The following is a 72,089-nucleotide window of genomic DNA, read 5'->3' as shown; positions in this document are numbered from 1 at the left end:
ACTAAGTTCCTCATAGTGTGGGATTCAAGAATTATTTATTTCAAGTGTGGATAAAGTCTCAAGCACTAAATTTCATACAATTTCAAAGATTAAGGTATGTGGGGCTTTGAACAAGAACACTTCTTTTGTTCTTGTGTCCAAAGATTTAATTTCTATTGAATTTCATGATTTTTTTTGCAAAGTGGGTTTACACCCAAATTAATTTATCAAGGATTTATGAGATTTGAGCTATACAAGGTTGACATATATGACTAATTCATTGTCTTATTTCTTAAATTAAGAATTGATGCCATGAGTTGTATATTGTTATCATGAAATGATGATTTCTAAGTAATTTATGATAAGTGTTATGATTTATGTTTTTCTATGAGAAGTTTGTCTATTGAATATATATATATTGATATTGAGCTTGAGAGTCAACAACGAGTTCTATGATGTTTTCTTGAAGATTTTGATACTTGATATCATTTGATAAGCAAGTGTACTTGATGTTGAGAAAGATTATTTTAAGATTGAGTCGAGTTAGGAATCCACAAGTTGACTATGATTTACAAATGAGATATATATTTATATTTTGGTCCTCATGATAGACCCTTGAGTTGATTAAGGTGGATTTCCTAACGCGTTTTGTGCTTAAGTCTGGGAGTAGTATTTAGCACCGAGCGGGAAGTGTAGGTTCAGTGCATCCTACTTCCCCAGAACTACGTGCCACCGTAGGATTAAGATTAAGGGCTAAAGTCCAAGACAGTGATCACTAAAGTTGAGGTTTTACTCTGATGGTAAGGATAGAACAGCTCTCCCCAACGTGGGCAAGACGTTAGACTCCATATAAGCTCACATAGTTTATGTCGGTTATAAGAAACTCCCAAGTCCATAATAGTCCAAGTTCCATGAGTTAGTAAGTCACTCTAAGTCATGATGCAAAGAGTTTGAGTTGAGTCCAATGGTTTATGAGATTTATGAAGCATGTGTTATTATTAATGATTTATGGAAAATATATTTCAGGTAACTCAAGCGATAAGAGTCATTATTATCAGCATGCATGATTTTCTTATACATTTATGATATTATTTAAATATTGCCTGCACCTCCACATACTCAGTACATTCCCAAGTACTGATTCCCATACCCTTCTGTGTTCTACATTTTCTCGTGATGTAGGTTCAGGTGCCCAATCTCAGCAGCGACAGTGATCTTTGAGTACCTCTATCTACATTCATACATTTGGTGAGTCCTCATGGTTCGAGGACCTATATTCCTAATTTTTTTATCTTGATAGTAGATGGTATTTTATTTCTAATTCAGTACAAGTCAGTTGGGGATCTGTCCCAATGGCTCCTTAGTCTTATGTAGTAGAGGCTTTGTCAAACTAGAGTACCAGTATGTACAGAATTTTGGTATTTTAATTATATAGGATAGTATGTCTTCATATTCTAGTATGTTCATAACATGATTATTCTTCCTTATTACAGCTTGATTGTTGTCATAGTGAGTTATAGAAGTGATGATACGCTCAAAGGGTTAACTTAAGGCCACGTATGGCCTTAAGCACCGTGTGACATCTTGGGATGGGATCTTTGGGCATTACAGGGTGAGTTTCTAGTTCCAAATTGTATGGTAAGACGAGCCATTATTAGTAAGGTAATAGATGATCCTAGTCAAAAGGAGAATTTATTCCATACTAAGTGCCTTATCAAAGGAGGTGTGTGTACCATGGTGATTGATAGTAGGAGTTGTTCAAATATTGTTAATGCCATTATGGTGGATTTCTTGAAACTACCTACTAATCCACATGCTAGTCCTTACAAGTTACAATGGTAGAATGAGTGTGGAGAATTGAAAGTCACAACACAATATATAATTCAGTTTAAGGTAGGAAGCAACCATAATGAAGTGCTTTGTGATATGATTCCGATGCAAGTATGTTACTTATTATTAGGTAGACCTTGGAAATATGATAGAACTACCAAACATGATGGGAGGACCAATCGGTACTCCCTTGAGATAGATGGCCAAAAGTTCACACTTCACCCTCTCTTTCTATCACAAGTGAATGAATTATATCAAAATATGAGAGAGTTAAAGAAAAAAGGCAAGAAACCTGAGAGTGAAAAAATAAGAGCACCTGAGAATGTGAAAATATAGGAAACTGTGGGGTCTCAACTTCAAAGGGAAAGGGTAATGTGGTGATGCTGGCTAGGAGGAAAGAACTCTTCTTATAACATGATAAGAACACACCTATGCTTTTCTTGGATCATTGTTTTAACACTAACCCCTCTAATTCTTCTATTTCTCCTTCTATTTCTCTTATTTTGTAGGATTATGAGGATGTCTTTCCCAAACATCTTTTGTAAGGGTTACCCTCACTTTGGGATGTTGAACATCAAATTGACTTGGTGTCGGGATCAAAATTGCCAAACAAGCCATCTTATAGAAGTAACCCTATAGACACTAAAGAGCTTTAACGTCAAGTTGAAAAACTTCTCAACAAAGGGTACATCAAAGAGAGCATGAGTCCATGTGCGGTTCTGGTCTTGCTAGTGCCAAAGAAATATGGAACATGGAACATGCGTGTGGATTACCGAGCCATCAACAAATTGACGGTATAGTATCTTCATACTATTCCTAGATTGGATTCTATGCTTGATGAGTTGAATGGTTCTTCTATGTTTTCCAAGATTGATCTTAAGAATGGCTATCACCAAATTAGAATGCAACTCGATGATGAATGGAAAACCGCCTTTAAGACCAAATTTGATCTTTATGAATGGATGGTTATGCACTTTCATGCAATTAATGAAAGATGTGATGAAATCGTTCATTGGAAAGTTTGTTTTTGTTTATTTTGCTGATGTCTTGGTCGATGGCAAGTCACTAGATGAGCATGTATTGCATTTACAAAGTGTATTTGATGTCCTTAGAAAGGAGAACTTGTATTCTAATCTTTAAAAATGCTCCTTTGGTATTGATGAAGTTGTTTTCTTGGGTTTTTTTATGAGTTCAAGAGGGGTCGAAGTGGATGAATCCAATATAGACGCTATTAAAAATTGGCCAACACCATAATCCATTAGTGAAGTCTGAAGTTTACATGGATTGGATAGTTTTTATAGGCGGTTTCTCAAAGGGTTTATCACTATTGTCACCTTCTTGACCGAGGTCATTAGAAATGATTAACCCTTAAAGTGGGGTGATGAACAAGCTAAGGCCTTTGAATCCTTGAAAGATATTCTCATCTTTGCACCTTTGTTACAATTACCCAACTTTGTTAAAATGTTTAAAGCTGACTATGATGCTAGTAATATAGGTATAGGGGATGTTTTGATGCAAGACCTTAAAACCATTGCCTACTTTAGTGAAAAGCTCAAGGGTGCGACTCTAAATTATTCCACTTATGATCTAGAGTTATATGACTTGATTAGAGCTATTAGCAATTCTACTTATGGCCCAAAGAATTCATGATCCAAATGGACCATGAATCCTTGAAGTACCTTCAGGACCAAGACAAGCTCAACACATGGCATGCTAAGTGGATTGAATTCCTAGAAACCTTCCCTTATGTTATTCTATACAAAAAGGGTAAAGAAAATATGGTTACTGATTCATTGTCTAGGAAACATGTATTGTTTCAACCTTGTCTTCTAAGTTGATGGGATTTGAGAGCCTAAAATCATTTTATCCCGAGGACCCTCACTTTTCTCCTATCTTTAGGAAATATAAAGATTTGGGTAGGGAGAAGTGGCTCACGAATGAGGGATCAAATTATTATTCTAAGTTTGATAGTTACTTCTTCAAAGGAAGATGGTTGTGTGTGCCTTCTAGTTCTTAGAGAGAGTTATTTGTAAGAGAAGCACACGATGGTGGCCTAATGGGGCACTTTGGGGTTGAGAAGACCCTCGAATATTGGAGGAATAATTCTATTGGCCTAATATGTGCAAGGATGTTGCTAAAATTTATGGCCAATGTATGGATTATAGCACTGCTAAGTCTCATCTCCTCCCTCAAGGGTTTTATACCCCGCTTCTTACTCTTTTACGTCCTTGGCTTGATACATCTATGGATTTTGTCTTGGGATTGCCAAGGACTAGAAAAAGTAGTGATAGTATCTTTGTGACCGGTTCTCCAAGATGGAATATTTTATTCCATGCTCTAAAAGTGAGGTTTGTTTGTTGAAAATATTGTCAAGTTGCATAGTATTTTGAGGACCATTATGAGTGATAGGGACTCTAAGTTCCTTATTTACTTTTGAAAGTCAATGTGGGGTAGGCTTGGCACAAGGTTTCTATTCTCAATATCTTGCCACCCACAAACTGATGGTCAAACAAAAGGAGTGAATAGTACCTTAGGTTCTATTCTACTATCCATGGTTAAAGGTAAAATGACTTCGTGGGAGGATCACCTACCCTTGGTAGAATTTACTTACAATAGTGTTATACACTCAAGTACGGGTATGACTCCCTTTTAGTGTGTATGCGGCCTAAACCCCCTTACCTATTTAGATCTAACCCTTTTGTCAAGTGACCTTATGATAATCCTAGATAGAAGCAAAAGGGCCGAAGCCATGAATAAATTGCATGAGAAAGTGAGGCTATGGATTGAGAAGAAGAATCAAGAGATTGCTAAGAGAGCCAACAAAGGGAGAAGAAAGCTTATTCTTGAACTGGGAGATTGGGTTTGGGTGCACCTTTGAAAAGACCAGTTTTTATCCCAAGGGAAAACTAAATTGATGCCGAGGGGTGATGGTCCTTTTCAAGTGCTTCAAAGGATCAATTATAATGCATACAAAATTGACGTTCCTTTGGAGTATCAAGTGCAACACCTTCAATGTATGTGACCTTTCTCCTATTGACACGATTGAGAATGAACAACCACCGAATTTAAGGTCAAATTTCCATCAAGATATAGCGGATGATATGAGTACAACAAGCTCAAGACCATTCACACGTATCCAAGCTCGAGAGTTACAAAATATCTAAGGCATGTTCATGAATATGTCCGTGTGTGAGTGTTTTATAAATCCATCTAAGGGATTACATATTTTGAAGTGTAAAGAGGGACATTGGAGTGTAATAAACTTACACTCCAAAGCCTCCCCTTGGACCAAGGATAAGTTGGTCATTTTCCTCTCCTTTTGTGATGTAATATATATAGAACATATTAGGGTTATTTTAGTTCTTAGTTCATTATTGATATTGATACAATAATTGTAATATTTTAGACTTCTCTCTCTTCTCTCTTGAGGGGAACCTGAAACTTGTACAAGTGTGGTTACACTTGTGTTGTGATTTCGCTAGAAACTTGGGTACTTGAGGTTGTTTCAGTTTCTCTTGAGTCCAAGTAAGGGTTTGGTAATGATATATATTGGTCTTAGGATCCTGTTATTTGATACATGTTAGGGTTTTTAGATGATTAGATATTGAATGTCAAACTATCTATCGACTTTTGCTGTAATCTTGTTGTTGATCCTTCTTAATCTAGTGGAAGTCGTGTGTGGCATTCATTCTATATTGTTGTTGTTCTGTTATTTTCCTTGTTGTTGGCTGATTCTGTATGACTTTATGCCACATTGCAAAAAAAAAATAGAACAGAACGTTCATCCTTTATTATTTTTAAGTGTTACTTTTGTCTTCTCTAACATACATTATTATTTAGAAGAAAATTATAGCACCACATCAATATTTTATATTGGATAACCTGCTTGTGTTCTATGTACAATAAAAAAATAAGTAAAAATGGTGGAAGACTTAGACGAGAGAGAACATAAAAATTGTTGAAGACTTAAATGAGACAAAAACTCATATGTGAGAGAGTGAGATGAGCCACGGATTAATTTATGACTCCTTGAGAATTTTAAAGAAAGGAATGAAAAAAAGGAATAATAATGGATAAGGAAAAATTGTCTAGAGTTTTCAAGAGATGAATAAATGTCTTTGACATTAGATGGGCTTTAGTCACATTTAAAATAGTTTGTCTCGATTAAGAATACGGCATATGTATCTTTCTGAGATGTTTAATTTGGAACTCGAGGATGCAATTAGGAACCTTGGGGAAGATCATTTTAAGTTTAACTTTCATCGGCTTAATAAACGAGGTATAGAAAGATATTAGACATTAAAATGAGCGAATTAAGTCCTACTAACACAATTTCATTTTAATAGTTTAAGTTAAGTATAAGTCGATAAAAGCAACCGTGCTAGAACCACGGGACTCGAGGGCGGCTTCATACCTTCTCCTCGGTTAATAGAATTCCTTATCTGGTCTTCTATTTTTACAAACAAAAATAAAGATTTATTTTCTTTTGTCTAGAGATTCAAAAAGGTAACTTAGAACACCATAGCTCAATTCTAAGTGGAGACTGTAAATAAAATAATCCCTATTCAAAACTGTCACTTTAATAGGAAAAACCCTTCGATCTTCGAGCGAAAAAAGGGTGTGACAATTAATTTAGTACTAATATAACAAAAGTTGATCATCCTTTCATACTAGACATCAATACGTTTTCATATTCTGAAAATGATCAATGATTGCATCGTTGCTTAAATCTATAAGCATATCCTTCTTAATGTAACAAACTACAGTTACTTAAAAATGCCTCACCAATACTGCTACACAATTCATTTTTGATATCCTTCATGGATGAAAAATATCTCTCTATAGTTATAGTAGCGACTGGTAAAATTAATGTCAACTTTACAAGTAAGTACATAAGAAAATAAGTCTTTAAAAGATTTGCAGTAGCCAGTGCTTCTGTCAAATCATAATTCCTTTCAAATTAGAGAATATAGGATCACCACGTCATGTATGTATAATGAAAGTATCAAGTTGGTAACTAGACTTTTGGAGTTTTAATTCACCAAACTCATATGGATAATGCTTGGCAAATATCATTATTTTTCCTTATCAAAATTAGCAAAAACATTAGCTAGATTCAAGCTTGCCATACAAAGAACAAAGTTACCACTCATAACATCAAAATGATTATTAAGGTCTTAAAGTTTCAAGTCAATTATAGTAGAAAAGAGTTCAACACGTAAATAATGTGAGTAAGTAACACTAGAAGGCCAACACTTTGACCTTTAGGGAAGATAAAACCCATCCATCTTAGATAGCAAGATGTCTTGTTTGTCACAAAATACTCATTCATCGGAGAATTCTATCCATCATCTCTCAACAATTGCAATCTTGTCTTAGTAATGTCAAGAAATATAATGGCATTGACAATATATTGCTCTTTCAATTGTAATAATGCACTCAACTCATTGGACATTACCAATATCTTCAACAACAAGTGGAGCAAAAAAAACAAATTCAAATTCATTAATCATAGAAAAAAAGCTCATGCTTGCAATCTATATCAAGAACAGCGAGTGTCACCTGGCCTTTGAAGTTCTCGTTCTTGATTTAACTCTTTTCCACTTTAAACTTCACTACTTTCTAATAGTTGCTCTAGCATTTGTACCTGATGGGGCAAAAGTTGATCTTTGCGCTTAAATGATGCTCCTACCATATTCAACACATTATTAATAATAGAAAAAAATCATCTATGATAAAATATTTTTTGGCAATGGCTACAAGTGTTAATGGTAATTAGTGAGCAAAATAATGAATGCAATATGCCGATGAATTTCCTACAAAATCAAAGCATTAAGATCATCCATCTCTTCCTATATGTTACTAGCCCCATCATAACCTTGTCCATGTATTTTAAATGTACTTAAAGAGTGACTCATAAGCAAAGAGAATATTGTTTTCTTCAATGTTTTTCCCGAAGTATCACCAACACTAACAATAAAAATACTCACTCATTCACTTTACCTTTTTTATGAACATACCTTAATGCAATGGACATTTGTTCATGGTGTGATATTTTCTTAAAATCATCAACTAACATTTCTAAAAAATCTTCATTCAAGTCATCAATAATAACTTTCATGATTTTCTTGTACACAAAAACTCATAATATTCTTTTGAATTTTTGAAAAAGACGGCATAGCATTTTTGGAGCATGTTTTAAAATAACATTATTCAAATCAGGAAAAAAAATTTCCAGCCATTTTAAAAGACTTAAAAAAATGCCTTTATTTTTGGAAGATTCACTTTCATCATAACCTTGAAAAGACAATCAGAATTTCAAGAGGAACCTTGACATATTAGTTGCAGTCTCTAAACAAGTATGGTGCACACTTTTTATTTTCTCATATTTCTTTCTCAAAGTAACTTGAATTGATTGAGATTGATTCTCGAAATTTAGCATCTTACAGAAATATTTATTACGGATATTGTTACATCACCAACATGTAATTGAAATCATTCCAAACTATGATTACATTTTTGAAAGCCGATTTCCATAAAAAAAAAAATCACATGCATTGCCCTTTACATAGTCATATTTAACTAAATAGCAATAAAAAATACCTTTCTTCACACTATACTCCATCAACCAGAATATAAACCCTCACACCATGTCAAATTAAATCAACACATTTTCTTTTCAATTCTTGTTTGAGGATATTGAGAAAGAATCGATTGACAGGGTCCTTGTTGAATATAGTGCCTTCTCACTTAATCTCATATAGAAGAATCATATTCATGAATTAATTTTATTTTTTAAAATCAAATTTAAGTGAAATCACATCAAGCTCTTCTATAAGATGGAAATCACCAATATCTTCAACATCAAGTGAAATAAAAAAACAAATTCAAATTCATTAATCATAGTAAAAATAGCTCATGCTTGCATTCTATCAATGGGATTAGAGTCTCCACATTTAATCGATCAAGCACATAAGCTATAGATGAAAATAAAATAATAAAGTTATCCAATGTTCTAAAATGTGAACCGCAACGAGTTCCACCTGACCTTTGAAGTCCTCGTTCTTGATTTAACTCTTTTCTACTTTGAAATTCACTACTTTCTAATAGTTGCTCAAACATTTCTACCTGATGGTCCCAAAGTTGATCTTCGCGCTTAAATGATATTCCTACCATATTCAACACATTATTAATAATAGCAAAATACTCATCTACGAGAAAATATTTTTTGGCAATTGCTACAAGTGCTAATGGTAATTGGTGAGTAAATCAATGAATGCATATGCCGATGAGTTTTCTACAAAATCAAAGCTTTAAGATCATTCATCTCTTCATGTATGTTACTAGACCCATCATAACCTTGTTCATGTATTTTAAATGTACTTAAAGAGTGACTCATAAGAAGAGCGAATATTATTACCTTCAATGTTTTTGTCAAAGTATCACCAACACTAACAATAAAAATAACTCACTCATTCAATTTACCTTTTCTGTGAGCATACCTCAACGCAATGGTCATTTGTTCATGATGTGATATTTTCTTAGATTCATCAACTAACATTTCAAAAAAATCTTTATCCGAGTCATCAACAATAACTTTCACGGTTTCTTGTGCACAAAAACTCATAATATTCTTTTGAATTTTTGAAGAAGACGACATAGCATTTTTGGAGCATGTTTTAAAATAACATTACTCAAATCAGGAAGAATTTTTTTCAGCCATTTTGAAAGACTTAGAAAAAAGTCTTTATTTTTGGAAGATTCACTTTCATCATAACCTTAAAAAGGCAATCCGAATTTCAAGAGGAATCTTGCCACATTAGTTTAAGCCTCTAAACGAATATGGTGCACACTTCTTATTTTATCATATTGCTTGTTCAAAGTAACTTGAATTGATAGAGATTAATTCTTGAAATTTAGCATCTTACTGAAATATTTATTGTGAATATTGTTACTTCACCAACATGTAATTGAAATTGTTTCAAACTATGATTTCAGTTTTGAAAGTCAATTTTCATAAAAAAAATTCACATGCATTGCCCTTTACATAGTCATATTTAAATAAATAGCACCAAAAAAAATATCTTTCTTCACACTATACTCCATCGAACCCTCATAACATGTCAAATTAAATCAACACATTTTCTTTTCATTTCTTGTCTGACGATATTGAGAAAGAATCGATTAACAGGGTCCTTATTGAATATAGTGTCTTCTCACTTGATCTCATATCGAAGAGTCATATTCATGAATTGATTTTCTTTCTTCAAAATCAAATTTAAGTGAAATCACATCAAGCTCTTCTATTAGATAGACATCAACAATATCTTCAACATCAAGTGGAGCAAAAAAAAAAAAATTCAAATTCACTAATCATAGTAAAAATTAGCTCATGCTTGAAATCTATCAATGAGATTAGAGCTTCCGCATTTAATCGATCAAGAACATGAGCTATAGATGAAAATCAAATAATAAAGTTATCCAACGTTCTAAAATGTGAACCCCAATGAGTTCCACCTGACCTTTGAAGTCCTTGTTGTTGATTTAACTCTTTTCCTCTATGAAATTCACTACTTTCTAATAGTTGCTCTAACATTTATACCTAATGGTCCCAAAGTTGATATTTGCGCTTAAATAATGCTTCTATCATATTCAACACATTATTAATAATAGCAAAAAAATCATCCACTAGCAAATATTTTTTGGCAATGGCTACAAGTGTTAATGGTAATTGGTGTGCAAAATAATAAATGCAATATGTCGATGGAGTTTCCTACAAAAATAAAGCGTTAAGGTCATTCATCTCTTCATGTATTTTGCTAGCTTCATCATAACCTTGTCCATATATTTTTGATGTACTTAAAGAGTGTCTTATAAGCAAAGAGAAAATTGTTTCCTTCAATGTTTTTGTCGAAGTATCACCAACACTAACAGTAAAAATAACTCACTCATTCACTTTACCTTTTTTGTAAGTATACCTCAACGCAACGGCCATATGTTCATGATGTGATATTTTCTTAGATTCATCAACTAACATTTCAAAAAAATCTTTATCCGAGTCATCAATAATAACTTTCACGGTTTCTTAGGCACAAAAACTCATAATATTCTTTTGAATTTTTAAAGAAGATATCATAGCATTTTTGGAGCATGTTTTAAAATAACATTATTCAAATTAGGAAGAATTTTTCAGAGTCATTTTAAAGGACTTAGAAAAAGGCCTTTATTTTTCGAAGATTCACTTTCATCATAACCTTGAAAAGACAATCAGAATCTCAAGAGGAACCTTGCCACATTAATTGAAGTCACTAAACGAGTATGGTGCACACTTCTTATTTTCTCATATTGCTTGTTCAAAGTAACTAGAATTGATTGACATTAATTCTCAAAATTTAGCATCTTACTGAAACATTTATTGTGGATATTATTACTTCACCAACATGTGATGTGTGAGCTAATGCTAACACATTTGAGGCTTTTAACTAAGAATAATTGTGAAGTCTTAAGCAACTTTTGTCATTTTTGATTGTTTTATGTTTGATTTTGTAGAAGAATCTAATATTTTAGAGAACCAACAAGAATGGAAGCAAATGAGCTGAAATCTGAAGTAAATATTGGCAAAGTATGGCTGACGACATTTGTGACAAGTCGTTAGACCTGTGATAAGCTATCAGCTTCATCGTCAGCCATAGATAGATAATTGGCCTAAGTTGAAAGCTGTGATGACATTTTTTAATAGGTCAACAAGGAGATGATAAGCCATCAAGAATATCATCAGCCTAAGGTAGCACATGAGAACTGAAGCAGACTTGACGACATTTATGATAAGTCGTCAAGGAGCTGATAGGGCATCACTGTTTGTCATCAGTATTAGGCAGCAAGTGTCAAAATCCAAAAGGAAACTGATGACATTTGTGATAAGTCGTCAGCCTCCTGAAAGGCTATCACAAATAGCGTCACCTAATCCAAAGAATTTTTGAATTTTATTATTTTGTTTTCATAATTAGGGTGAACTATTTAAAACCTTATTTAGGGTTTTCTTAGGAGTTCTGAACTTTAAGTTTTGAGACATGATACTTTGATATTTTCTCTCTCTAACTTCTTGTCTTGAAAAAGTAATTAATTTGGGATTTTTTATTGTGATCTAATCTGAGATTCACTAGTTATTATCCATCTTATGGTAAGTTTATCTTTCAAAGCATGAATTTATCTAGTTGCTTCAATTATTATGTCATGAGCAGCTAAATTCCTGTAACCTGAATTATGGGATCTAGGGGTAGGTCTTGATAAGGTGCTGAGTGTTCAAGATTCGAAAGGTGGTAGGACTTCTTGATAATTCTGATGTTTAAATTACTGTCTGTTGGTTACAAATGATAGATAACACCTACATTGATTTTCTTGAGAAAGAAATCAAATATAGTGGGAAGTGATTATCAATAGAGACGTGGAAATACTAAACTTCCGTTTAATAATTCGTGTTGTAACAAGGTTAGTTAACCTGAGGTAAAATCTGGGCAGTGAATATAAATTCTCTAAGTCCGAGAGGATTAGGTAATTAAATGCTTAAGTAGGTCGAGAGATATTTAAGCATAACTTCGATAAAGATAACTTGTTGTCCTACCTACCGTGAGAATCTTGAACCACTAGTAGCGTCTATCAAGTACCAAAATCCCGAGTGAACATAATTCTGGTTTTTCATAAACTTCTAATTACGAACACTGATTAAAGTGATTAACAATTACTTGTTCAACTAAAAAACCCCATTTCAGGAAACATCAACTCTCAGTTGATTAAATCGCAAATGACTTAAGTTCACACCATATTCCCTATGGGATTCGACTCCAACCTAGTTAGGTTTTATATTGACAACGACCGCTTATATTCTCGTTGAGAGGTGTGGTTTGAGCGTTATCCATATGTAATTGAAATCATTCTAAACTATGATTCCAATTTTTAAAGTCGATTTTCATAAAAAAAAAAAATCACATGCATTGCCCTTTACATAGTCATATTTAAATAAATAGCAACAAAAAAAAGCAACATCTTTCTGAAGGGGTTGTTTGGTGGCCTTCCTGGGGATGACCCAAACTTGCATCTGGTGAATTTTGTCACCATCTGCAAATCTTGTGATAACCCAGGAGTGGGCCAAAATGCTATCTGATTGAGATTGTTTCCGTTGTCTCTGTCTTGGGAGGTAACATTGTGGCTAAATGAGCTGACACCCAATTCTATAACTAATTGGAGGCAGTTGAAAGGAGATTTTCTATAAAGGTTCTTTCTGCCTCATAGGAGGGTATAGTTGAGAGACGATATCAGCAAATTTAGGTAGCTCGCAACTGAATCTTTGCATGAAACCTGGGAAAGATTCAAGAAGAAGCTGACACAGTGTCCGAACCACAACATGACAAACATACATTTGATAGAGACTTTGTACAGGGCTCTTAACTCTGTTGCAAAGCCAATTGTAAAGAATGCTTCTGGTGGTTCATTTTTTGATCTTACATTCCTAGAGGCTTCAGATATATTGGACAGAATGATCAAACAGAGTCAGGCATAGCATACCAGAGACTCTGTAGTGGCCAGCCCCACTGCTTTTATAGGTATTACTGCAGAATAATGAAAAAAAGAAGAGGAGCGTGACCAAGACATGGCTCACCTTAAAACACAGATGGACTTACTAACCAAGAACTTCCTATCAAGCAAGATTAAAAAGGTGAAAGCTATGGGATCTCAGGATAGAAGTAAGGCTGATACAGAAGAAGAGGCTAACTATATTAATAATCAGAGGGGTTTATAAGGCAATTGCCAAGGGAATCAAGGTCGAACTTACTATTATAAGCCTGGTTATAAAGATAGGGAGCAAGGAAATTAAAGGAATAACAATGACAGGAGCGGGCTATATGTTCCTCCTGAAAATCATGAGGTTGTTCCAACAAATTCTGAAAAGATATCCATGGAGGACATGATGGCTAAGTTGTTGAAGGAAGTAGAAGTTACCAACTCTGGTGTGACCACCATGAAGACCGATCTGACATCCATCAGTCAATTGGTGCACTCACACTCCACCGCAATTAAACAGTTGGAGCAGTAGATGAGCCAACTCTCTATAGCATTTAACCAGAGGAAGAGCAGAACTTTACCAAGTGATACGATCCAAAATCCACAAAATAATGTCTCATGCATGGCTATTACCACTAGAAGTGGTAAGATATTACCTGACCCTTCTGTGGGCAAACCTGTAGTTGATAAGGTAGTTGATGTTGAACAAGACAAAAGTGGTCCAATGGAGTCTGAGAAGCTGGATAATTCTGATAATGCTCTGGATAAAGACAAAGAGAAAGATAAGGAGGTAGTGCTGAAAACTATCCCAAGACCACCACTTCTATTTCCTCAACGGTTGAAGAAAAAGGTTGATGATGCAAAATTCAGCAAATTCATGGCAATGCTCAAGCAATTAACAATAAATTTCACAGATACGGGAGCATTTGCCATTCTATTTACTATTGGGTCCCTAAATTTCACAAAAGCACTATGTGATTTAGGATCCAGTATAAACCTAATGCCACTCGTTGTGTACAAGAAACTGGGTTTGGAGGATCTACCTTGATGAACATACGATTGGTGATGCAGATAGGTCTATAAAGCGGCCAGTGGGTATATTACACGATGTATTGGTAAAGGTGGCCGACTTCATTCTGCCTGCTAATTTTGTAGTCTTGGACTGTGAGATGGACTTTGAAGTGCCCATCATTTTGGGTAGACCATTCCTTGCAACTGGGAGAGTGATAGTGGATATGGAACTGAATGAGCTGAAGTTCAGGTTCAATGACATGGAAGCAAGATTTAAAATACACTCATCCATGACACCGACAAAGGAGATAAGTGTTTTCTCAATCGTGGGCATATTCCATGAAGATGGTAAAAGGGTATCAACAGGTTATGTTGGCGAACTCTAAGTAGTCAAGATAACCAAGTCGTACCGCGATAGTAAATTAGGCGTTATTCGGAGGCAATCCAAAATTTTTATATTCCAAAAAATTATTTATTTTGGTAGTTAGGTTCTAGTACAAAGAAGGTGGAATCAATATTCCAGCCAAGTGCTCCTGATGAAATTTTTGACAGGCTGTCACAATTGTGATAAGCCGTCAGCTTTGTTATTAGAGACAACAGCTTTGAGGCAATTTTTGTTAAGGCTGACGATATTTGTGATAAGCTATCTAAATTATGATGGCTTATCAGAAATGTCATCACAAAAAGCCTAACATTAGCTAAAATTGTGGGCCAAATTAAAAATATCTGACACAACCCACAGCTTGGCCCTTCCACCTTCCCACTTAGTTTTTATTACTTGTAAGTTATTCTCTTTCCATCTTTGGTTTATTTTCCTCCCTTTTCAAAGTATCTCCAACTAAAACAAAAGAAAGTTTCCTTGTATGTGTGGGTTTACAATCAAAATCAAGAACCTCTCTTTATTTTCTGTTGCTCGTGTAACCACATTGAAGGCTCCCATCAGGTCTTGAGATGGCACCCAAAGGAAAGAACTCAAAATCCACAAAGAAAGTGACCAAGGGAAGTGTAACTTAGAGACTCTTCAACAAAGAGTCCTATTATGAAGAGGAAGAGCCTTTTCTAAGGAAGCAAAAGAAGAAGAAAAGCACTAAAAAGACTCCACCACCCTCACCAGTTGAGGTGGAGGATAGTGAAGAAAGTGATACTGAGCCAATAACATCCAAGAATACAACTTTTGAGTAGATAGTCTCTAAGCAACAAGAGTATGAACATGATGAATCTGAAGAGCATGATTTAGATCATCCTGATTCTGAGGGGCATGAGTCTGAGGGACCATCAACTGAGTCCCCTTCTGCTGAGCCACAAGATGATGAAGACTCTCCGATTTGGGGAACTATGGTCAGATACAAAAATCCTGAAGTCTGAGATGGCACTAAATGGCAAATTCCCAAAGCTCAAAAAATATTCTTTGATAGTCTTCGTAGAACCAACAGAAGAGCAGTCAAGAGAAAAATCTTTAAGGAGAAGAGAATCATCACTAAGAGGTTGAGTAGGTACTCAAAGGTGGAGCAAAAATCACATGTCTATGATTTGGGATGGACTACACGAGGAGAAAATTCATTTTTCCCTACAGTAGTTAGGGAGTTCTATGCAAACTACCAAGATCACTTGGAAAATATGTGTAAAGAAGAAGAGAAAGCAGCTGACCAACCTTTTCTGGATAAAGTTCTGGTATGGGGCATAATGGTGGATATTTCTGAAGTAACAATCAACAGCTTCCTTCATGGCCCAAACTTCACTCCTCAGGCCACTTCAAATACTTTTTATGCCTGGCTGAAGCATCGAGAAAATCAGTGGAATTAGTTAGCCATACTCATAGCTGATGGAGAATTGGAATGGCTAACAAATCTAAGTGAAAGGATCTTTAAGGCCTCCCTGACTTCAGAGGCAAGATTTTTGTAGGGTATTATATGTACGTGGTTGATGCCCACAGATGGTGACAATATCCTCGGGGATGATGGACCAATATTATTTGCAAGTTTTGTGGCTAACCTTAAATTGAATTTTGGAGAGATTATCACCAAAGAGATAAAAATTTAGGTCTCGAGGTTTGATACAGCATATCCCTTCCCTTGTTTAATTAAAAGCTTGTGTAGTGAAGTAAATGTGCCAAAGATTGTAGGGTTAGAAGAAGAACTCTTTGCTAGGAAGACCCACAATCGGATTTGAAATGAGGAAAATCAGCCAAGGCTAATGCTTGACAGAGACGCAGAGATTCCAACTGATTCATCAGTTACAGGTACTAGTTCAGCACCTAATACAGAGGTGCCTGATTTTGAAGATGTAACTCCAACATCCAAAATAATGGAAGAAACATCAGTGCCCATAACTAAGACAATTCCTTTAGCTGTATTACCTACAACAGAATTTGCCTTCAACCCTATGAATTTCAGGAGAGTAGCAAAGCAGTCCAAGTGGTACGAGGTTTATCTTAAACTCTTTGCCAAGCAATTCTCAGCTGCAGTTGAAAAAAGAGTTAAGGCTGCACTTGAGCCTTACAAGGCTCTACCAGGTCGGATTGATGAATTGGAGAACTACTTTAATGCGCAATCGAGAGAGAGGTCAGCTCCAGAGATGGCATTATTCAGATCAGACCTAGAAAAAGTAAAGGTAGAGGTTGGAAAGCTACAGCAGCACCACTTTATGGTGTTAATAGATCCAGTACCTAAGGAGTCTGAGGGAGAAATCCTGATGCTTGATCTCACGGAGGAGCCAGTAAATAAAAAGAAGAAGAAAGGTAAGAAGAAACAAAAAAAAAAGTCCTGATAATGATAAAAAAAGAAAAGAAAGAAAGAGGGAAAGAAAGAAGTATGAAAAAAAATGAAAAAGGCAAGAATTGAGTCCTTAGTGGACAATGAAAGATAGGAGATAGCCATCCAAGCGAGAGCCGCAGGTGCCTCTATTAGTAGGCCTTCAGAGACTGATCGACCAGCTGCACTAAAATAAAGAGAGGCTCCTGATAGAGATGCGGCAGCAGGGGTAGGAATCCATGACCCCCGGGATTGATCTATTCCAGGTATACTCTAACCCTTAGTTTAGATTTTCTTTGATTTTAAGTTGAGGGTGTAGGGTAAATTTGTTGTTGTAAAATTTTGTAGTCAACTAGGAGAAATACTTGTACTTAAGGCAATTGAATTGTTTTTGTGATTTTTGTACACCTCTTCAAGTGGTCTACTACTTTAAATTGAGTAATTTGTATTTAAGTGTGACCACCGTGTATCTTTGTATGGCATTAGTTCTAGTAACATAATAATCATTGCTAAACAGCTGCACAAACTGAATGAGTAGTCAAGTACGATATATATGTGCGCCAAGTGTATGTGTGAGATATTACTCAGTTCCATCTATATGCTGAAGCCAAAACTTGCCCGATTAGTCTTACCTAGGTTGAAGGATAGGGGTTAGGAAAAGATCATAGGCTATTTTAATATTAGCTCACTTCAGCCTAAATGATCTTCCCTATGTGTATCATATCCCTTGATCCCTATTTTGAGTCTAATTAGCCTATTTCTTTGTATGACACCTATCACCTTCTTATTTATATCATAATAAACCTATTTTGGCTCTGGTCCTCCTTGGACACTGTGCACCTTGAATTAGGCAAATGGCCTAAGTTGAGGGTGGCTATCATAGTGGTGCGTGATATAGAATGAGTATGAAAAAAGGTAGCATAAAATAAAAGAATAAAAAGCTGGGTGTAGAGAAAAAGAGCAAGAAAAAGAAAAATTGTGAAAAAGGAATAAGTAATTGAGAAAAGACTACACCGATCCTAAATAATTATGATCAAGAAAAGAGAAGACCGAAAAAGGCTAATGAGTGAAACCCTAAAAAGCTAGTGTAGTATCAAGGAGGCTTAGTCACTTTAAATACCATCGAGTATCATACCAGCCCCTAGCCTATACTACAAGCCTAAGAGAAGTCCTATAGTGACCCTAGCTAACCTATCTGAAGATTGGGTAATGAAAATAAGGGCAAGCCTATGGTACTTAGCATACACTGATAGGAATTTCGTTCTGAGAGTGAGTGTTTTGATTGTCCCCATGGTTACATATATAATTCCTGATATGAGATGAGGGGGATTTCTTTGCTGTGAGGGCACACTGGTTACATTGCTAGTTACTAACTTGTTCGGGTAGTGTAATACTGGTCTATGCATGGTTGTTATAGCTGAATTGATGCCATATCTTGATTCTCGTGTGTTGCATTGGTGTTCTTCATTGTACTTAAATTAACTGACTTTGGAGATGGTGAAAGTGTTTTGAGATAATATGAATAATTGACTACTAAATTGCTTTGTATTCTCTTAGTTGTGCTGAGTTGCTTGAGGACAAGCAATTGTTTAAAATTGAGGGTGTTGATGTGTGAGTTAATGCTAACATATTTGAGGCTTTTAACTAAGAATAATTGTGAATTCTTAAGCAACTTTTGTCATTTTTGATTGTTTTATGTTTGATTTTGCAGAAGAAGCTAATATGTTAGAGAACCAACAAGAATGGAAGCAAATGAGCTGAAATCTAAAGTAAATAGAGGCAAAGAGTGGATGATGACATTTGTGATAATCTATCAGCTTCATCATCAGCCATAAATAGAGAATTGGCCTAAGTTAAAAGCTGTGATGACATTTTGTGATAGGTTGTCAAGAAAGTGATAAGCTGTCAAGAATGTCGTCAGCCTAAGGTAGCACATTAGAACTGAAGCAGAGACTTGACAACATTTGTTATAAGTGATCAAGGAGTTGATAGGGCATCACCATTTTTCGTCATCGTTAGGCAGCAAGTGTCCAAATCAAAGAGGAAGCTGACGACATTTGTGACAAGTCGTCAGCCTCCTGATAGGCTATCACAAATGGTGTCACCTAATTTGAAAAATTTCTTAATTTTAATATTTTTTTTCCATAATTAGGGTGAACTATTTAAATCCTTGTTTAGAGTTTTCTTAGGAGTTTCAAACTTTGAGTTTTGAGACACGATACTTTGATATTTTCTCCCTCTAACTTCTTGGCTTGAAAAAGTAATTGTTTTGGGATTTTTTGTTCTGATCTAATCTGAGATTCACTAGTTATTATTCATCTTATGGTAAGTTTATCTTTCAAAGCATGAATTCATCTAGTTGCTTCGATTATTACGTCATGAGCAGCTAAATTCCTTTAACCTGAATTATGGAATCTAGGGATAGGTCTTGATAAGGTGCTGAGCGTTCAAGATTCGAAAGGTGGTAGAACTCCTTGATAATTATGATGTTTTAATTACTATTTGTTGGTTGTAAATTATAGATACCACCTATGTTAATGTTTTTGAGAAAGAAATCAAATATAGTGGGAAGTGAATTATCAATAGGGACTTGAAAATACTAAACTTTCGTTTAATAATTAGCGTTGTAACAAGGTTGGTTAACCTGAGGTAAAATCTGGGCAGTGAATATAAATTCCCAAAGTCCAAAAGGATTAGATAATTAAATGCTTAAGTAGGTCGAGAGATATTTAAGCATAACTTCGATAAAGATAACTTATTGTCCTACCTACCGTGAGAATCTTGAACAACTAGTAACATCTGTCAAGTACCAAAATCCCTAGTGAACATAATAATGGTTTTCCATAAACTCCTAATTACGAACACTGATTAAAGTGATTAACAATTTCTTGTTCAACTAAAAACCCCCATTTCAGGAAACATTAACTATCAGTTGATTAAATCCCAAACGGCTTAAGTTCACACCATATTCCTTGTGGGATTCGATCCCAACCTGGTTGAGTTTTATATTGACAATAATCGCTTACATTCTCGTTGAGAGGTGTAGTTTGAGCGTTATCAACATGTAATTGAAATCATTCTAAAATATAAATCCAATTTTGAAAGCCGATTTTCATAAAAAAAATCACATGCATTGCTCTTTACATAGTCATATTTAAATAAATAGCAACAAAAAAAAGTAACATCTTTCTTCACGCTATACTCCATCCACCAAGAATATGAACCCTCATACCATATTAAATTAAATCAACACATTTTCTTTTCACTTTTTGTTTGAGGATATTGAAAAAGAATCGATTGACAAGTCCTATTGAATATTGTGTCTTCTCACTTGATCTCATATCGAAGAGTCATATTCATGAATTGATTTTCTTAATTCAAAATCAAATTTAAGTGAAATCACATCAAGCTCTTCTATTAGATGGACATCACCAATATTTTCAACACCAAGTAGAGCACAAAAAACAAATTCAAATTCATTAATCATAGTAAAAGTAGCTAATGCTTGAAATCTATCAATAGGAATAGAGCCTCCGCATTTAATCGATCAAGCACATGAGCTATAGATGAAAATAAAATAATAAAGTTATCCAATGTTCTAAAATGGAACCCCAACGAGTGCCACCTGACCTTAGAAGTCCTCGTTCTTGATTTAACTCTTTTCCACTTTGAAATTCACTATTTTCTAATAGTTGCTCCAACATTTCTACCTGATGATCCCAAAGTTGATCTTTGCGCTTAAATGATGCTTCTATCATATTCAACACATTATTAATAATAGCAAAAAAATCATCCACGAGAAAATATTTTTTGGAAATGGCTACAAGTGTTATTTATGGAAGATTCACTTTCATCATAACCTTGAAAAGACAATCCGAATTTCTCGAGGAACTTTGCCACATTAATTGAAGCCTCTAAACGAGTATGGTACACACTTCTTATATTCTCTTATTGTTTGTTCAAAGTAACTTGAATTGACAGAGATTAATTCTCAAAATTTAGCATCTTACTGAAACATTTATTGTGGATATTGTTACTTGACCAACATGTAATTGAAATCATTCCAAACTATGATTCCAATTTTGAAAGTCGATTTTCGTAAAAAAAATCGCATGCATTGCCCTTTACATAGTCATATTTAAATAAATAATAACAAAAAAATGCAACATTTTTCTTCACACTATACTCCATCAACCAGAATATAAACCCTCACACCATGTCAAATTAAATCAACACATTTTCTTTTCAATTCTTGTTTGAGGATATTGAGAAAGAATCGATTGAAAGGGTCCTTGTTGAATATAGTGTTTTGTCACTTGATCTTATATAGAAGAGTCATATTCATTAATTGATTTTCTCTCTTCAAAATCAAATTTAAGTGAAATCACATCAAGCTCTTAGTTAATATGTACATCACCAATATCTTCAACATCAACTGGAGTAAAAAAAAAAATTCAAATTCTTTAATCATAGTAAAAATAGCTCATGCTTGCAATCTTTAATAGGATTTGAGCCTCCGCATTTAATCGATCAAGCACATGAGCTATAGATGAAAATAAAATAATAAAGTTATCCAATGTTCTAAAATGTGAACCCCAACGAGTTCCACCAGACCTTTGAAGTCCTCGTTCTTGATTTAACTTTTTTCTACTTTGAAATTCACTACTTTCTAATAGTTGCTCAAACAATTCTACCTAATGGTCCCAAAGTTGATCTTTGCACTTAAATGATGCTCCTACCATATTCAACACATTATTAATAATAGGAAAAAAATCATCTACGAGAAAATATTCTTTGACAATGGCTACAAGTGTTAATGGTAATTGGCAAGCAAAACAATGAATGCAATATGCCGATGAGTTTCGTAAAAAATCAAAGCTTTAAGATCATTCATCTCTTCTTATAATTTACTAGCCCCATCATAACCTTATCCATGTATTTTAAATGTACTTAAAGAGTGACTCATAAGTAGAGATATTATTGTTTCCTTCAACGTTTTTGTCGATGTATCACCAACACCAACAATAAAAATAACTCACTCATTCACTTTACCATTTTTATGAACAAACCTTAACGCAATGGCCATTTGTTCATGGTGTGATATTTCTTAAAATCATCAACTAACATTTCAAAAAAAATCTTTATCCGAGTCATCAGTAATAACTTTCACGATTTCTTGGGCACAAAAACTCATAATATTCTTTTGAATTTTTAAGAAGACGGCCTAGCATTTTTGGAGCATGTTTTAAAATAACTTTATTCAAATGAGGAAGAATTTTTTTCAGCCATTTTAAAAGATTTAGAAAAAAGCCTTTATTTTTGGAAGATTCACTTTCATCATAACCTTGAAAAGACAATCCAAATTTCAAGAGGAACCTTGCAACATTAATTGATGCCTCTAAACGAGTATGATGCACACTTCCTATTTTCTCATATTGCTTGTTCAAAGTAACTTGAATTGATTGAGATTTATTCTCTAAATTTAGCATCTTACTAAAACATTTATTGTGGATATTGTTACTTCATCAATATAATTACATAGTCATATTTAAATTAATAGCAACAAAAAAAAAGAAACATCTTTTTTCACACTATACTCCATCCACCCAGAATATGAACTTTCATACCATGTCAAATTAAATCAACATATTTTTTTTCATTTCTTGTTTGAGGATATTGAGAAAGAATCGATTGACAAGATCCTTGTTGAATATAGTTTCTTCTCACTTGATCTCATATCGAAGAGTCATATTCATGAATTGATTTTATTCTTCAAAATCAAATTTAAGTGGAATCACATCAAGCACTTCTATTAGATGGACATCACCAATATCTTCAACATCAAGTGGAGTATAAAAAATAAATTCAAATTCATTAATTATAGTAAAAATAGCTCAAGCTTGAAATCTATCAATGGGATTAGAGCCTCCGCATTTAATCAATCAAGCACATGAGCTATAGATGAAAATAAAATAATAAAGTTATCCAATGTTCTAAAATATAAACCCCAACGAGTGCCACCTGACCTTTCAAGTCCTCGTTCTTGATTTAAATGTTTTCCACTTTGGAACATACTACTTTCTTATAGTTGCTCCAACATTTCTACCTAATGGTTCCAAAGTTGATCTTTCCGCTTAAATGTTGCTCCTACCATATTAAAAACATTATTAATAATAGCAAAAAAATTATCTGTGAGAAAATATTTTTTGGTAATGGCTACAAGTGTTAATGGTAATTGGTGAGCAAAACAATGAATGCAATATGCTGATGAGCTTCCTACAAAATCAAAGCTTTAAGATCGTTCATCTCTTCCTGTATGTTACTAGCCCTATCATAACCTTGTCCATGTATTTTAAATGTACTTAAAGTGTGACTCTTAAGCAGAGAGAATATTGTTTCCTTCAACATTTCTGTCGAAGTATCACCAACACTAACAATAAAAATAACTCACTCATTCACTTTACCATTTTATGAACATACCTTAACGCAATGACCATTTGTTCATGGTGTGATATTTTCTTAAAATCATCAACAAACATTTCAAAAAAATCTTCATCCAAGTCATCAATAATAACTTTCATGATTTCTTATGCACAAAAACTCATAATATTCTTTTGAATTTTTGAAGAAGACGGCATAACATTTTTGGAGCATATTTTAAAATAACATTATTCAAATCAGGAAGAATTTTTTCCAGCCATTTTAAAAGACTTAGAAAAAAGCTTTTATTTTTGAAAGATTCACTTTCATCTTAACCTTGAAAAGACAATTCAAATTTCAAGAGGAACCTTGCCACATTAGTTGAAGCCTCTAAATGATATAGTGTACACTTCTTATTTTCTCATATTGATTGTTCAAAGTAACTTGAATTGATTGAGATTAATTCTCGAAATTTAGCATCTTACTGAAACATTTATTTTGGATATTGCTACTTCACCAACATGTAATTGAAATCATTCCAAACTATGATTCCAATTTTGAAAGCCGATTTTCGTTAAAAAAAAATCACATGCATTGCCCTTTACATAGTCATATTTAAATAAATAGAAACACATATAAAAAGCAACATCTTTCTTCAGACTATACTCCATCTATCTAGAATATGAACCCTCATAACATGTCAAATTAAATCAACACATTTTCTTTTCAATTTTTATTTGAGAATATTGAGAAAGAATCGATTGACAAAGTCCTTGTTGAATATAGTGTCTTCTCACTTAATATCATATTGAAGAGTCATATTCATGAATTGATTTTCTTTCTTTAAGTGAAATCGCATCAATATCTTCTATAAGATGGACATCATCAATATCTTCAACATCAAGGGGAGCAAAATAAATTCAAATACATTAATAATAGTAAAAAAAAAAAGCTTATTCTTGCAAACTATCAATGGGATTAGAGCCTCCGCATTTAATCGCATCAAGAATATGAGATATAGATGAAAATAAAATAATAAAGTTATCTAATGTTCTAAAATGTGAACCCCAATGAGTATCACCTGACCTTTGAAGTCCTCGTTCTTGACTTAACTCTTTTCCACTTTGAAATACACCACTTTCTAATAGTTGCTCCAATATTTCTTCTTGATGATCCCAAAGTTGATCTTTGCACTTAAATGATGCTTCTACCATATTCAACACATTATTAATAATAGAAAAAAAATCATCCACTAGCAAATATTTTTTAGCAATGGCTACAAGTGTTAATGGTAATTGTTGAGCAAAATAATAAATGCAATATGTCAATAGAGTTTCCTAAAAAATTAAAGCTTTAAGATCATTCATTTCTTCTTGTATTTTACTAACTTCATCATAATCTTTTCCACATATTTTAGATGTACTTAAAGAGTGTCTCATAAGCAAAGAGAATATTGTTTCCTTCAACATTTTTGTTCAAGTATCCCCAACACTAACAATAAAAATAACTCACTCATTCACTTTACCTTTTTTGTGTGCATACCTCAACGCAATGACCATTTATTCATGGTGTGATATTTTATTAGATTCATCAACTAACATTTCAAAAAAACTTCATCCAAGTCATCAATAATAACTTTCACAATTTTTTGTGCACAAAAACTCATAATATTCTTTTGAATTTTTTAAGAAGTCATCATAGCATTTTTGGAGAATATTTTAAAATAACATTATTCAAATCAGGAAGCATTTTTTCCAACCTTTTAAAAATACTTAGAAAAAGGTCTTTATTTTTGAAAGATTCACTTTTATCATAACCTTTAAAAGACAATCCAAATTTCAAGAGGAACCCTGCCAGATTAGTTAAAGCATCTAAACGAGTATGGTACACACTTCTTATTTTCTCATATTGGTTGTTCAAAGTAACTTGAATTGATTGAGATTGATTATAAAAATCTAGAATCTTACTAAAACATTTATTATGGAGATGGTTACTCCACCAACATGCAATTGAAATCATTTCAAACTATGATTCCAATTTTGAAAGCCAATTTTCGTAAAAACAAACCACATGCATTGCCCTTTACATAGTCATAGTTAAATAAATAGCAACACAAATAAAAAGCAACATATTTCTTCATATTATACTTCATCTATCTAGAATATAAACCCTCATACCATGCCCAATTAGATCAACTCATTTTCGTTCCAGTTCTTGTTTGAGGATATTGAGAAAGAATTGATTGACAATACCCTTGTTGAATATAGTGTCTTTTCACTCGATCTCATATCTAAGAGTCATATTCATGAATTGATTTTTTTTTCAAAATTAAATTTAAGAGAAATCACATCAAACTCTTCTATTCAATAGGGAGAATTATCTTTAAAAGTAGAATTTGGTTGACCAAAACAATATCTATCCATTTCAATTCACAAGAATCAATAAAAAATTTCTACAAAACAAAAATTTCATCAAGAATATAAGCAAGCATAACATTTCTAATAAGGGAATCACGTCCCTCCTTTCATAGCACAAAATAAATAAAATATAATAGAGGAATCATACCCCTCTCAAAAAATAAATAAACACATTATTTCAATAGGGGAATCACATCCCTTCGTTCATAAAACAACAAAAATGATATGATATGTAATGTAGTAATCAGACCCCTTAGAAAAATAATTAAACAATAATAATTTCAATAGGAAAATCATAACTCTCCTCATAAAATAAAAAAAATGATATGAAATGTATTGGAGGAATCACACCTCCTACTTTTATAAGACAAAACATATAATATGACATTTTCAATAGAAGTATTACACTCCTCTTTTTATAGTAAGGAAGAAATAACATGTAATAGAGATGAGGTAGAGTCTGTCTTGTTTATCGTCCTTCGGAATGACACTGTTTGCCACTACTGAGGACTGTTGCAACTTGCACATGTTGCCATAGATGAATTTAAAATGCATATAGATGAATTATTAGAAAAATAGTATATACAAAATGCATATAGATGAATTATTAGAAAAATAGTATATAATTTTGCATATGCCACTACTGTGGACTGTTGCAACCTGCATATGTTACTAGTGATATGCAGGTTGCAACTAGTGGGACTGTAATTATACTTTACAAATTTTAGAATTTCTTTTCAAAAAATGCATCTGATTACCTCAAAAATTATGCCACACATTCCCACAAGTTATAAAACACATTTCAAAGCTATTGAGAAGGTCGTTACAATAAAGGGGTTCCAAAACTCAAAATGATTGTATATGTTGTGTCGTAAATTATACCAATTTTTAGGTTTTATGTGAACTTTAACTTTATGCTTAATTATTAGAATTTGATTAAATTAGAATGTGTATACATCATTGAAAAATTATTGTTGCACTGACAAAATAAGTACATGTGTTTAATAGTACATATGTTTGTCAATTACTGCAAACATATATTGATTTATTAAAATTTTATGTATAACTCCCAAAAATTATTATTAAAACAAAATTCATGTGAAAAAATAGAAAAATTAAACAATTGAGAAATACCTATATAATTGATTTGATTTGATTTTAATTACTCCCTCTATTTCGCTTAAGTTGGCCCTCTTTCTAAAAATATTTATTTTAATTTAGTTGTCCCATATGTAAAATAAAAAAAAATGTTCTTTCAATGGTATCCTAGTGACTTAATAGGAGTCAACCATAAGTAAAGGGACCAAGTCCATTACACAATAAAATAGTAAATAAACGAGATATAAAGTAAAATGTAGCAGATAAAGGACACTTAATATTTACGTGAAAATCTCCTTGCACAAGTAAGAAAAAATCACGACCTATCTTATAGGATTTCCAGCAAACTCCCCTATCTTCAAGCCAAAAATATGAATACATACTCCAATAATCATAAGAATTAAACTCTTAGTCTTATACACCTTGTAACACCTCTATTACAAGACCTGTGTATCAACTCTACTACACATTTCAAATCAACTAATTCTAGTTGACTCACCTAGGTAACTCTAGCCAAAATGAAACAAAGCATGATGAAGATAATCTTGTCTAAACTAAGGTTGATTTGAGTAACTAGCTCTTGTCGACATAACTCAATCTAATAACTTAGACAAGATCAATACCTACACTACTTTACAATATAGGAGTAGGTTTACAATTTAAGAATGAAAGATAACGACTTACGAATTGAACAAAAATAAATAAAACTAGATAAGATCCCTCATTGAAAGTGAGTAGTAGTCTTTTGGGAAGGTTTTTTCTTAAGATATAAATCCTTTTAATACAACCCCTCTGCATACAAGGTTTCTATAATTTCTTCTAATATTAGAGCATCACCAAGTAATCATTTTAATCCAAATTATTATTTTGATCAACCACGGTATCTGGTCCCTATGTATGGTCCCCAATCTTAAAAGGGTTAACTTCTTCACTGGATATTTTTTACCTTCTTGCTTAACTTCAGAAACTTTCTTAGATGGATGCTTGCTAAAAATTTCCTCAACTGCTTCAAGATCTACCTTCTCAATAGTTTTACCAAAGATATTTGGTGAATTATTTTTAGTACCTTTTTGGTTGGAAGGATTTGGTAAGTGTAGGAAGGGAAAAGGTACAGAGATAACCATAAAAAGGTTTCGTAGTTCTTCTGTGAGAGGGGATATTTTATTTGAACAGTAAAAGTAGGAGTGAGATATCTAAAGATGGTGGTGAAAGGTTTGAAAAAGAATTTTTTTAAGACATTTGAAGAAATAAGGTTGATTCAGGAATTCAGAGTGTGTTGTTTTTTACAAAGGGATTAAAGAGATAGAAAGAGGGTTTGAATGAGTGTCTAAAGGAGAGGTAAGGGTTTTTAAAAGATATGAATGATTATTATTAAAGAGAGAGGTAAGATGAGCTGACGTATCAGTAAAGGATAGGTGTGATTCTTAGAGTTCTAATGCTACTAATAGGAAGTCATAGGGTATTCTGATGGGGCAGGCAGACTTTATTTATTTCAAAAATTTCTCGAGTAATAAAAGTAAGACTAAACTTGTAGAGGAACCAAGTCCCTCTTTTGATATAACTACTCATGCTTAGTGTTTTCCTTGTCCTCCTAACATCTACGTGCTAATCCTTCTCTACCATGACTGTATACCTTTGAATATATAAGGTTGATTCAGAATTGATCAAAAATACTTATACCTAAATACTTGCAATCAATTTGTAGTCAAGAAGGAGTTCAAGAAAACTTAAGAAGTCAGTTATGTTTCATTAACCCTAGATTCTATCAGTTTCTTTAGAACTGGTCCTTTACAAGTGGTTTGGTAAAGATATCTGTTATTTGATATTTTGTCTTTTAGAATTTCATGCATATGGCCTCCTTCTATATATTGTCTTTTAGGAAATGATATCTCACATTAATATACTTGGTCCTCTTATGTTGAATAGGATTTTTTTCATATTGAGAACATTGGTGTGGTCACATAATAGAGGAATATTATCAGACACTATCCCAAAATCCTTTAGTTGTTGCTTATCCATAGAAGGTGAGCACATCAAGAAATAGCTAAATAATACTTATCTTCTACCGTAGAGAGTGCTAGTAAGTTTTGCTTCTTTGTTACCTAGGAAATTAGAGAGGACCCTAGAAAATGAGCCATTCCTAAGGTACTATTTTCGTAAACCAGGTACCCTGCATAATCTGCATCAACATAATCAATTAGATAAAAATTATCTCCAAATGTATTAAATATGACTAGGTCCCTATTTCCTTTAGATATCAAAGAATTCTCTTTGTAGACTTCAAGTGAGACTCCTCTAGACAAGCTTGGAACCACAGATACATTCTTATACTAAATATAATATCAGGTCTACTAGTAGTCAGGTAGAAGAGGAATCCAATAATTCCTTTGTACGTAGTCTCATTCACCAAGGGATCAAGTTTATCAACATTTAGTTTTAAGCTTGTCCTTCTAGGGTTATCAATGGGCTTAGTATCATTCATGTGAAAATATTTTAGAAATTCCCTGATGTATTTCTCCTGACCGATCATTGTTTTACTAGGAGTTTGCTTAATTTGAAGCCCTAGGAAAAAATTTAGTTCCCCAATATACTTATTTCAAATTCACTTTCCATGAGTTTAGCAAATTCTTCATATAGTGAGTCTGAAGTTTCTCCAAAAATAATGTCATCCACATATAATTCCACAATCAACAGATTTTTCCCTCTTATTTTGAGGAAGAGAGTATTTTCAATTTTTTTATTTTTGAAGCCATTTTCAATAAGAAGTTGGGCTAGTCGTTCAATACCCTGGTAGACTACTTTAAACTATAAAGAACCTTGCCTAATTTTAGCACATGATTAGGCTGATCAATGTCTTCAAATCTAGGTATTTGTTTGACATAAACTTATTGTTCCAACTACCCATTAGGAAGTTACTCTTTACATTCATCTGGAATATCTTGAACTCCATATATGTAACAAAAGTAATGAGAATTCTTATAGCCTCCATCCTTGCAACTGGTGCAAAGATTTCATCATAATTTATCCCTTCTTCTTGATTGTATCCTTGTAATATAAGTCTACCATTGTTTTATGTGATAACACCCTATTCATCATGTTTGTTCATGTATATCTATTTAGTCCCTATTATGGTATTGTCTGCAGGTCTGGGGATTTTGTGTCATACTTTACTCCTTTCAAATTTATTGAGTTACTCATGTATTGCATTTATCCAATTAGTATCCTTGAGTGATTTCTTCATATTCTTAGTCTTAGTGGTGGATATGAATGCTAAAAAGGCAGCCAAAATTCTTTCTTGTGCTCGCTTGATATTAGAATTCAAAAGGTTCACAAGGGGGTGAGATGACTTATGCTTTTAATTAGATTTGTTTTATGGTTGACTAGAGCTAGCCGGTACCAGGTTCCTCGGTAGTTTGGTCCTGAGATACATGATGTGAAGCATCAGGTTTAGAAGGATCTTGAGGACCTATTTCTTCTTCTTCACCATTTATATCATTTTCCATATCTTAATTAGTTTGTTCATCATTATGGTCTTCAGTAAAGCCATCCTTTTGAATTAGAATGAGTTCAACCATGTCTTCATCATCTACTTCCTAATTTTTTCATATCTCTAGACTCATCAATGATGACATGAACACTTTCTTCAACACAAAAATTTCTTTTTTTATTTATTATGTAGAGTTTGCTAGTTTATGATTAACCAATAATTATTCCTTCATCACTATTAGGATCAAACTTACCAAGATCATCCTTGTCATTGTTCAACACAAAATATTTGCACCTAAAATCCCTGAAGTAGTTAAGTTTGGGCTTTCTTTTGAACAACAAGTCACAAGGAGTCTTGTTGAGAATAGACCTGATAAGGAACCTATTTGTGAGATAGTATGTACTATTAACTACTTCAGCCCAAAAGCTTTTAGGAAGACCAGAATTAATCAATATAGTTCTTGCAATATCAACCAAGGTCCTATTTTTTTCTTTCAACAATACCATTTTTCTGAAGAGTTTTGGTGCTATAAATTATGACTTATTCTATTTTCTATACATAATTCCTCCATCATTGTATTTTCAAACTCTTTTTTATGGTCCTACCTGATCCCTGCAATTTTTTTTGTCCAACTTCACTTGGATTTGCTTGGAAAAACTCATCAATACTTCACAAGTTTCATCTTTGAATCTCAAGAATATGGTGCAAGTGTACCTTGAGAAATCATCTACAATTACTAAGATATATTTCTTTTCTCTTTTATTTTGTACTTGGACTGGTCCATATAAGTCCTTATGAAGTAGCTCAAGAGGCCTGGTGGTAATAACTTGCTTCTTCTGCTTGAATAAGGACCTCTTTTGTTTTCCCTTAACACAGACATCATATATCTTTATGTCTATAAACTACAACTTGGGAATACTAATGGACTTGTGCCACAGACATTTGTGACCAACTTATTAAAAAGTGAGGAGCTAACATGGCCAAGTTTTTTATGCCACAAGTCAGCATTTTAACATTGAGCACTTAGACAAGTAAGATCATCACTAGGAATTGAATTCAGATCAGCAACATACATATTCTTGCATCTTTTGGCCCTAAGAATGAACTCTCCAGATTGGAGACTAGTGACTATGTAATAATCAAACAAGAATTTGACTTCATTGCCCTTATCACACATTTGAGAGAAAATGAGTGGACTATACTTTAAACCATTTACATAATAAATATTTTCAATACCATGGTCCAAAGATTTTCTAATTTTGTCAACGCCTAAGATATATTCCTTCTATTTCCAAATGAGACACCATCACTTTGAAGTGCCTTGAGTAACAGAAAACATTCAGTTTTTCAGTCATATACTTGGAACATCCATTATCCATGAACCAATTGTGACTTCTTGTTCTTACTCCTTTATACACATAAGGATCATTTGTTAGATTTGGGAACTCATTTGAGACGAAGTTCCCAAAAGGGAACAAGGTAGAAATCAAGGCTTTCTTTGTCCAGACGGGCAACCTAATTTCCTTGGATTTTGAAAAAAGACCAGGTCCCCTTTTAATCATCCGCTCCGGCATAATATTTCCACTCATTTCAACTTTTAACTTAGCTTGACAATCCCTTTTTAAATGACTATTTCTTCCACAATGATTACACAATAATTTATTAGACAAAGAAACATATTTATTGCAAGGATAGTAAGAGGGATTAATATTTTTACACCCTTCACCCTTGCTATTGTTGATCTCTAACTAGTAAAATTGGCCAAAATTTGAGATAAAACAGACCACTTCAGAGATTTGTTAAGTTCTTCCTTAATACGAATCAGGTCGCTCTCTAGCTCAATATTTCTTTCAAGAAAAACAGCAAGATATCTTTGAAACTTGTTCAAGCTTTCTTCAAGATCAATTTGAAGACTACTAGCCTCAAAATTTCCCTTTGAAACAAAATCAGAAAGTTTCCTCATCTTTTCTTCCATTTCAACATTCTCAGAAGTCATTTTATTGAACTATTCTCCCAACTCAAAAATTTGAATAGTTAAAGCATTTTCTTTATTTTTAAGATTATCTAGACTTTCATTAAGAAAACATTTCCATATTGTGAGATCATAAAATAAATCAATCAATGTATTTTCTAGCCTTTTCAATTTCTTTAAGGAACAATCATTGAGGTTTTGTTTAATTTTAAGAATGATTACCTCTTTATCTTCATCATCATCTGATTTTACCATAAGAAAAAAAGAGAGTTAAAAATATTGTCATCTTCCACAACCATCATAGAAGCATCTTTAAAGTTCTCTAAATCATCAGAATCACTAGATGAGTCCACCGAAACATCTAATGCTTGCTTGACCACAGAGTTTGTTGTAGTTCTTTTTTTAGACTTGTTTGGGAACCAAATCTTTCTTTTGCCTTTATCTCTTCCAGCCTTGATATAATCTTTGTATTCCATATTTTTAATTGGAATATCCTTGACAAAGTGACCAGGTTTACAACATTTTTGACATCACTTATTTCCACCAAGTGGCTTGCTAGTATTTTTTTTTTCTGAAATCCACCATTTTATTTTATAACATTTATGAATCTTCGAGTCAAGTAAGCTATATCCTTGTCATCTTCACTGGAGTTAGGTTTTGAGGCTTTAAGAGATAAAGTTCTCTTTTTCCTGGGTTTTTCTTCTCTTATCTTATTGGTTTTCTAGTTCATGTCTTTAGATTACTAATCAATTCATCCTTTGTAAGGGTCTTGAGATATCAAGCCTTTATAATAGCATTGACTTAGATTTTCATAACTTTGGAAAAATTCCAAGTACTTTCCTTACTTGTTTACTTGGTGGGATTACTTTTCCAAGATAGTTCAGCTCATTTGTAATTTTAGTGAACCTGATGTAAATCTCTTGAATAATCTCACTTTCCTTCATAGTGAAGGGTTCATACTGTGTGGCGAGAATATCCACTTTGGACTCCTTGACTTGACTTATTCCCTCATGTGTAGTTCTCAAATAATCCCAAATCTCTTTAGTTGACTCACATATATAGAGATTCTACTGTACTTATCAGGTCCTATGCCATACATAAACAATCTTTTTAGCTCTGACATTTTTTGTCACTCATCTTCCTATCAACTTCCTCTTATTCTTTATGAGGCTTGGGAACTAGTCTCATAATCTCTCCGTCCGTAACCTTTTTCATGGGAACATATGGTTCATCAAGAATGACATCCCATAGATCATTATTTTCATCCATAATAAAATCATGCGTATGATTTTTCGACCAACCATAATGCTACCCATTAAAGGGAGGTTAGGTGGTTGACTGACCTTCTTTTGATTGGGTAGAGCAGCCATCAGCGCAGGATCCTTTCTAGATGTTAATCGTTTAGAGAGTACTCTCTCTGATACCAATTGTTGGCCTATACGAGTCCACCATAGGTAAAAGGACCAAGTCCCTTACACAATAAAATAGTAAATAAATGAGATATAAAGTAAAGTGCAATAGATAAATGACACTCAATATTTACGTGGAAATTTTCTCATGGGAGGAAAAACATGACCTATCTTACAGTATTTCCAGCAAACTCTAATATCTTCAAGCCAAAAAATGTGATTATAGAATCCAATAATCATAAGTATTAAACTCTTAATCTTATCCACCTTGTAACATCTCTATTACAAGACCTATGTAGCAACTCTACTACACACTTCAAATCAACCAACGCTAGTTGACTCAACTAGGAAACTCTACCAAAAATGTCACAAAGAATGATGAATAGAATCTTGAATAAACTAAGGCCGACTCAAGTAAATATCTATAGTTGACACAACTCAACCTAAGAACTGATGAGTGGTAATTCTACCACTCATTCTTACAAATTATACACACACACTACCATGTTTTGTATTGGAAAATGAAGCATTATCCAAATTTAAGTGCACTAACACCCACATTTTAAGGGTATGACGTGAAGAAAGTGAGCATATGTGGAATGGATCTAAAAAGGAAGCAAATGGAAACAAAAGGAATGCAGCTGGAAACCTGAAGCAACCAGCCTCAGTTACCGCAACCGCGGTTCCCAGACTATAGTTGTTGTCAGTCCAGGTGGTCAGCAAAACACAGTCGTGGAACCTAACCGCGGTCGCATAGCCACAGTCGCGGTCAAACATATGCGATCGTAGATCAGTGGGAACTAGCCCAAGGGACGAATTGTAAAATGTCATGGATGAATCCCAAGTCATATATAAACAAAAAGCCTTTCTTCTTTGGGTATTACTTATCACATAATATAGTTTTGAATTCTAAGCTTGAAACCCTAATTGGTCAAGTGTGTAATCAACTTTGAAGGCTCAAATTTCTTCGTTTCTTGTTCAAGAATGAATGCCTTGGTTAACCCATGTACTTGAATTCAAACCAAAGATAGCATTCACCACATACTTGTTGAAGTTTGTGTGAAAAATTTTCAAACAAATCCCATGTTATTTCCATTAGCATTTCGGGTAAACTTATAGTAACTTGAGCACTCATAGGTTGGATGTCTATAGAATTAACTCCTTAAGATTTGACCCCAATCTACATTGGGTTACTTGAAAATGACTATCTCACCTAAAATCATGGAAGTAATTTAAGCATTATATAAATGGTGCCGTTGTCGGGGAGTGAAATATAGATCTCACTTGCGTGGTGCTATTCTTACTTAGGAATACCCAGAGTGGGGTAATTTACTTTATTTATTATTTTTGACTATTTTATAAGTCATCAAAGTGTGAACGGAGCAATGAGAGATAATGTAAGTAATTTTGGCCCCTTTGATGCCCTACTAGACGTGAGGGCCAATGAAATGAGAAAGGGCAAACAACTGTTATCCCAAATCCACCAACCAACAAAAATGGTGTGTTTTATGTGACTAGTGTTATGCTTCACATGTTGCAAATGAAAGGATTATATGGGGGTCAAGCATATGAGGACCCAAATGTTTATTTTAAAAAACTTTGTGGAAATTTGTGTGCCATTTAGCATAACACATATTACACAAGAATCCATCTGACTTTGACTCTTCCTATTTTCACTAACGGGCGAGTTCACTTTCACCTAACTCAATCACATCTTGGAAGGAGTCACCACTGTCTTCCTTAATAGATACTTCCCACCATAAAAAATTCTTCAAAAATGGGATGAGATTGTAAACTTCCGATAATTAAATGGAGAACCATTATTTGAAGCATGGGAGAGGTTTAATGGAAAGCTAGACCAATGCCCAAATCATGAGGTCCTAGAGAAGATGCTCCTTGAGATTTTTTTATAGATCTCTTATCCCATTGAACAAAATGGTTATGGATAATACGGTAGGTGGATCTATTATGAAATTGCATTATCTTGCAGTTTTTCGATTGATAGGTGAAGTATCCAAATAAAACTAGGGGTGGCACTCCCATGATGTTGATGCTCCTAAGACCCTTTCTACTACCTTCGTGGTGACCAATGAGCAAATAAAATGAGAAGAAGAGAAGAAAGAGAATATGGCTAAGATAATGACCCAACTTGAGCTTCTAATGAAACATGTTATGGGTGTACCTGCAAAATCTTAAATGTCATAACATCAAAGAATTATAAAGATAATGATGAGGCAAAGAAGTAGGTTGAAAAGATTTGGTACTTGGCAAACTACTCGGGGGATTCCCGCCCCGCCTATCGAAGGCAAGGTGGGGACTAAGGTTGGATAAACCATGACTGAGATAGAGATTGGAGAGATAAGGAACGTGACTATGACCACTACATCCCTCATCATGATAGGAATAAGGCCAAAGAGTCAAATGTCATCTATCCCGAAAAGTTCAAGACTGAATATTTGTTGGCAAGGATTTTAAGTAGAGTTCAAGTTACGGACAAAATAGTCCATGAATTTAAGGGTGACTTCTCTGTGCTCTCCCAAATAGTGGTGTCTCACTCCACCTTCATCAAATAATTGGATACCGAAGTCGGGAAAATCTCCACGCAACTAAATACAAGGGCTAGAGGTGGACTTCTGAGTGACATAGTTACTAACCTAAAGAATGAAGAACAAGCCCTAGAAATAGTCACTAGAATTGGAAAAGAACTTGACGAGCCCTTTAGAGGAGATGTGAGTGAAAATATGCCCAAAGCCAAGGCAAAAGAGGTAATGCCCTAAAGAAGAGAGGCAAGTAATGAGAAAGAGATGGATGAAAGCAATGATGAAGTGGTCAAAGTTGAAAAACCGCAAGGAGAAGCATGGCCAATTATCTATTTTCCTCCCCCGTTTCCTCAACGATTGCATAAAAAGGAAGAGAGTGACAAGTTGAGAAAATTATGACAAAACTTAGCAACCTCTCAATAAATATCACACTACTCGAGGTGATACTAGAGATTCCGGAATATTCTAAGTTAATGAAGAAGTTAATGTTCAAGAAGAAGCTCGTTGAGGGTAATACTAGGCTACTCATAGGTGTAGCTCTATCATGGATAGCAAAGTTGTGGAAAAGAAGGATGACCCCGGAGTGTTCACTATTCTTTACACCATTGGGACTCATGATTTTGCAAAAGCTCTTTGTGACCTTGGTGCAAGCATCAACCTAATGCCTTTTGTCCTCTATAAGAAACTTGGATTGGACACTCCTACATTGACTTTGATGCAATTTTTTATGGAGGATCGGTCCATAAAAATATTGGTGGGTATATTATTTGACGTCCTTATGAAGGTGGACAAATTTATTCTCCCGGTGAATTTCGTTGTGTTAGATTATGAGATGGACCAAGAGGTGCTTATTATTCTTGGTCACCCTTTATAGGCCACCAGGAGAGCCATTATCGATCTAGAGCTGGGGGAGATGAAATTTTAGGTACAAGAAGATGAGGTCTCGTTCAAAATCTGTAAGTTAAAGAAACAAACCTAGAGCTCCAAGTAGTATTTCTGATGGATGTTGAGAATAAGAAAGTGAATGGTGAGGGGTTTGAGGACCCACCATGAGATTGAAAGAAAAAAGACGCCATGCCATGATGATAACTAAGGAGCTAGGTGGGAGGCAACCCACAAATACCACGAGAGTGGCTCGTATCCTTCTTTGTTATGTTCTCAAAGTGTAGATGTTGTCTTTGTATTTGAATAACCCATGCATTTGTGGCACTTTGGATTGCATTGAATGATCTTTAAATGGGGTAAGTGTGAAAGTCTGCTTTGAAAATGCTAAACGGGGGAAAATAGGAGAGCAAAAACTGCTCTTAGTTATCGCAATCACAGCCACCATTCCCGATCGCGGCTACACAAAGTTCGTGGTCGTGGCCCCTGACCACGATCATAGTTATTTCAGTCATTTAACCCCTAGTCTCCTTTATTTCCATTACACTCCCTTTTAAAGATTGTACTCTCAAATCTAAGCTACATTGTTGGCCAATTTGTAAGCTCTCAAAAATTCTTCGTGCACATCCCTCTTGCATCACAACTTTGGTAGGTGACATTAATCCTTGCTTTTATTTTTAAAAATAGGCCATTGAGTGCATGATTAAGAAAAGTCCTAGAGTTTTAATTGTTATGCTTTACAGGTTGTCATACTTATTATTATAGTGGTGTTGGTTGCTTAATTGTGGTGTGCACACAAGTGGAGAAACTTGAGTACCCAATAGTGTGTGAAAAAGGTAGACAAATGTGATATGTACACCTTGTGTTTGATAAATTGCTTAAATGAACTTTCAATAGTGGTATGTACTTTTGAAAGGCACATTTGCACACACCGGTAGCACTATTCACAAGACCTTCATTTGCACCCATATTATAGAACATGCTAGTAGTCTAGAATTGGGAGAAAGTTGAGCATGTAGAACTGACATGGAACCAGCCTCACGTGTCGTGATTGCGGCCATAGACCGTGACAGTGGTAACGCGGATGCAGTTCTGATCCGCGATCATGGTAACTGAGGGTAGGTTCCTGCCATGTCAAAATTCCTGTACTTTCAACTTTTAGACGGGCAACCCCAAGCAGCTAGTCCAATGAACTTTAATGATCAATCTAGCACAGCTTGCATGATTCAAATAATGTTAAAAGATATAATGTGTGTTTAGTGCTTTCAGGACAACCTCATGGATAAGTTTGATCACATCAGATTCATGGCACTCGAATGCCACACTCACTGCTACAGTGATCTTTCAAAGACATAGTTTTTTTAGAAAGAGGAATTTGCTTGGAGAATGTACCAGAGAAGATACCGGCTTTTCACAAAAAAATCGAAGCCACAGGATGGAAGTGCTTTGCCACTGATCCATGCCTTGCAAATGAAAAATGGGTCCATGAATTTTATGCCAATATCAGTGAAGTATCTTTCTCAGAACCACTCAATGTGATTGTAAAGATGCGGGGAAAGCCGGTGAAAGTTGGGGCTAAGGAAATCAATGATGTTTATGGGCTCAAGCAGGCAGACATGGGTGAATTCAAAGCGAAGGGGTGTAATCGAGGAATTGGTTGGCACAACGACTATGTCCCAAAAAGAAAGTTTCATGGACCAAAACTAAAAGCAACATCTCCATGAATGACTTCACTTTTGAGGCTCGGATATTGTTGCACATCATTTATAGCTGAGTGTCTCCTTGCACCTATATGACAGCAGTCCTAAAATTGTGTGCTCGAATGGTTTCTTGTATTCTATACGACATTCCTTTGGATGTTGGTCAACTCGTCGTCAATAAAATAGATCATTTTAAAAACCAAGGTGGTATAAATATCTTTTACCCCTCTTTGATTACTGAGCTTTACAAGAGAGCAGGGGTGGAAGAGTATGCTAGTGATACATGGGTGCATCCTAGTTCCCCCATCTATCCATTGAGAATTCGAGGAGAGGGTGCACCAGGAAAAAATAAAAAAAGAAAGATCAACTTAAAAGAGCCAACATATGGCAAACCCGATCCTCATAGGCCAATGACTATGGGACCTCTTGAAGAGATTAGAGTTAATATTGTAACCATTAAAGAGCTTGTGGCTAGCTTGCCTCAAGGGTCGGGAGATCCCTCCACCACCCATCACTCATATGTGTTACGTGTCAATTATGATGAGTACAAGGAAGACCAAAAGAAGCAAAAAGCTACTATTGATCAGCTTAAAGAAGCCTACTCCTTTTTGGCGGCATCACACCGAGTCCTTCGGAGAGCACATAAAAAGATGATCACTAGGGAGAAAAAGAGGAAAAATTTCATTACTAAGATGTAGAAAGAGGTGAAGGGTCTATGGAAGGTTCTGAAACCCCAAAGCAGGCTTCCCACTTCTTGGGTGGACAGTGATAATGAGGCCACAGCAGAGTGGTCAGATCTAAAGGAGGATGGTGATGATGTAGGGTCCGAGAGTGATAGAAACCTTTGATGCGGATTCAGGGAGCACTCTTACCTCTTTTATCCTTAATTATTTATATAGTGGGGACACTGCTACCTTGTCAGTTGGGGGTGTCTCCTTATTTATTTGATTTGGGCATATATTATTAATATTCTGCATACTTTTTTGCTCTTTTGGATAATTCTTACTTTTTATTTGGTTTGTAATATTCGAGCACTCTGATGGTGCCCACACCTGCATGGAGTAGATTTTGTTCTTGTTTTGTTAATTTTTGATTTTAGTTTCTAACCATAGATACAAGGGAAGTCTGATTACTTGTGGCATCGATGATTGGAATTTGCATTCACACCTATTGGTAAAATCTTAGTAACCACATGGAAGTATACCCATACTATAGTTTGCAATGTAAGATGATAGCTTGGGTTGTTTCCATAACTAGCAAATTATGTATGGTTCGGGTACAAAAGTAAACACCCCTCTCCATCTGAAAAATTTTGCAAAAAAAAAAAAGTTGAAGGCATGGACATGAGCAATTTTGTGACAAAATTCGCGCTTTTGCTTTGACTCCGAAAGTTGATTGCAGAAAAATAGGGGATACTCTACCCTTTTCTCAAGCGAGGAGAACAATTGACCCCCTTGACAACATTCACATGTCATGCATGTGAGCTTAATTTTCTGCATCTCATGTGTACTTGTACCATCTAAAACTTGCCTCATTAGTCTTTCAAAACTAAATTTTGGTTGTGCTTGGTGGGTAAAATGATTATTGTCCATCTTGTGATTTTGGAAACCTACTTTAGCCTAAAATGCCTAGCAATACATATAAGTTACCCTTAGTCACCCTCTTTGAGCCTTTGGACTTTTCTTTGCTAACCACATTATAAGTCGTGACCCTTCTATTCATCCTCTCTTGAACCCTATCCTCCTTGAACTTAAAAATAGAATTTGAGGCTAAAAGCCTAAGTTGGGGGTTATGGAAAGAGAAAAAAAGTGTAGTTGAGCCATAAATTCATAAAAAAAAAAAAAGAGCTACGAGCCTAGCAAGTAAGCATTTTGCTTTGAAGGAAAAGATAGTACGTTAAAAGAATGAGTGCATAAAGCTTGATGCATAAATAAGAATTAAATAAAAGTGGTGAAAAGACTTTGAGTAAAGCAAAAGAGACTAAGTAGGAAAAGCAACAAAAGAAAAAGAAGTGGACCAATAAGCAAAAAGTGATAGGAATTTGATGTAGAAGTTCAAGGAGGATATAACCTTATTGTCCGAAATTATTATCCTACCCTATCCTAAGCCACATTACAAGCTCAAAAATCCCTTTGTGATTTACAACCAAGTATGGTCATTATAATGGCGATTGAAAATAGGGGCAAGCCTATGGCATGGTACTTGTAACATGGAGAATTTCTTGAGAGAGCGAGTGATTGCACCTAATTTTCCTTGTTGCATAAGTGGTAACTAGGAGTGTGAACCTTCATTTCTTGTGAGGGGGCATGTGAGTTAATTAAGTAGAGTGATTTTGTTATCTTCCGTACAATGAGATGAGTGGATGTATGACATGATTAAAGCCGGCTTGTGAGTCACTTCTAAAGTGTTAGTAATTGTAACATAGTCACTCCCCAAGATCCATTGCATCCTTCGTCATTCCATTTTATGATGAGGGGCATAGTTAATACTTTCTTATCCATGTGTAAAAAGATTTTTATGGTAGCAACCAATTTAGAGTCTTCATGGTCATTGGGAACATAAATAAGGGCACACATGAAAAAGGTTTTATGGTAAGAGATAGTGTTGCTTGAGGACAAACAAATGTCTAAGTTGGGGGTGTTGATGAGTGATAATTCTACCACTCATTCATACAAATTATACACACACACTACCATATTTTGTATTAGAAAATAAGGCACTATTCAGATTTAAGCACACTAACACCCATATTTTACAGGTATGAAGTAAAGAAGGTGAGCATATGTGGAATGGATCTAAAAAGAGAGCAAATGGAAGCAAAAAGAGTGCAACTAGAAATCTGAAGCAGTCAACCTCGGTTACCGCAACTGTCCTTAGACAGCGGTCACCATCAGTCCAGGTGGTCAGTAAAGCAGAGTCACAGAACCTAACCGTGGTTGCGTAGCCACGATCAGGATCAAACACACGCGATCGCGGATCAGCAAAAACTGGCCCAAGGGCAGAATTATAAAATATCATGGACTAATCCCAAGTCATATATAAGAAAAAACTCTTTTTTTTGTATTTCTTATCTAATAATATAGTTTTGAATTCTAAGCTTGAAACCCTAATTGGGCAAGTGTGTAATCAACTTAGAAGGCTCAAATTTCTTAGTTTCTTGTTGAAGAATGAATGCTTTAGTTGACCCACATAATATATCTCTCTGTGCTTTCTTTATGAGTAGCAAAATAATTTAGTCTTGGGATTTTGTTGAACTAGAGTGTGATTGTGTGTAGGTATTGTTGTGTTTGCATAGATTTTAGTTGTTGAGTATGGATTTCACCATTGCTTGAGCTTATGTGTTAGAATTTGATGGGTGAAAACTCCAAATATCTAAATGGGTTTCATGGGTGAAAGTTCCAAGCTCTAGAAACCCTTTGTCATCCTCAAAAAAGGGATTTATATGAATATTAAGTAACCTATAACATCCTCAAAAGAGGGTTATCGGGGGATAAAGCAATAGTGAACAACTAAGCCTATGGTTTGCTACCCTTTGCAATCTTAGAAATAAGTGTTAAGGGAGTGTAAATCATGTCAAGAGCATCATCCTAGAAATAGGGATACTTGGTTGAGGTTTTAGGTGGCTATATAAACTCCACACTTGTTAGGTGCTCGAAAGGGCCAATGGATGAAATCGTTGGGGTTTTGTCGAAAGATTGACCCCAATAATCTTTGACCTATCCTATCCATTAATTAACAACTAAATCCCATGATAAACCAACATTGTCCCACATGCTTCACCTCTAAGGAGACACAATCCCAAGATTTCTCCAAATCTTGAATTCAAACCAAAGATAGCATTCACCACATACTTGTTGAATTTTGTGTGAAGAATTTTCAAATAAATCCCCTCATTTACTTATACATGTTGTTTCCATTAGTATTTCGGGTAACCTTATAGTAACTTGAGCACCCATAGGTTGGAAGTCTATAGCATTCACTCCTTGAGATTTGACCCCAATCTACATTGGGTTACTTGACAACGACCGCCTCACCCCAAAATCATGGGAGTGAGTTGAGCGTTATTAAGAACTTAAATGATTTTGCCCAAAACTACACATCCAAAAAGTATAAAGCGGTTGATGTCAAAACATAGTAACCCAACTAGGTTAGGTTCGAACCCACAGGGAATAGGTCAAAACTATCACTCAAACTTATTGAAACAACTGGGCAGTGCAGAAAAGTAAATGGGGATTTTTTTTATCAGTAGAAAGTAACAGAACTCTAATGCATTTGGTTTAAACAATCTAAAACAAATACTAGGTTTATGCTCCCCCTAGATTTTAACTCCACAGGTTTATTGTGTTCAATCTAACTACCTCACTGTTGTACCTGCAGATTCTGACAAGTTATGTATTACCAAATATCTCTTAACCCCCTTTGGTGAATTTCGCCTATCTCTTCTCGATCTTAGAGAGTCGCATCACTAACCCTTGTCTTGGATCCCGGAGTAACTATCTCCTCTCGATATCAAGTTAATTAGATGAAGATAATTAACTTTAAATTACTATTGTGATATTCTTTTCCTAATATCTACCTCTCTCTCGAGTTAGTAGTGAATACAGATGGTTTCCTAAAATTTGCAACCATTAAGAAATCAATCAAAATGAAGAAAACCATAATACATGTAGAAGCAATGATTAAGGATTGTACACTTCCCCTACTTTATAAATCCGCTAGGGTTCCCACAACCCTAGCTAAGAGAATTAGTAGCTCATAGTTGTGAAACAATCCATGAAATTCATAAGTGAAAACATAGGATCAATCTCACAATAGTAGACGAAGAAAGCCCAAAGTCTCAAATCAATAATCAATCAAAAACCAAGAACACAAAAATCCCAAGATTAAAAGTAAATCTCGAAATCAAAATATATGTTTGTGAATAGTACGAGTGCGTAAACTTGCCCCCAAGGGCATACCCCTAATATAAAAGCATCAAAAGGGTATTTATAGATTATATGAAAACCCTAGAAATCAAATCCTAAACAAACGAGGAAAACTTATTTCAGTGGCCACCTACGGTGCCATTTACGGGCAGTAAGTGGCCCCCACGTAGGTAACAGATATCTTCTGCAACTTCAATCTCTCTAAACCTCACTTTTTTGTCACCTACACCCCTACCTATTCCACATAGGTGGCACCTACACCAGGTATGTGCTAGCATAGGTAGCCACTTTTTAGCTTTCGACTTTTTTTTCTTCCGGATAGCTCCCAAAACCTAGTTTCCTGCAAAATCAACTCAAAAGTACATCATATCCCCCGAAATACACCTAAGTACTTGCATATTTCTTGGTTTTAAACATCGAAAGTGTCATAAAACCATGACACATCATTAGACAAGACCAATACCGACACTCCTTTACAATACAGAAGTAGGTTTACAATTTAAGAATGAAAGACAATGACTTTAGAATTCAACAACAGTAAATTATAATCGATCAGGTCCTTTGTTGAAAGTGATAGTAATCTTTTGGGAAGGCTTTTGCTAGAGAAATGAATCTTTTTAATGCAAAACTACGTTTTGCTCTTGTCACATTTCCTTTTATAAGAGAAAGCAAAACCTTAAGATCACGCTATTGGTCCAGCATAAATGAGCTAGTTACACCAGTGAAACAGTTCCACTAATTAGTTGCAAGAAGGTATAGCTTGTAGTAGTACACATACGACAATAGGACAACCCGATAGTTGATGGACCAGGTCCCTTGTTGAAATTTGTCAAATTATCGAAAATTAAAATTATAGCATGCCTCTATCATTAAATGACTATACTAATGATATAACTCAAATTTATATTTTTAACGCATAATTAATAAGACTAATTTGAGAAACTAAACTTCTAATAAATATTTTCTCAAGTGAAGTGTCAAGTAAGCAATAACCAACTATTTTAAAATGAGGGAGCATTAATACGAAATCAAACGAGAAAAATAAGTTGAAAGACCCTCTCACGTCTTAATTTAAAAAAAGGGGTAAGTGGGGACCATAATATTATTAAATTAAAAAAGATAACGTCGTTTAAACAATTGAGACAGTTTTTCGACAACTGCATTAGTTGTCTCAACAACTATCAAAGTTGTCGAACAACTTTGCGAAGTTGTCGAACAACTTCGATAGTTGTTGAGACCACCTTTTTAGTTGTTGGAGCAAAAATTTTTAAAAAAATACTAAATTTTCTTTTTGTCCCTTTCACCTAATTTTTAAAATTTGAAAGACTCTCACCTAATTGAGTAACTAGTTTATCTATGGTAAGATCACCTTCTCATCGAAAACATAACAAGCTTTAGAGTAATGAAGGCAAATACATTCAAATTCCTGCTTGAATTCAATATTTGATTCCGCACGTTGATATTCGAAAACTAGGTAAAAACGTAGTACAAGTTTTCATATTATACTCCCTTGTGTCCATTTATTTATCGTGTTTTTCTACACATTTTTTTTAAAAGAAATTAAGTAGGAAATAATTTAATTAAATTATTATTATTTATTATTTATTTTAGTTTAATACTTTTTCTTTTACAAGATAATAATATTTTTTTATATTTATATCTAACATAAAAATATAAATAGATAAATAATTATGTCTTGATTTTCTAAAAGATAAATATTATCAATGATAATTATTATACACGATTTACTTTTAGTAAGGATGACAAGATATGAGAGAGTTGTGAAGAGTGATATAAAAAGGGAAATGGAAGGGAAAGAATCATCTTGGATACAAATTGTTTAACAGACCAACTAAAAAGACAAAAGTTATCACCAGAACAAAATCTCTTGCTAGCTCCTCTCTTCCTCCATAGCAATGGCTTCACTTCTCAACTCTGTGCCATCTATTAAACTAGTATCAAATTTCAACAACCCTCTTCGCTCTTCACTCATTTCATCATCCCCCTTATCCCTCTCACTCTCTCGTTAGCTCACTCAAAAACTCCTTTTGTTGATTCTTATACACATAATTAACTTTAATTTATTTGTCTATTATTTTAAATGCATTTAATTTTTTATTTTGAACTTTGTTTTAGGAATAAAGCTTGTTGTTAGAGCTACAGAGACTGAAAAAGAAGGTGAAGTTTTCAAGACTTTTTTTAAAATAATTTAGTTTGGTGATTTTCATTTCTCTTAAAAAAAATTGGCGAGTTTATATTATTTTCTCAAAAATTGTACGGCAGCTAAAGCACAGGTACCAGATAAGGCATCAGCTGTTGGTGGTTCAAGTATAAACCAGATTCTTGGAATCAAAGGAGCTAAACAAGAAACGGTGGGTTATTATTTAATTAGTCAGTTAAATGGGTTTATTCTGGGAATTAATTAAATTTCAATCTATCCTTTTAACTCTATTACTTTGAGTTATAAGTACTTAGAATAAGAATTACTTAAGGGCTCATTTGGTCGGGAATAAGTTATTCTGGAATTAATTGTCTCGAGTTTAGTTATTTCTAGATTGTCACCCCACGCTCAATGTGGGATAAAAATAACACTACAATTCTAGAATAAGTTGTCCTACTATTTTATTCCAACCAAACGGGATAAACTCATCCTAAAATTTATTCCGAGACTACTTATCCCTTATCTTTTGTACCAAACGAGCCCTCAGTAAGATTATATTTACAAGTTGGATTGTGCAGTTATTAGAGCACTTCTACCTCGGAAATTGTAGGTTTGGGAAGGAAAACAAGCTTTTTGCGAATAAGGACAATAACTTGCTTAATGAAAGTAGGAAAACCAAGTGGCATCATCTCCTTCCAACCCCCACCACCACTACAACACCCATCACCTTATTCCCACTCATCTTCATAATTTTGTTTTGGATATATATAAATGGTTTTAGGATAATATTTTTTACTGGCATACCAAACAGGTAAGTTATCTGCAATAGGTTAGTTAGTGTGTAGAAGATCCAGCAAGTAATCAATATTAAAAAAGAATGTTATCACACTGTTTTATAAAATTAGAAAATTTATGTTGGTGTTGTAAGACGCAACATGTTCTTTTCCTTTTTCTTGTTTTGAAAGTAAATAGTGTGATTATCCTAGGTTTGTATTGGAGCAGTTTCTGCTGAGATGAAAATGGTTGATGTTGTAGTCCCAGTCTTTGAGCAACAATAAGGAAAATTTAGTTGGGTTTTAGTGGATGTTGGGGAATCTAATAATTGCATAAACAAATGCCTGTTATGAAATTGCCGTTTAGCTAACATAAGGATGAGGTGAAGTGAGTTTAGATGGATGGTGGTGCTCAAATGCAAGCCAATCTGATAGTTAGGCCCAATGATCTAGAAGAATGAAAGTTTGGATACTACAAAAGTATGTCTTTATTCATTAGAGTTGTACAATATTTATAGGTGAACAAGAAGATCAAATAATCTAATCAATCCCTAATTCCTAGGAGATACATGAATCAAGGGATTCTCTCTAATCTATTTTCCTAGAATAACAATATATAATATCCATATGTACAACAATAGATTGCAATCATATCTAACAATTTATGGAGCAGATTATAATCAAATCTGCCAGCTCATCAGTAGAGCAGATTATGCCTTAATCTGCCAACCCATTCGACACTCCCCCTCAAGTTGGCATGTAAATATCGAACATTCCTAAATTGCTCAGAAAGGACTCAAAAGTAGTTCTAAAAAAACCTTTTGTGAAAATATCTGTAACTTGTTCAGTTGTTGAAACAAAAGGGATGCACACACTTCCATTTTCAATCTTCTCTTTAATGAAGTGTCTGTCCACTTCAACATGTTTTGTTCTGTTTAACTGGATTATGAGCAATGGTTATGGCAGCCTTATTGTCACAATACAACTTCATTGGCAAATTCATTGGTTTTCTTAGTTCTTCCAAAAGTCTCTTGAGCCACAACATTTCACAAATTCCATGTGCCATGGATCAATACTTAGCCTCAGCACTACTCTGAGCCACCACGTTTTGCTTCTTACTTCTCCATGCCACTAAATTTCCCCAAACAAATGTACAATATCCAGATGTAGATCTTCTATCAATAGACGAACCAGCCCAATCCGCATTGGTATAAGCCTCAACACTTCTTTGCTCATTCTTTTTGAAGAACAACCCTTTCCCAGGAGAACTCTTTAGATACCTTAGGATTCGATATACAGCTTCTTGGTGTTCTTCTCATGGAGAATGCATGAACTGACTAACTAGGCTCACAGCAAAGGAAATATCTGGTCTAGTATGTGACAAGTAAATCAACTTGCCTACCAGTCTTTGATATTGGCCCCTATTAATCAATTTTCCTTTCTTTACAAACTGTAGATTCGGGTCAATTGGAGTTTCAGTTGGTCTACAACCACTCATTCTTGTTTCTTTTAACAGGTCAAGAACATACTTCCTTTGCGACACTATATTCCTTTCTTTGATCGTGCAACCTCCGTGCCGAGAAAATATTTCAGTGCGCCTAAGTCTTTTATCTCAAATTCTGAGGCGAGACACTCCTTTAGTTTTCCTATTTCAGCCACATCATCTCCTGTGAGGTTGATATCGTCGACATACACTATAAGAACTGCAAATTTTCCTTCTAGTGAATGTTGAGTAAACATTGTGTGATCTGCTTATTCTTGCACATACCCTTGCTTCTTCACAAATTGAGTAAATCTTTCGAACTAAGCCCTTGGAGACTGTTTTAGACCGTAAAGAGATTTCTTAAGTCTGTATGTTTTTGACTTGTATTTCTCTTCAAAATCTGGTGGGGGCTCCATATAGACTTTTTCCTCTGGTTGCCCATTCAAGAAAACATTCTTCATATCCAATTATTGAAGTGACCAGTCAATATTTATCGTAATTGTCAACAGAACTCTAATTGAGTTTAACTTAGCCATTGGAGCAAATGTCTCAAGATAGTCAATGTCATATGTTTGTGTGAATCCCTTAGCTACTAGGTGGGCCTTATACCTCTCCAAGGATCCATCTGATTTGAATTTGGTGGTGAATAGCCATTTGCAGCCCACCGGTTTCTTCCCCTTGGGTAGATCCACCAATTCCCATGTCTCGTTTTTTTCAAGAGCTCGCAATTCCTCCAAAATAGCCTCCTTCCACTCGGGAACTCGTACAACATCCTACACCTTTTTATAGGAAGTAAAGGATGAATAACTAGGAGACAACTTTTTATAGGACACAAACATAGAAATAGGATATTTAGGAGCATTTCTAACACCTTTGCATTTTGCAATTGGTAGGTCCAGTTCAGAGAAAGAATTAGAAATAGAATAAGTTTTAGAAATAGAATTAGTTGGAAGATTACCTTGAATTCCAGTACGTTCTTGCGGAATTGACTTTTGGCAGTGTTGAGAATCTTCAGTCTTTTTGTCTTGAGTTTGGTTCCTTCTCGAGTACACCTGTATTTCTTTTGTTTGTTCTTCGTTTCCATTTTTATTTTTGTCATTTAAAGGCTCTATAGGTTTAATATCAGAGTTTTTATCATTTAAGTCATTTAGGTCCCCATCATCTCTCAAATTACTGCCCTTTTTATCATTTGGATCACACTTATTCGTATCTTCTCCTAGATCCCTCACATCGGTATTTATTATAATATCTAGCTCCTCATTTGTCTGATGTCCATTTTCCTCAATATCCCAAAAAAAATGGATCTTCTACGTGATGCTCCCCTTGAAGATGAGTAGTAAAATAGAGTTAAGACTCAAAGAAAGTTAGATCCATTGTGACAATAATCCTCGTAGCATATAGATCATAACACTTATATCCCTTTTGACTTGGAGCATATCCTACAAAAACACACTTCTTAACCCGTGGTTCAAGTTTACTGCGATTATGAACATGAACAAATGTTGTACACCCAAAAACTTTCAGTGGCAAATCTGCAGTTAACCTAGAGTTAGGAAAACTCTCTCTGAAAACATTAAAAAGGTGTTTTAAATTTGAAAGGACGGGATGGCATCCTATTAATAAGGTAAGTAGTAGTCAAGAGAGCCTCTCCCCAAAGGTACTGTGGAACTTTACTAGTAAACATTAAAGCCCTCGTTACCTCTAAAAGGTATTCTTTCTTTCTGCTATGCTCTTTTGTTGAGGTGTATCAGGACAAGAGCTTTGGTGTACTATCTCTGTTTTTCTAAAAAAACTTCCTAATTGTTCATTAAAGAATTCACGACCATCGTCACTTCGAAAAATCTTGATTTTCTCATTAAACAGTGTTTCCACCATGACATAGAAAGTCTCAAACACATTTTTAAACTTAGATTTGTCCTTCAATAAAATAAACCCAACTCAGTCTAGTATGGTCGTCAATAAAAGTTACAAACCATCATTTTTCATACATTGTTGAAATTCTAGACGGTCCCCAAACATCACTATGAATTATCATTAAAGGCTTTGAAGCCTGATACTTTTGAGAAAGAAAAAAATATCGGTGATGCTTAGCCATTTCACAGAATTCACATTGGAACGAGGATGGATTTTTATTTCTAAATAAATGAGGTAACAAATGTCTTAAATAATAAAAACTTGGATGATCAAGCCTATAGTGCCAAAGCATGACTTTATTCAGAATAGAAGTAGAATTCAAACAAACAGGATTCAGTTGTAGAGAGTTGTTCCCGTTGTCAAGAAAATAAAGACCTCTAGATTCTCTAGCATTGCCAATCATCTTCCCCGAGACCTTTTCCTGAAATTCACATAAATCAGAGTAAAAAATAGCACGACAATTAAGAGAACGAGTTAATTTGCTGACAGAAACCAGATTACAAGAGAGTTTTGGAACATGAAGAATATCATGAAGTGTGAGGGAAGGTGATAGTTTAACAGTTCTTTTTCCAGCAGTGGTAGAGAAGGAACCATCAACTAACTTGACTTTATGATTCCCTGTACAAGGAGTATAATTAGAGAAAAAACGGAACTTCCAGTCATGTGATCAGTAGCTCCGGAATCTGTGATCCAAAAATCTATTTGTTTGGAGTTGGCGCTAAGAAAAACGGATGGTACAATACATATTTCAGCAAAGGAACAAAAAGAGTAAAAGTATTTGATGCATTTGGATGAAATTTTGGAGATTGCAGTAGTTTGTGTAGAATTTTGAATTGTTCCTTTGTAAATGGAGATGATTCTGGAAAATGTTGCTGGCCCGGATCAAAATAAGTTGCCCAAAGGGCTTGATTATGTTGATATTGAGAGCCACGATTATCAACTGCGTTCTTCTTCCAGTTTGGTGGTTTCCCATGAATCTTCCAACATGTTTCATGAGTGTGCCAGTGTTTCTTGCAATGATCGCACCATGGCTTTTTTCTTTTTGTCATCTTCATTTTTCACTGTTACAAGAGCTGAAGAGTCTATAGCAGGTTTAAGTTCAATGCTTAAATCAGGTTTTAACATAATCTTTCTCCTAGTTTCCTCTCTTCTAACTTCAGAAAAGGTTTCACGAAGTGAGGGTAGAGGATTTTTTTTCCTAGGATTCGTGACCTGACCTCATCAAACTCCCTATTTAATCCCTCTAAAAAAAGGTAAACTCTCTCATTTTCTTCTCTTTTATTTGCTCTAACACTATCCACAGAACACTCTCATTCATCATTGTAACACTGGTCTAACTCTTGCCACAAAGATACCATTTCATTATAATAAGCAGTGACTTCTTTCTCACCCTGCTTAGCTTGCCATAGTTTAATTTTTAACTCAAAAATTTGAGAGGCATTTTCTACATTAAAATATCTCTCTCTAACAGTTTCCCATACATCCTTAGCAGTGGGTAAAACAAGATAAGGCTTACCTATGACTGGCTCTATGGAATTTATTAATCAGACAATCACTCGGTATGACTGGCTCTATGGAATTTATTAACCAGACAATCACGAGTGAATTCTCTAATCTCCAGGTGTTCATCTTTGGGTTTGCTTTTTGGTCTCTCCGGTCAGATGTCCCAACTTTTCACGACCATCGATTGCAAGCTTAACTGATTGTGCCCATTCCAAATAGTTCTTCCCGTTTAGACGATGAGAAGTTAGCTGGAAGGGCATGTGAGAAACATTGCCTCCTTGAGTTATCATATTTTCTGTCGGAACTTCCTGAGAAGACATTTTGTGTTCTTTTGAGGTTCCAGAAAGATATTCTCCGTGAAAGGCTGTTTTAACCATATGATATTAGGGAGAAGAATCCCGCTCTGATACCATGAAAGTTTGGATACTACAAAAGTATGTCTTTATTCATTAGAGTTGTACAATATTTATAGGTGAACAAGAAGATCAAATAATCTAATCAATCCCTAATTCCTAGGAGATACATGAATCAAGGGATTCTCTCTAATCTATTTTCCTAGAATAACAATATATAATGTCCATATTTACAGCAACAGATTGCAATCATATCTGACAATTTATGGAGCAGATTGTAATCAAATCTGCCAGCTCATCAGTGGAGCAGATTATGCCTTAGTCTGCCAACTCATTCAACAAAGAATTATATAATATACGAAGTTGTCATGCACAAAATTAAAATAGGACACCAGAAATAAGGAGTGTTACGAGAGTGCTATGCGATTGGAAGATACTTGACAAAGTGAAAGTCAAGTTCTACAGAACAATAGTGAGGCCTTATATTGCTTGGACTCTTTACTTTTGGTGCTGCACTTGTGTCGGCAAGACATGGGTGTGGGTGTGGGATCCATACTTGATTTGGTCAATAGTTTCAAGTATCTCGGGTCTGTGATTCAGGGTAACGGTGAGATTGGCGAGGATGTTTCGCACCGTATCGGGGTGGGATGGATGAAGTGGAAGCTCGCTTCGGGGGTGTTGTGTGATAAGAAGGTGCCGCCTAAGCTTAAAGGCAAATTCTATAGGGTGGCAGTCTGTCCGGCCATGTTTTATGGAGTGGAGTGTTGGCCAGTTAAGAACTCCCACATTCAAAAAATGAAGGTGGCGGAAATACGGATGTTGTGTTGGATGTGTGGGCTGATTAGGGGGGATAGAGTTCGGAATGAGACTATCAGGGAGAAGGTTGGTGTGACTCTAGTGGAGAATAAGATGTGGGAAGTCCGATTGAGATGGTTCGGACACGTGATGAGGAGGGGCATGGATGCCCCGGTTCGTAGGTGTGAGAGGCTAGCTTTGGATGGTTTTAGGCGGGGTAGGGGTAGGGGTAGGCCGAAGAAGTACTGGGGAGAGGTGATTAGGCGGGACATGGAGCAGTTACAGCTCACTGAGGACATGACCCTAGATAGGAAGATTTGGAGGACGTGAAATAGGGCAGAAGGCTATGGTCAGTTTGGGTCGCTAGTGTAGGGAATTACTTGGTGGGGGTATTATTCTTGTTATGATACCTTGTTTCATGCTTTATTACGAATCTGTTTGCTTTTCTCTGTTTTCTATTACTTGTGGGTGTCGTATTTATGTTATGCCATCTTGTTCCATGCTTTACTATGTATTTGTGTAGTATTCCGTGTCTCGAGCCGAGGGTCTATCGGAAACAACCTTTCTACTTCTTTAGAGGTAGAGATATGGACTGCGTACATCTTACCCTCCCCAGACCTCACTATGTGGGAATACACTGGGTTTATTGTTGTTGTTGTTGATTTTGGTACTCTGACCAAAATCGCCGAGGAAATTCGGGGTCGATTTAATGATTAATGTAATAAAAAACAAAAGCTAAGGTGAAATTATAGAAAGTGGAATACCTTGTATATAGAGTTTCTATGTCACTCCTCGGACCCTGCGCATAGTGGGAACTTTAGTGCACCGGGCTACCTTTTTTTCCTTTTTCTTTAATCTCTTTCTAGGATTCTCCGCTTGATCAATATTTTCTCTTTAAGTTTTTCACTTAATATCTCATAATTTAGGTTTTGTAACTCTATTTTTAGATATTTGAATTATTTTTAGCTGAATCGTACCCATATCCTTACCGGGATCCATATCTTCAAATTATAAAATTGAGATCGTGAAGGATCCGATCTCTAGATTCGCACCTGTATCGGACACCTGCACCCAAGTCCAAGCAACCTCGGTGAGACCTACAATGTTACTTGGGAGTGAATGTTGGACTTGTATATCTATGGCCGAATATATCTAAAGGATGAGTGAGGCAGAATTACGGATCTTAAGATCATTAAGGGCAGTGCGGTGCACTAAAGCTTCCACTATGCGCAGGGTCTAGTGAAGGGCTCGACCACAAGTATCTATTATACGCAACCGTATCTTGCATTTCTGCAACAGGTTGTCTTATGGGAACTACATCTAGTTACTCCAAGGCTCCCCTTCCAGTCTTAAAATGATTGTTCTAAAAATTGTGTAACACAGGATTAGAATCAATTACATCTGATTGAAGGTACAAGTAACAAACTTAATGGGATAAAATGAGATGTCGTCTAAGGTGCTTTGTTAATGGCCTATATAAACCACCACATGCACTTGTTTGGCACAACACTATGGTATTTGAAGGTACTAACATGGGACATGATAGGCCTAAAATCACATGGACTAAAGTTGTTTTAAAAGCCCTGCGATCTCTCAAAAATAAAAATCAATGTAGATTTAGTTACGAGTAGAAGGCAATGGAGGCAATGCCAATAGCTGGGATAAAGGTTTATTTTATTTCTTTATTATTATTGCTGTTACATTTTCATTAAGTTCGGTACGTGCCAGAAGTCTTTTGGTCTGGTTAAAGACATGCATACTGTAGAGATAAGTGTGAAACCTGAAAACGTCATGTTTAGTGAATCCTGAATTTCCTCAGAAGACAAACTATTTATAAGAAAAGTAGAATTGAGATGATTTGTTGAAACATAGTTGTTGTAAAGTAGTATTGGAATGATTCAGGGGTATATAGTGAACTTGCTATAGAGGATTCCATATAACCCAACTTTGTTTGGTATAAAGACGTAGTTCATTGATAAAAGTGCCTGTTAACAGTTATGCCTGATATCTTTATCCACCTTTTACACTCAAGAAAGTCGTAAACATTAATATACCTGCAAAACTACACACCACATGGAGGACATGTTAATAACTAATAAGATGCATCTATTTGCAAAAAAAGTATCATCTCTGCTCATATTGACTTTTGATCATGTGAAAAATTCTTGTTTGTACCAAAGTAAGGCTTTGACAGATAAATGCCAGGTCATTTTTTTGGGGGGAAGAAGTCAACCCATGCTTACCATTGCAGAAGTTCTATGAATACTCTCCTTTTTTTTTCTCTCTCTCTCTATATATTTTCTGCATGTTGTCATAAACCAGAAAGACCACCTTAAAATTTCTTACTAAAGTCTGCTTTTTCTGTTGGATGGTTAAAGAAGGCAAGAAAGAAAAAGCATAGGAAAGAGGGATGCGATGAGGGTGTGTGTATATATATCCCAACCAAGACTAAATAATTGAACACTTACTTTTCTCTATTTTCTTCTTTACAGGACAAGTGGAAGATTCGGGTTCAGCTTACTAAACCTGTTACTTGGCCTCCCCTTATTTGGGGTGTGGTCTGTGGTGCTGCTGCTTCTGGTACTACTAGGCACATTTTATTAAAAATCAATTGCTGAAGACATGTTCAAGGAGTATTAAATGTCTTCTTCAATCTCCGGCCCTAGATATTTCCAATTTCTATGTTCATATCCTGTTTGTTCTGATCAATTTTAATTTTCCAAACATTAAAGGAATGCAGCCAAAACATTTATTTATCAAATCATTAAATGCTCTAATATTTTACATTGAACACTTTATATTCATAGAAACTTTGCCTCGGATGTATATTGTCATCAAGCTGTGTAAACAAATATGAGAAATGAGATTATGAAGCCACGATCCGATTGCATTTCTTAAACGTGCTGCCGTCTCTCCTTATAAGAAAAAGGAATATTGCCTTGTGTTATAGCCTATTAAAAGTATGCCAGCTGTGGCTTGGTGCTGCACAAATAATATTAGATCTACTGTGACAGTATGCTATCAGTTTAACTTAATTTTGCAATGTTTATACTCCATATTCTCTTTGTGGGTCACTTTTGCGAGCGAAACTGTTTTTCAATAAAAAAATCTATTTATACAGTTGTCAAACATCAACATACTCAGTGTACTCTGTTACAACCTTAGGAGAACGGCACCCCAAAAGCTAGCTCTTAAGGTGGGAGAGTCCAAGGCTATAAATACCCAACAATACTTTGTAGTACCGATGTGGTACTTTGCAATGAATCATAAAAAACCACCACGCTGCGCATCCGTCGTCCTCGACAGCTCTACTCTGGGTAGCTTTCACTCTACTTATGTAGGTAGCTCTTTTCCAGGTAACCCTTTTCGAGTCAGATGCCCAGTGCCTCGATGGCTGTGCGCTAAACATTGCTAGCCCCGGCCGAACACTGTCATACTGACGTCACCATCCCAGGCACGGTGGGCGCAAAGGGTGATGAGTGACTCTGATACCACTGTTACAACCTTAGGAGAACCGCACCCCAAAAGCTAGCTCTTAAGGTGGGAGAGCCCAAGGCTATAAATACTCCACAACAATACTTTCTAGTACCGATGTGGGACTTTGCAATGAATCATAGCGTAGTCCCACAAAGTGGGGTCTGGAGGGTAGAGTGTACACAGACCTTACCTCTACCTCAGAGGTGGAGAGGCTGTTTTGTGATTAGACAAAAATGTACTTTGTGGGCTCTCTGCGTGTATCTAATTTATTTCTGAAATCTTGTCATAGGGAACTTTCACTGGACTCCAGAGGATGTGGCCAAATCAATTGTTTGTATGTTGATGTCTGGCCCATTTCTAACTGGTTATACTCAGGTACTTCTCTCACGAGTTCACATTAATGCTTTTCAAGATTGAATATCTACTTCAGAAATCTTGGGAAGTAACTTTTTGCTTTATTTTTAGACTATTAATGATTGGTATGATAGAGAGATTGATGCTATTAATGAACCTTACCGTCCAATTCCTTCAGGGGCAATATCTGCACAAGAGGTATGACTTGTTTGAGATTGTCTACAGATAAGTAAAAGTGAAAACTAATTCCAGAAATTCTATGAATTCTCATCAAAATATCGTTGATACCAGGTCATTACTCAAATATGGGTGCTTCTTTTAGGAGGTCTTGGGTTAGCTGGTTTTTTAGATGTGTGGGTGAGTCCTTGAATCTGTTAATTATCTTGTTATTTATCTGAAAATGCCTCAATTTCCTGATAATTACTCTTATAGGCAGGGCACGATTTTCCTGTAGTATTTTATCTTGCACTTGGTGGATCTTTGCTCTCGTACATCTACTCAGCTCCACCATTAAAGGTAATAACGTTATCTTTCACAATCCTCTGAACAAGATTCTGTACAGTATCAAAATGTGAACAGCTCTGATATAAAATTTTATGTGCAGCTCAAACAGAATGGATGGATTGGAAATTTTGCTCTAGGAGCAAGTTATATCAGCTTGCCTTGGTATATAGCTAACTTTCTTTTACTCTGCAACTTGTCGAGATTTGCTTTCAAAAATTAAAAGAACCAGGCTGAAGTGGAGCAGTCTTAACAAACTGTCTGTATCTATTCATGATAGAAAGAAAAATTTAAGGTTTAGTTATGAAGAAAAGGAAACTTTAGCATAAGTTTTTGACTTGAGGAGGTCAAGGGTGCTATTCGGAGGACCGTAGGAGTAGGGTGACTGGCCAGACGAGATTCGGGTGGATTTTCGGAAGAGCACTAGCCGGGCAGGTTTGGAGTGGCTGACAAAGTTGTTTAACTTTATTTTTAGGACGCCAAAGATGCTCGAAGCTCGGAGGCGGAGTACAATCATTATATTATATAAGAACAAGGGGACTTTCATAGTATTGTTGATTCATACTCTAAAGGTTTGGGAAAGGGTGGTAGAGTTGAGGCTGAGAAGGATCATGACTATTTTTGAGAATCAGTTCGGTTTCATGCCAGGTTGCTTGATTACCGAGGCCATTCACCTCGAGAGGAAACTAGTGGAGCAGTGTAGGGAGAGGAAGAAGGAAATACAGATGGTGTTCATCGATCTTGAGAAGGCATACAACAAAGTCCCCAAGGAGGTTCAGTGGAGGTGCTTGAAGGCTACACATGTGCCCGTGGAGTACACTAGGTTGATTCATGACATGTACGATGGAGCGAAGACTCATGTGAGGGCGGTGGAAGGAGATTCGGAGCAGATCGACTCTTAGTTCATTTTTATTCGCCTTGACTCGGCATATTTAAGGGGAGGTGCCTTTGTGTATGTTATTTGCCGATGATGTAGTTCTAATTGACGAGACCCAGGGAAGAGTTAATGATAAGTTGGAGGTTTGAAGGCAAACCCTAGAGTCTAAAGGGTTGATGTGAGAATTTCTAAAAGTCGAGAAAATACCGTAAGGGAAATCTATGATGTGAGACATGATGGAGGGAGGGCTTTGTCTGTTTGCATTTGGCTGTATAAGAAGGTTGATTTGGTGAAGCTATTCGTCCAATCATGCAATGATGATTATATTGAAAGTTGACCTAGCTGACTAGGCATCATTTGCTTGGAGACTTGGTAGAGGAGTTTGTTCTCATTTGTTTAGTCCTGCAGATGGGATTATCTGAGTCAAACCCTTTTGCACCAAGGGGTCTTACAAATGTATTACTTTAGCCTTTTGGTATGGGCTTAGGAGGGTAAAAGATTCTTATTTACTGTGTAATGCAGAATCCTTTCAATTTCTTGATGTAGGTGGGCTGGTCAAGCATTGTTCGGGACCCTTACACCTGACATAATTGTACTGACACTACTGTATAGCATTGCCGGTGTAAGAGTCTGCCAAAGCACCTTTGTTTTATTTTCTGCCACATGCATCAGTATTCATCATATCTTACCTTTTGTCTAATATTTTGCAGCTGGGCATAGCCATTGTAAATGATTTCAAAAGCATTGAAGGAGATAGAGCGATGGGGCTTCAGGTATATATATATATCTCCACTTAGTTTGAGTTTCCATAGACAACTGGGCATGTCTATGATTATACTGACTTTCTTATGTCACTATATTTTTAGTCACTTCCGGTAGCTTTTGGTTCTGAAGCTGCTAAATGGATTTGTGTTGGTGCCATTGACATAACTCAGATATCAGTGGCAGGTGATCATTGTTCTTTTTTATTAACAATTGTCAGATCTATATATGTTAACACATGAGGACCTTTTGGTCCTAAGTAGTGCATCTTTATTGAAGCTTATATCAATTTATCAATACCAAGGTATGGTATCATCTGAAAGTAAGAAATGGATGTTAGGTGAAGAGGGTCATATGTTTGTGAATGGTGATTGTTGACGATATAAATGATTAGTAACTGTCATTATTGATGTGCATGGTAGACACAATTAGCAGTCTCCTCGATTACAGCCTATATGAAAACCAGGAGAAGCGCTGGGAGGTGTGGCATAGTGGTCAATGAAGCAGGATGGGAACCGAGGTCTCTAGTTCAAATCCCAGCAAAGACAAACACACTAGGTCATTCTTCTCATCTGTTCACATCTAGATAGAGTTTTCGATACCAGTACTTGTGCTGGTGGGAGGTAGCAGTTACCCTGTGAATTTAGTTGAGGTGCACGAAGGTTCGCCTGGACTCCACAGTTAAAAAACAACAACGATATACCCAGTGAAATCCCACAAGAGACCAGAGTTGTAAAAAAGAATAATTACGGGATAGCTTTAGTTTCTGCTACCTTAGTCAGGCTAATTGTCACTAAATTTGATTGTTTGGAAATCTCGCTCTGCCGATTTATTTCTCATGTAAACTAAGGTGGTACAAAGGCTATTTAAGTGGTGTCAAAATTCTGCCACAAACTAGAGCATCTAAGATCATCTAAACTTTTATAGGGTAGTTGAGGCCAAATTAAGCTTCATTATGATAGTAAATTATGCTAAAAGGCTATCAATTAGGAATGGACTTTTTTGTATGTAAACTGATATGTGGACAAATTCATGCCTTAAAACAATCTTGTAAATGCATTATGTCTTGTTTGTTACAGGGTATCTTTTAGGTGCTGGCAAACCGTATTATGCTTTTGCACTTCTTGGCTTAATTGCTCCACAAGTCTTCTTCCAGGTAAAGCCTTATCGTGGTAACAGAGCCACACAACTCTATCTAATCACCTATTACAGTTTTGACTTTTTTACACTGATGTAGAAATAATAATTTATATTATGGATCCAATCAAAGATGGTAAGACTTAAACTATATTCATGGAAAATGTGAACATGTAATTTTTGTTTTGGCTCTACAGTTCAAGTACTTCCTCAAAGACCCGGTAAAATACGACGTTAAGTATCAGGTACTTTTGCCTTCCTTTGTACTAGAACTTAATAACGTCGGAAATGTAATGAACCATTAATCAATCTTTCCCGTCGAGCTTTTAATTTTGCCCTCTTAAACTAATAATACCAATTCTATCTCATGTCAGGCCAGTGCACAGCCTTTTCTTATACTTGGTCTCCTGGTTACTGCTTTAGCAACGTCTAGCCATTAATATTCAAGTGGTGCTTTCATGATATAAAGGAGGTGCCTTTTCCCCAGAGAGATGTATTTCACCAAGCTGCTAAGAGCTTAAAAAGCTCTTTCTACTTGATGATTCGTATTTTGCTTCTCCCCAAGTGTAGAATGTAGATTAGGATGCAAAAATTATTTTATGCAGATTTTTGTACCATGGTTTATGCAAAATTTGGATGATTTTAATTTCTTTAACAATATTTTTAGTTTTTTTTTAATCAAAAAGTATAAATGAACATGGAAATGATCTTTTATGGCCACTTACATATTAAATAGAAGAAAATAACATTTTTCAAATCGGTGAAAATGAAGATCTTTAATGCATATAAATGTTAATGTGCTGTAAAATGACATCAAATTTTAATTTATTTTCGAAAAGACTACAAATTTAGATGGCGACTGCCTGGAGTGTTATTCTTTCTTATGAAAACTGCTCCCTTGATCATTCTCTGGTCAATATTTTTCATGTCTACTGCAGGATCATTCACCTGTACAAATTTCAGATGAAGGAAAATGTTTTTAGAAAGAGTAATTTTTTGCATATAGTAAATTTACCTATATAGATGATTTTAGAGTAGTATTTTTGCAAATACACCAAACACATTCTCTAAGAAAAACTTTTTTTCATGGAAAACAATTTCCTTCATACCAAACACACTTTATACAGGAATAGATAGCCATTTCTCATCTTCCGAACTCAATAAGGATTAGATGATGAAATCAGGATTCCAATCTTTGTTAAACCTGATTCTCCTTCATATGTTTTACTGTTTTCTCCTATTCTTCCAAACATTTTCCTCGTTGATAAATACGGTAGTGTTTTCCTATTTTTCTTGCTCATTATTTCATTTTATTAGTCACAATCTTAATTCCTCAAGAAATCTTTTTATGAACTAATTTAAATCTGCCTTGGCTTTGATTAGCAGTCTCCTCCAAAGTTTTTTTAATTAAAAATTTTAAAGGGGCATATCAAAATTGAAAAACATCAAAACGGACAAAGTAAGCATAGGTGATTTACCTTGTCCATTAAAAGTTTACGCCATTTGGTTATATACTAAAGCGCAAGGTAAAATCGTGATTTTATTTTATAAGGTAAATGAACTCGCTTACCTTATCTTACCTTATCTGTTAATGGAAGATTGACTGAAAAAGTGTAAGGTAAAATCGTGATTTTACCTTACTAGGTAAATGGAGTCACTTACCTTATATATCCTTTGACTGAAAAAAAAAAAAAAAAGGAAAGGAGTGTCATCTTACCGCTGACAAGATTTTGCTGGCTGATTGTAAGTCGTCTCACCTTGTAAGGTAGGATTTTATGTTCACCTTGTAAGGTAGGATATCATGTTTGCCTTGTAACAATTTGAAAATTCACGATACTATGTAAAGAGTATGAGTGCAGTTTCTTTCATTTTCATCAACTAAAAAAAATTGTCAAAGTTCATAACATATTCATTTCTTAATTTAAGATGATGATAATAAGGTAAGAGTAAATTTACATTGGGGTGGTGAAGTTTTGCATGATGGGGATTCGGTTCGACATAGATGGCATCCTATAGTGGTTCAGTCGTTCCTTTTATCTCTCAAGTATGATCGTTTGAAATGGTTGTTTAGGAGTAAAATTGGTATTACTAATTCGAAAAATGATGTGGTTATTTTTGGTGGATATCCAAATTATTTTACGTCAAACGGACAATCAATATTTGGTGAAACTCCTATTTGGAACGGACAACTCATATATTGCCAAAAATCATTATCATCACGTCACACTACCAAATATAACTTTCTCTCTTTAATGTGCCTCTCCAAATAGCCTCGAACCAATGCTTACTTTGCATGGCATATACATCATATTGTAATGGTCCTAGATGGACAAACTGTTGATATTCCATATCTATACAGAAAGAAATTAAAATTAGTTTTGATATGTATTTCATGAACATTTATGTTAAGTAATAATTTGATGAATTGACCAATTTACACATGCATGCAACTAAAGAGAGCTCGGAGCCTAAAGGGCAAGTTGTTTACACATGCATGACCAAATTTAACATCTTTGTTATGCAAAAAACAAATTTTAAAAAAGAAGAAGATAGAAATAATGACTTAACATAGATTTATGCTTAGGCTTAACAAGTTGATATGATAACAACGTTTGGCAAATTAATAAGCTAAAAAGATGATCGATAATATTAATATTACATACTTGTTGTTAGGTATTGAAATAATTATATAAAAATATGACTAAAATATATCTTAAAGTGCAAAAATTTTGTTGAAATACACTTTGAACAAGAACAAGAACAAACATCCAAGTAATGGGAACGAAGAGAGTGAACCGGATAACGAATAAGTAATGTGAATAAAAAATGAATGAAATGGTGGTTTCTAAAAGAAAATTAACAAAGGAACAAATATTACCTTGCAAGGTAAAATAATCTCCTTATCTTACACTACAGTTGAAATAAATTCTTCACTAAATACTCTCCCGTCCATAAATACTTGTTCACTTTTAACTTGATATATGCCTTAAGAAACAATAAATAGATGGGTGACTTAATATATATATATATCACCCTATGAATATAATTAATTTTTGATTTTGAAAAATGCAATGAATGATGTATTGTATTTAATACCAAGGGTAGAATAGGTAAAATGAATAAATTATCCATTAATTTCATAACCTGGACAAGTATTGTTTGACATCCAAAATAGAAAAGTGAATAAATAAAGATGGACGGAGGGAGTACATAGGTGTCATTAAATTTCCAACCCCCACCAACTTTTTCAGTCAAAGAATAATGTAAGCGAGCTCATACCTTATAAGGTAAAATCACAATTTTACCTTGCACTTTAGCATGTAATCAAACGACGTTAACTTTTAATAGACAAGGTAATCACCTGTGTTTACCTTGTCCGTTTTGATATTTTTCAATGTTGATATGCCCATTTGGAATTTTTAATAAAAACACTTGCCTTTAAGCTCCGAACTCTATATGTTAGTATGTTTTGCTACAACTTTTCATCCAACTTCATATTATTAGTCTAACTCATAAATTTGTAATTCAATTTGCCCTTTTTACCATATGTAGCCTTAGTACATGACAATATCAACTCAACATCAGACATTTTTAAAAGAATTGATTGTGTTGTCAAGAAGGTTGCAAAGATATCATATCAGAAGTAAAAGAGAAGTAAAAGAATAAGGTCTTTTTACATATGATTGTTGGTAAGTGATTACGAAGAAGATTTCGCAATTTTTTTTTTCTTTTGAAAAAATGAATTTATGATTTAAATGTGTAGATTAAGAAAATGAGTGCAAATATAAAGCTATTGCTACGCCTATTTTAAAAGGGCTTAAAAATAAAAGACACGACTAATGGTTGAAATAAATAAGTGTAAGCAATAAAATTTTATCCGTACAAAATTTGGATAATATTAAATTTAAAATGTATTAGTTCCAAATAAATATTGTGGATTAATATAATTGGATCAATTATTTAAATTCAAATATGTGTGGATTTAATTAAAGTTCAATTATTTTAATTGGACTAGCCCATTAATTTGGATTAAAAGAATGATTAGCCCACTTTAGCAAGCCCAAGATGTCATCATATTCTAGATGCCCAATTTGGTGTCACGTGTCAGATGACGTGACATGCCAAGTCAAGTGAAGGAGCCAATGGGATCATGCCACGTGTCAAAATGATGCAGTAAATTAAAAGCCCATAAGAAATGCCATGTCACTTAAATCTGATTGGCCAAAGAAAGTTCATACTTATCATGACTCTTCCCTTCCACAACTATAAATAGGGGTCTCATAATTCAGAAAAAAAGGGTTCAGAACTCTAACAAGTAGCAAGAGAAAGCTCGTGGATCAAACGCCGCAATTTCTTTAAAAAGCTCAAACATTCAAATCAAGTTCATCAAAGTTCAAGATTAAGACCGGAATATTCAAGAACAAGATCAAAAGCTCTTGAATTCAAGCACAAGTCAAGATCAAGTCCCTCAAGTCCATCAAATCAAATTCAAATTCAAGACTAAGCTTTAAGCCCTTGAATTTATATTCGAAAAGGCGAATCAGAGGATTCATAGAGATTGTAACACTCACTTATTGAAATCAATAAAATCGATTGTTGCAATATTTTTTTGTCTCGAATTATTTATTTTTCGGTCTCAAAATTTTATTTTCCAATAAATTCTGGTACGGCCAATGGGACGATCACTACCTCTCATCTCAACTTTTCATACTTTAAAGTTTAAGAATAACGAAATGACTTCTAAGAAGATCAATTCTCAATCAAATGCTTCCAAGGATGCTAATTCAAGGTTCTCTGCCAAAGTGGAAAACATCCTTGGTGTTACTTTTAGAAGTTTAGGAGCTATTACAAGGAGCAAGACAGGCTTGTTAGGACAACAAACACATCTAGTGTCGTCCGCGCCAACTTTAGTTTTTGGATCTTCAACCCCAAAAGGAACGAAGTCCTAAACAAGTGTTTCAGAAGGAGGAAGCAGTGTTGCAGAATCACTTAAGAAAACTCTTACTCTACTTGAGCATTCTGGTTCTAAATACTCTGGCGCAAAGAGCGATGGTCGTTCAACAAATGTTCCATCTCCACTTACACCACATAAGCTAAGTACTTCAAAGATCAACTTATGTTATAATCCGTGTTACTCTCCCAAATCTCCGGTGATCATTCAAGTAATGGTAACTAATGCCTCGTCTGTGGAGGAGCAGCTTGCGAATCTGACAAAGGCAATTAAAGGCCTGACCAACTATGTTCAGAATTAAGAGGCTAGAATTGATAATATAGTGGATAGGATGAAAGGCTTGATAGACGGAGAATATAAACATGCACCGTAAAAAGCTCCAGAGGTTCATAAGATAGAAAATCCTGTGAAACAAACACCATCGACTAAAAAGGTGCAAGTTTCTGCTGAGGGAATGATCCCGATTGGGCAATTGAGGGAATTTATTGAAGGGACCCTCAAAGACAAGTATGATGTTGTCACCAAGTATGATGTTGTCACCAAGTATTCTCTTGAATATTCCAAGCCTTACACTACAAGAATAGATAGCCTCAAAATGCCTGCTGGCTATCAATACCCCAAATTTCAATAATTTGAGGAAAAAGGTAACCCAAAATAACATGTCGCACACTTTGTCGAGACATGTAATAATGCTGGAACTTACGGTGACTATCTTGTCAAACAGTTTGTTCGTTCCCTAAAGAGAAACGCCTTTGATTGGTATACGGATCTCGAGCCTAACTCTATCAATAGTTGGGAGCAATTGGAACATGAGTTCCTGAATTGTTTTTATTGCACATGGCGTACAGTGAGCATGGTAGAGCTCACAAATGCTCGACAAATAAAGGACGAACCAATCATTGACTTCATCAATCGATGGAGACATGCTAGCCTAAACTATAAAGATAGGCTCAGTGAATCTTCTGCGATAGAGATGTGCATCTAAGGAATGCACTGGGGGCTTCTCTACATCTTGCAAGGCATTAAGCCAAAATCATTTGAAGAGTTAGCTACTCGTGGTCACGACATGGATTTAAGCATGGCTTTTGCTGGAAAGGAAGGAGCGCCCATCTATGACCCTCAAAAGGGAAAGGATAAGCAAGAACCCAAAAGATAGGGTAAGTTTATCCCAAATAAATGATAACAAAGAATCCATGAATGTCGATGTGTCTCCTATAAAGGTCACCACAAAGGTGAGCAAGAAGCAAAGTGTGCAAATGACTTCTGGAACACGTCCAAATCAAAAAACTTTAAAGGAGATGCAAGAAAAGGAATATCCTTTCCTTGATTCTGATGTTACTGAGGTTTTTGATGAACTCCTTCAGCATCAGCTCATTGAGCTCCCAGAGATGAAGTATCCCAACAAAGATGGGCGGACTAATGACCCTAATTATTACAAATATCATAGGCTCATAAGTCCCCCTCTGGAAAAATGTTTTTTCTTTAAAGATAAAGTAATCCAACTAGCAAAACAGAAGAAGATCTTCTTCGACGATGAGATGGCCAGTTCTCATAAATATCCATCACTTTTGGCTCGCTCGACCCAAACCAAATATGTGTCAGAGAGTATAATAAGAAAATATTAGAGCCCGACAGGTCTTTAATTAATGAAGATGATGATGAAGGTTAGACTCTGGTAACCAGACGCAGACACAAGAAGATGAGTCTGCGAAAAGAGATATACAAGTAGCCAACCAAAAGAAGAATGGTAAAGGAACCAAGAAAACAGAAGTTGGTTGGATTCCCAAAGAAGACAAGGGTAACAGAGCTTCACCACCAAAAACCTCAGCGTCCGGTGACTTTTGAGGAATTCATGCCGAGTTGGTTTCATGTAAAGACTGCCCAAGTCAACCTTGAGGCATCTTGTTATAGTACCGCCAAAGAGGGAGTAAAGGGTTAGAATCTACCCATGGAGGTTTCCTCACCTTCCAAAAAGCTTTCTGAAACTCTTGGCGAAGAGGCACATGTGTGTGATTCAAAAATCACATTCACAAATAATGATGTTCTGCTTGTTGAGGCCCTACATAACCATCCCTTATACATGGTGGTTCAAATTATAGGAAAGAAGATTAATAGAATCTTGATAGATAAGGGGTCTGGAGTCAACATCCTGCCTATCTGCACGATGAAAGAACTTAACATCGCTACTAGTGAACTGGACGAAAGCCGTATAATGATTCAAGGATTTAATCAAGGGGGCCAGAGAGCCATGGGATGTATCAAGTTAGGGATTCGCATGGATGATTTTCAATCAAACCCATTGATGCATGTGATCGATGCCAAAACTTCATACAATATATTGCTTGGTAGGCCTTGGGTGTGTGGGAACAAAATTATCTCATCCTCTTACTATCAATGCTTGAAGTACCTTGAAGTTGGAGTGCAAATACAGATAGTTTCCGATGACAAGCCATTCACTAAAGTTGAGTCACATTTTGCTAATGAAAAATTCTACTTAAAAAGCATGTTGTGGATGAGAAAAGGGTTGAAGATATCACTAAGACCAAGTGTGATGATCTTGTATCTAAGAAGGTCACAACTACTGTTGAAAAAGTCGCCACCAAGAAGTCTCTCTCCACTTTAAATAAAAAAGGTGTTGCTTCTATGGAAAAGAAGGCAACTCTCGTTCTTCGTTACGTACCGAAGGTAAAGAAAGAGAAAGATCACCCATCGAATTCCCAAGATAATGTGCTAAAGGGGATAACTTTACCTATCAGGAAGATTGATGCAATAAATCCATCCTCAAGACTTCTGAAAGAGTCTGTGGCTTAAAATCTGCCACTAGATATGACACTCCCTATGAAACGTATGAAGGATGGCTTCGATCCAAATGCATACAAGCTATTTATAAAGGCTGGATACAATCCAAATGATCTATCAAGGTTGGGCAAACTTCTGTCAGAAGGTACGACCAGGAAGGAATGTGAAGGTCTAGGATATACGCAGCCACCTCCAATTCGCATCTCCATAAGAAGGGCAGTTAGCAACTACATCACTATAGAAGAAGAGTCCACTGTATCCAACAAAAGAGCTTCTTTCTTTGACCGACTTAGAGAATCAACTGCAAGAACTTTTGTGTTGGAAAGGTTAGGACCTCTAAATAAGAGAAAAAGCAACAAGTGTAAGAGGAGTCGTCAAAGCACGATGATGCACTCTTCACTTAAAATATAAAAGGATTTCCAAAGTTTGATTTCTTCTAGAATAAAATGACAGACGAAACTGGTAGTTTCATACAACGAGGTATTAAAAGCTAAAACTCATACCATGGTGTATATCAAGGAATGTGTGAAAGATGAAGAAAGTGTTGGCTCCCCATATCATGTTAAGATCCAAAATGAGAATGGGGTCACGTCTCAAATGAAGATTGATAAAGAGATGAAAGATACTTTATGGTGTCACTACATATCCATCAATGATGATGATCCTAAAGAGGAGAAAGATGTTGGAGATGCTCCATGTCAACTTGAAGAAGGAGTAAAGGCCACAATAGATCCCCTAAAAGAAGTTAATCTTGGAACTAATGAAGACCCAAGACTAACTTACCTGAGTGTGTTTCTAGAATTAGAGGAGGAAGTCCCTTATATGGACATACTCAAAGAATATATGGATGTATTCGCTTGGAGCTATAAGGAAATGTCTGGCTTAGATCCAAAAGTAGCAGTCCATCAGTTGGCGGTCAAGAATATGCTCGTCCTGTTAAGCAAGCCCAAAGGCACTTTAGGCCAGAGTTGGTTCCTTTGATTGAAAATAAAGTTAACAAACTTATTAAAGCGGGCTTTATTGGTCCAGTACAGAATAAGAATGGCCAAATTTGAGTTTGTGTTGACTTTCGGGATCTCAATAACGCCTGCCCTAAGGATGACTTTCCAATCCCTACACCAGAGTTGATGATTGATGCCATCACTGGTTATAAGGCAATTTTCTTCATGGATGGTTCATCCGGCTACAATCAAATTCATACGGCGCCAAAGGATGAAGAGCTCACTGTATTTCGTATGCCTAAAGGTATTTATTGCTACAAGGTAATGCCTTTTGATTTGAAGAACACTGGTGCCACTTATCAAAGGGTTATGCAGAACATCTTTGATGGCCTACTCCATAAAAAAATTGAATGCTATGTGGATGATCTAGTGGTGAAGTCAAGAAAGACAGACAACCACTTAAAAGACCTAAGAATGGTATTCAAGTTACTTCGAAGATATCAACTTAGGATGAATCCATTGAAGTGTGCCTTTCGATTTACTTCTGGAAAGTTTTTTGGCTTCATTGTACGACACCGAGGAATTAAAATTGATCAAGACAAGGTCGGTGCGATTTTAAAGATGCCCGAACCGCAAAATATTCATGAGTTAAAAAGCCTTCAAGGAAGGCTAGCATATTTAAGGAGGTTCATCTCAAACCTGGCCGAAAAATGTTAACCATTTAGTCATCTCATGAAGAAGGACACTCCCTTCAAATGGGACCAAGCTTGTAGTAATGCCTTCGAGAGTATCAAATCATACTTAATGAAGCCACCAATTCTTGCGGCATCCATACCTGGGAAACCATTAATACTCTACATCGCGACACAAGAGAGGTCAGTTGGACCACTACTGGCTCAAGAAAATAGTAAAGGCAAGGAAAACTCTCTTTACTATTTGAGCAGAATGATGACGCCGAATGAGCTAAAGTATTCTCTTATTGAAAAGTTATGTTTGGCATTAGCCATTCGATTCAAAAGATGAAGCAGTACTTTCAGGATCATGTTGTCCGGCTTGTATCTAAGGCAAATTCCATCAAGTTTGTAATGTCAAAACCAGTCCTTAGTGACTGACTTGCAATATGGTACCTTTAATTTCAACAGTTTGAGGTTGTGTATGTTCCCCAAAAGGCTGTAAAGGGACAAGCTTTGGCTGACTTCTTGGCAGACCACCCGATACAAGATGATTGGGAACTGAGCGATAAACTTTCTAATGACTATAAAATGGTTATTGAAGCTAGACCCACATGGAAAATATACTTTGATGGTGCCACACATCGAGATAGAGCTGGTGCCGGGGTGGTGTTCGTCACTCCACAAAAAGAGGTCATCCCATACTCTTTTACCCTAACGAATCATTGCTCTAATAATGTCACTAAATATCAAGCTTTAATACTTGGACTTGAGATGGTAGTTGACATGAAACAATTGCAATTACAAGTCTTTGGTGACTCCCAACTAGTGATCAAGCAGCTTTTAGAAAGCTATAAGGTCAGAAAGCCTGAGCTATGACCATATCATGATTATGCACAGAATTTAATGGGGTGGCTAGTAACCCTCCAATATATGCCAAGGATAGAAAATAAGCAAACTGATTCCCTAGCTGCTTTGGCCTCAACCCTGACCCTTCTAAATCAAACACAAGTTATTGTCCACCAAGAATGGGTAGTACCATCGTCAAATGAGGATATAGAAAATAAGGTTGAATACCTCGTTGCCATGTCTGAAGATATAAAAGAAGATTGGTGACAACCTATCATTAATTACTTATGTACTTCCAGAATAACAAAGGAGAAAGACTGACATTCGTCGTCGTGCACCTCGCTTCCTTTTCTACAAAGACATATTGTACAGAAAATCATTTGAAGGAGTAATCTTACGGTGTTTAGGAGAGAAAGAAGCAATTCAAGATTTACAAGAAGTGCACTCGGGAGTTTGTAGATCACATCAGTCTGGACCGAAGCTCTATTTTCACATTAAAATGATGGGATATTATTGGCCAACAATGGTGAAAGATTGATTGGACTATGCTAGAAGATGCAAATCTTGCCAATTCTATGCAAATTTCATACATCAACTTCTAGATGTACTACACCTAACTGTAGCGTCTTGGCCATTCAATGCTTGGGGAATGGATGTTGTTGGTCCACTTCCAAAATATTCTGATGGACACTTATACATCATAGATTACTTCTCAAAGTAGGCTGAAGCCGTTGCTCTCAAGGAAGTAAAGAAATAAAATGTTGCAAACTTTATCCGAGTGAATATCGTCTACTATTTTGGAATTTCTTAGCACATAATAATTGACAATGGAAATCCATTTGATAACAAGCTGATGAACAAAATCTGTGATCTCTTTGGCTTCAAGCAGTGCAAGTCTTCTATGTACTATGCTGTCGCCAACGGTCTAACTGAAGCCTTCAATAAAACTTTGTGCAACTTATTAAAAAAAGTTGTCTCCAAATCCAAATGAGACTGGTATGAGTGAATGGAATAAGCTTTATGGGCATATAGGACAACTTACTGTACACCAACGCAATCAACCCCGTACTTACTTGCTTTTGGAGTTGAAGCAGTCCTACCACTTGAGCGTCAAATACCTTTTTTAAGACTGGCTATTCAAGAAGGGCTCACCGATGAAGAAAATGCTAAGTTGCGTCTTGCTGAGTTAGAAGATCTTGATGAGAAGAGGCTGGAGGCTCAACAAAATCTTGAATAATATCAAGCCCGGCTATCTCGTTCTTTCAACAAAAGGGTTTACTTGAGGTTCTTCCAAGTTAGAGATTAAGTTCTTGCAGTAAGAAGGCCCATTATCACTTCACATAAGTCTGGGGGAAAATTTACCTCGAAGTGGGATAGACCATATGTCATACAGGAGGCATATTCAAATATTCTTACAAGTTTATCGATGTAGATGGCGTAAGGGTTGGCTGCATCAACGCCAAGTTCTTAAAGAAGTACTATCCTTGAAGGAAGATGACCCTCCTTAAGGCACGAGTATAAACTGCATATACACTCCTTAAGGCATGAGTATAAACTGTTTGTACACTCCTTAAGGCACGAGTATAAACTACATGCACACTCCTTAAGGCACGAGTATAAATTGCATGTCCACTCCTGGCCTGCAAGAGTATAAACTATGTACGGCTCAAAAATAATATGAAAGTACGCTATGTTGAAAACCTCAAAAGAGGCGGCCTGGGCAAAATTTAGGATACAAGAAAAAAAACACTCACCCAGAACTACGTTGTGAATTGATCCTCTTTACTGAGGTACGTAGACGCTTGGAAT

The 72,089-nt window shown here is 35.3% G+C and overlaps 1 protein-coding gene and 1 non-coding gene across 2 annotated transcripts; one reads left to right on the top strand and one right to left on the bottom strand.

The window, feature by feature from the left end:
* Positions 1-35,699: 35,699 nt before the first annotated feature.
* On the bottom strand, positions 35,700-35,811 carry LOC124887458. Its single transcript, XR_007045233.1, has one exon. It is a non-coding gene; the product is annotated as a small nucleolar RNA R71 (small nucleolar RNA).
* Positions 35,812-45,721: 9,910 nt separating this feature from the next.
* On the top strand, positions 45,722-60,789 carry LOC107842693 (chlorophyll synthase, chloroplastic). The gene is made up of 15 exons (XM_016686650.2): positions 45,722-46,004; positions 46,116-46,157; positions 46,263-46,351; positions 55,454-55,541; positions 56,728-56,813; positions 56,904-56,990; positions 57,084-57,149; positions 57,225-57,308; positions 57,397-57,458; positions 58,717-58,792; positions 58,881-58,943; positions 59,037-59,118; positions 60,012-60,088; positions 60,267-60,314; positions 60,444-60,789. The coding sequence occupies exons 1-15, from the start codon at positions 45,896-45,898 to the stop codon at positions 60,507-60,509; spliced, it is 1,125 nt and encodes a 374-aa protein (XP_016542136.2). The 5' UTR covers positions 45,722-45,895; the 3' UTR covers positions 60,510-60,789.
* The last annotated feature ends 11,300 nt before the right edge of the window (positions 60,790-72,089 follow it).

Source organism: Capsicum annuum, chromosome 9, assembly GCF_002878395.1.
Source record: "Capsicum annuum cultivar UCD-10X-F1 chromosome 9, UCD10Xv1.1, whole genome shotgun sequence".
NCBI classification, from domain to species: domain Eukaryota; kingdom Viridiplantae; phylum Streptophyta; class Magnoliopsida; order Solanales; family Solanaceae; genus Capsicum; species Capsicum annuum.
This window is presented reverse-complemented; position numbering and strand designations above follow the sequence as displayed.

Coding starts and splice junctions, on each gene's coding strand:
- LOC107842693 (XM_016686650.2), top strand. CDS start 45,896: ATGGCTTCACTTCTCAACTCTGTGCCATCTATTAAACTAGTATCAAAT. Junction 57,309..57,396: donor ACTCAGCTCCACCATTAAAG/GTAATAACGTTA, acceptor TTTTATGTGCAG/CTCAAACAGAATGGATGGAT. Junction 58,944..59,036: donor ATAGAGCGATGGGGCTTCAG/GTATATATATAT, acceptor CTATATTTTTAG/TCACTTCCGGTAGCTTTTGG.